The sequence below is a fragment of the Selaginella moellendorffii genome, unplaced genomic scaffold (assembly GCF_000143415.4).
Source record: "Selaginella moellendorffii unplaced genomic scaffold, v1.0 SELMOscaffold_13, whole genome shotgun sequence".
Lineage (NCBI taxonomy): Eukaryota > Viridiplantae > Streptophyta > Lycopodiopsida > Selaginellales > Selaginellaceae > Selaginella > Selaginella moellendorffii.
In genome coordinates, this window is record NW_003314274.1 from 222,936 (window position 1) to 292,671 (window position 69,736).

The 69,736-nt window shown below is 42.6% G+C and overlaps 6 protein-coding genes across 12 annotated transcripts; 3 read left to right on the forward strand and 3 right to left on the reverse strand.

Moving 5' to 3' along the window:
- Positions 1-13,772: 13,772 nt before the first annotated feature.
- Positions 13,773-16,368, reverse strand: LOC9645886 (zinc transporter 4, chloroplastic). Of its 4 annotated transcripts, none has more exons than XM_024674811.1 (8): positions 16,310-16,368; positions 16,159-16,254; positions 15,968-16,049; positions 15,190-15,896; positions 14,986-15,135; positions 14,336-14,931; positions 14,106-14,262; positions 13,773-14,053 (listed from the first exon to the last, which is right to left on the reverse strand). In XM_024674811.1, the coding sequence occupies exons 4-6, from the start codon at positions 15,880-15,882 to the stop codon at positions 14,626-14,628; spliced, it is 1,149 nt and encodes a 382-aa protein (XP_024530579.1). In that variant the 5' UTR covers positions 15,883-15,896; positions 15,968-16,049; positions 16,159-16,254; positions 16,310-16,368; the 3' UTR covers positions 13,773-14,053; positions 14,106-14,262; positions 14,336-14,625. The 4 variants fall into 4 exon arrangements, with proteins under 4 accessions (XP_024530579.1, XP_024530580.1, XP_002969921.2 ...); XM_024674812.1 differs by having other exon boundaries at positions 15,190-15,917; XM_002969875.2 differs by lacking the exon at positions 15,968-16,049.
- Positions 14,071-14,548, reverse strand: LOC9646734. The gene is made up of 2 exons (XM_024674914.1): positions 14,336-14,548; positions 14,071-14,262 (listed from the first exon to the last, which is right to left on the reverse strand). Exons 1-2 carry the CDS (start codon positions 14,546-14,548, stop codon positions 14,071-14,073), a joined length of 405 nt encoding a protein of 134 aa, XP_024530682.1.
- A 109-nt stretch (positions 16,369-16,477) lies between the features above and the next one.
- On the forward strand, positions 16,478-20,315 carry LOC112346260 (ATPase family AAA domain-containing protein 2-like). Of its 2 annotated transcripts, XM_024674808.1 has the most exons (6): positions 16,478-16,909; positions 16,964-17,104; positions 17,154-18,759; positions 18,811-18,986; positions 19,039-19,898; positions 19,951-20,315. In XM_024674808.1, the coding sequence occupies exons 1-6, from the start codon at positions 16,505-16,507 to the stop codon at positions 20,279-20,281; spliced, it is 3,519 nt and encodes a 1,172-aa protein (XP_024530576.1). In that variant the 5' UTR covers positions 16,478-16,504; the 3' UTR covers positions 20,282-20,315. The 2 variants fall into 2 exon arrangements, with proteins under 2 accessions (XP_024530576.1, XP_024530577.1); XM_024674809.1 differs by lacking the exon at positions 16,478-16,909 and having other exon boundaries at positions 17,019-17,104; positions 17,180-18,759.
- Positions 20,316-53,336: 33,021 nt separating this feature from the next.
- Positions 53,337-54,521, forward strand: LOC9646735 (3-oxo-Delta(4,5)-steroid 5-beta-reductase). The gene has a single exon (XM_002969631.1). The coding sequence runs from the start codon at positions 53,337-53,339 to the stop codon at positions 54,519-54,521; it is 1,185 nt and encodes a 394-aa protein (XP_002969677.1).
- LOC9646736 (ubinuclein-1) lies at positions 54,019-57,605 on the reverse strand. Of its 2 annotated transcripts, none has more exons than XR_002992356.1 (14): positions 57,096-57,605; positions 56,950-57,030; positions 56,789-56,896; positions 56,660-56,736; positions 56,148-56,601; positions 55,996-56,101; positions 55,843-55,943; positions 55,706-55,789; positions 55,525-55,650; positions 55,371-55,478; positions 55,272-55,319; positions 55,108-55,203; positions 54,496-55,052; positions 54,019-54,394 (listed from the first exon to the last, which is right to left on the reverse strand). XR_002992356.1 is itself a non-coding variant. In XM_024674818.1 (14 exons), the coding sequence occupies exons 2-14, from the start codon at positions 57,294-57,296 to the stop codon at positions 54,687-54,689; spliced, it is 1,956 nt and encodes a 651-aa protein (XP_024530586.1). In that variant the 5' UTR covers positions 57,297-57,399; positions 57,462-57,605; the 3' UTR covers positions 54,561-54,686. The 2 variants fall into 2 exon arrangements, 1 of the variants encoding a protein (XP_024530586.1); XM_024674818.1 differs by lacking the exon at positions 54,019-54,394 and having other exon boundaries at positions 54,561-55,052; positions 57,096-57,399; positions 57,462-57,605.
- A 148-nt stretch (positions 57,606-57,753) lies between these two features.
- Positions 57,754-60,956, forward strand: LOC9645888 (DNA topoisomerase 6 subunit B). Of its 2 annotated transcripts, XM_024674816.1 has the most exons (20): positions 57,754-57,779; positions 57,833-57,898; positions 57,949-58,001; positions 58,054-58,151; positions 58,209-58,314; positions 58,371-58,499; positions 58,558-58,609; positions 58,664-58,728; positions 58,779-58,885; positions 58,939-59,041; positions 59,088-59,173; positions 59,224-59,420; positions 59,467-59,582; positions 59,632-59,717; positions 59,772-59,844; positions 59,895-59,986; positions 60,037-60,175; positions 60,227-60,321; positions 60,369-60,543; positions 60,592-60,956. In XM_024674816.1, exons 2-20 carry the CDS (start codon positions 57,844-57,846, stop codon positions 60,736-60,738), a joined length of 1,974 nt encoding a protein of 657 aa, XP_024530584.1. In that variant the 5' UTR covers positions 57,754-57,779; positions 57,833-57,843; the 3' UTR covers positions 60,739-60,956. The 2 variants fall into 2 exon arrangements, with proteins under 2 accessions (XP_024530584.1, XP_024530585.1); XM_024674817.1 differs by lacking the exons at positions 57,754-57,779; positions 57,833-57,898; positions 57,949-58,001 and having other exon boundaries at positions 58,101-58,151; positions 58,214-58,314.
- The last annotated feature ends 8,780 nt before the right edge of the window (positions 60,957-69,736 follow it).

Genomic DNA, 69,736 nt, shown 5'->3' on the forward strand with positions numbered 1-69,736 from the left:
TGTCTATTGCATGTACAAAAATCCAAGAAAAGGTTTTCAGCATGTGAAGTTTGATTGTTAGTGATGATAGTAATGACATTCTGCTTTGGCATGGAGATCCAAAATATCCGATCACGTGTAAAATATCAAAATCTTTAGTGTTAGATGATGTCAGTAATGATAATTCTTCAATGACATAGTTTTGATTCTCAATATGCATTGAATTTTAGCGATATATGCAAATACTACTCAATGACATTTAGAGCATGTGCCTATAATTTATGTTTATACACAATATAAAACAAATTTATGGATGAGGATTCATCCATTCATATAAAATCTTGTTGAGAATGCATCCTTTCTATATAATTAGGAAAACTAATATATATATATATATATATATATATATATATATATATATATATATATATATATATATATATATAAAATATATATATATACTATCATTTATAAATTTTTAAAAAAATTAACATATAATATGAATGTATCTTATGTTAATAATAAAATAAAATAGGGTCAAGTAGTTTCTAGCCTCGAGGGCCCAAGGTTATTCAAAGAACCTCGGGCCCCCGGACCTGGAAAGTGCTTGAGGTCCAGCTCGGGCTCCCCACGTCGGGCACTTTTTGGCCTCAAGGGCCCGAGGTTATTCAAATAACCTCGGGCCCCTGGACCGGGAAAGTGCCCAAGGCCCAGCTCGGGCTCCCCACCTCGGGTTGAAAACTATTACTGACATTATTACTGACATTTTGATATATGACAAGATTGTTTTCTCAAATAAAGATTCATTTAACTTGTTAATATTATATTCCATAATGCAAATTGGTATTCTCACATGCAACTATCAATTTGTAATGCTTGTGTATTACTATCTCATCCTTCAATATCTTGTCAACAATTATATATGAAGTGATAACACCCTTTATATAGTAGTTGCAGTAGTGCTTAAGAAAACTATAAAAGCCTAACCCAAGAAAAAAAAGGCATATTAGGCATCTTAGTATCAAACTCTCAATTTTTTCATTAATTCCCACTAAATCAAGAATGAATTCTTCTATGGATTGGGTGTAGTAGATTTCAACTTAAGGAAACTCCCCATCATTAACTTTGTTAATAGCTTAAAAAACCTATATTTTACACTAACCAATGCATTATTTCCGAAGGGGATATTATTCCTCACCATGAAGCAATAGTGGGTATGTGTTCATAATTTAATTTTGAATTTATTGTACATCCACACTTTTAGACCTGTTGTTAGGCAATTGCTATAGTGCTTAAGGAAATTTTGTAATGAAGACATTTTTCTTGTCCAAAAAAACAGTAGCATACTAGACATTGAATATAATAACAATTTGTGATTTTAAGCAATTTTGACATATTAAGAGCATGATCTTGCAAAAACATGTGGCACTACTCTTGAAGTGTTGGAGGTATCCCTCTCTAGTAACAATATTCAAAATTTTGTATATAGAGAGCTTTAGTTCAACTTCATAAAAACCCCAATAGAAAAAAGATTGTAATGTGGTTATAGTGGAGGTGAATGTGGAATGTTGGTAAACTTTAGGGATGAAGGTGGAGACTAATATAAGGTGTTAGGGACTCATGTACAAGTAGCAATGACTTTCCTTTGAGCCATTTCTATATTAAAGTTTTTAGGAGTGTAAGGATAATAAAAATACTATAATAACTAACTTTTCTTGGCATTTATATATTAATTTTTAGTCTTGGGAATGAGGTTTATTTATTATGACATTAATAATACTCAGATTCTTGAAATGTCAATCTCAAAAATGAGATTTCATAATCATAGTCTACTTATGAATAGAAGAGCTAGAATTCTAGATACACATGCTAGAATATTTATCATTCTAATGACCATCTATATATATTCTTTTCTACACATGCCAACTTTCTAGAAAAATACACAATAGGGAAATATAAACTATATTATAGTAGCAGAATACGCAAGCACGTAGGCCCATATACATTCTCTTATATGAGATTATCTTTCAATCTTGGAAATGTAAATAAACTTGATTCTTTGATGTGATATCACTTTTGAATCTTTTAAAAGATTTTGATTTCTATTATTATTATTCACAAATGACTCTCGAAAAATGCTAGTGAGGATTCATCCCAAAATATACCTTAGTCTTCTCATATAGGAGGATTGCGCTATAGGAAGGCAAGTAGAGTTGTTTTATATGAATTAATATATAAATTACTCTATAGAAAGCTCTATAGAGTAGATTTGTTGGTTTTTTTTTTTTTTTTTGCTATGTTCATTTCTTCATTTCTTTTGTTCTAGACTATTGTTGTAAAAGTGATAATAGCCTTTACATTCCCAGGGTGGGTAATAAGGACTAAGAGTGTAATATGAAGATTATGATAGTGAAAGGAAATTAATATTCTTACATTGATTTTCCCTATTTATAGATTTTTTATTTTACTTAAAAACTCTAGAATGAATGAATAGTACCAATATACACTATTAATGGCTACCCTTTAAAAAATTTATCTTGATTCATATTTAGGATTTTTTAACAAATTGCAAGAAAATCAAATTATGATAGTTGTAAAGATAGTCTTTAGTAGGTTCTTATGAACTTTATCTTTTTTAAATAACTCAATTTAGTAGAAACTTTTGACCTAGGTATTTATATATTTTAATATTTTAAAGTTTGTCAGAACTTTAATTTTTTTAACATAGATTTTCTTTGTAAGAGTTATAGTTGACTACATTGACTTATATTGACTTGCGCTGAATTGAGCTCAACTCAAGTTTGGACCATCCCTATTGAGTTGTATCATCATTTCAAGTGCATGAGTGCCAAACAAATGTTACGAGATCATGACTATAATGTTGGTAGATGTCATCCTCACTAAAAAAATCAGAGTTGCTCAATGTCATGAACAAGGTTTTGCTTTTAAACATCAAACTACCTAGGCCTATATGGAGTTAGAAGTGAAATTATAAAACTTACACATTGATCTTTTGGCAAGCCAAGATAAATTTATTGACATCTAGAGGTCCCCTTGTATAGATATAGCTGACTAGAATGTTGATATGGTAGACAAGATCATTGCGAAAATGATCGTCAATACACTTCATCTAAGCCCCATATTAATGGTTATTGTCAATAATTTGGAACATTGTCCCTGCAAGCTATTGAGTCTTAGGATGTCTAATAAGTATATTATCAAATTTCAGGGATTTCCTCCTCTAAATAGGATCCCAACTATTCACAATCTTAGATGTAATGGTAATGATCTCTATTGTTCCTAGCTTGTAAAAAGAAACTAAAAACATGTCAATATTTGTTATGAGGCCATTCTATTTGAATAAGCTGTATATATCTGGATTGACATACTTGAATGTTGTGCACATAAAGTTCGTCTGCTGCAAATAGCAAAGGGGGATTTCTCTGATCAAGTCATAAGGACTTGGCTATTTAAGCACCTCAAGTGTTTGGTGAATTATTTTTTCCATTGTCCACATAACAATCTCTTGGAAATGCTTCTCCACCACATTGTTAGGAAGGTTTGCAACTCTTTCAGCTCTAAGCTGTTCATCAAATTCCCTATTGTGAACATTACTAGATTGCCTAACTTCAAGGATTTATGCTGGTGGTGGGCCAATGAGGAGTAAAGGTGGTGGTAGCAAGGGTGGAGGCAATGGTGGCAATGGCGATAGTAATGGTGGTGGTGGTGATAACAGTGGTGGAGGTGGCGATGGCAGTAGCAATGGTGGTGGAGGCAATGGATCTCTAACCAATTGCATCTCTATTGATATGCCAATGGATATATCAATTATAACATCTTTATTCCTATTTTCGTGTTTTTTCCTGGCTCCAACAACTTTTTTAAGTGGTACTATTTTCCTTTTTTACAAGAGAAGAAATTTTGTTAGTCAAACTAAACAAAGATAATAAAAAATTCAAACAGTCAAAGATTAAAAAAAAATCAAGTGGGCGCAAAGTCCATCTTGGGCACTTTGGGTGTCTAGAGGACTGAGGTTATTCAAATAACCTCAGCCCCTCAGGCCACCAAAATACCTGAGGTCAAACTCAGGCCCACCACCTCGGGCACTTTGGTGGCTAGAGGGGCCAAGGTTATTTGAATAACCTTTGCCCCCTAGGTAGCCAAAGTGCCTGGGGTGGCCAACCTGAACTCAACTTGGGGCACTTTGGAGGCTCAGGGGGTTGAGGTTATTCAAATAACCTCTGCCCCCCAAGCGGTTAGAGTGCCCGAGGTGGATAGTTCGAGCTCGACCTTTGGCACTTTAGAGGCATCATGGGCCGAGGTTATTCATATAACCTCTGCCCCCCAGGTGGCCAAAGTGCCTAAGGTGGCTAGACTGAACTTGACCTCGCTAGAAGAGGAGCAGGAAGAAAAAGTATAGAAGTAATCAAATGGAAACTCATCCTTGGTGGCATTGTTGCTTAGCTTCCAGATCTCTTGATCCTGCTGAATCTTTCACACTTTCAATCAACTTGCACATTTGATCTTTTGCACTTTTGATCTCTCTTAATCTCAACTCATATTCACATTTGTGCGCTTCATCTCCTACACTCTCCTGTGCTTGATCTCTCGCACTCTCCCACTCTTGATCTCTTGCAATCTCCCGCACTCAATCTCTCACACACTCTCCCACCCTCAATCTCCTGATCTCTCGCATGCTCCACCTAATCTTGGCAGCTACCCTAACCCTAATCTCAATGGCTCCCCTAACCCTAACCAATCTTTCATCCTGGTTGTTCATTTCGAATAACCTAAATCTCAACCGTCTTCAATCTTATTTTATCTTACCATTACTATTATATGTGAATTATGGTAATTTATTTTGTATATTTTAAAAACAATAACTAGCACCTATCAATGTTAGAGATATGATATTAGTTATTTCTAAATTATCTAGAAAGGATGCATTCTTATTAATATTTTATACATATTTTAGAATTGTTACAAGAACTTTAAATAGCATAAATAAGGCACATTAAAATATGTTGTACTATATTACTCAATGAATAGATGAATCCTCATCCAAAAATCTATTTTATGTTATATTAGATCCTAAAAAATAGGCACGTGCTTTAAATGATATTGAGTAGTGTTCACATTTATGGATAAAACTTAAGTCATACTAAGAATCAAATCTGTCATAGAAGAATAAGTTTTGATAAGATTTATCATTATCTATCACTTAAGATTTGACAACCTGGCACATCACACGTATTGACAGTTGGATTAGATCTCTTAGACTGACATGATATAGTAGAATGTCATTACTAATATCATTATTGACTATCAAACTTCACGTGCTGAAAATCTTTCTTTGGATTTATGTGCATACATGCATTAGACATCATAATAGATGACAGCAATATTAATATTGTCACACTTGCACATGTTAAATTTGCTATAGAATTTAAATTCATTTTATACATTGTTGACATTCTTCTTATTACTCTCCTTAACTTTCAATTATATTTCACTGTGGATTTTTACAAGCAACATAAAGAGAGAGAGAGAATTCTAAAACCTATTGAGAAGGATGGAGAAGTTTTTTCTACATTTCAAGATCACCCACCTCTTCCATTCTCTCAAAGTATTATTTTTGAAAGTTTTTTATGTTGGCGTTTTGATCTTGTCTTGGCTCTATTTTTTTAGATGCTATGATTTGCAATAACACCAATATAATTGCATGCTCGGAGTTTCTTCATTTTAGTGTGGATAAGGGTAAACAACAATGAAATTTATAGAATTCCAAGTCAAAGGAGATTCAAGTTTTTGGATCTCCAGTCAAAGTGCCAAGATGCACTCTAGCCAAAGTAAATATGAAGTAAGAGTCAGTCATCAACCTCTCCTTCTCTTTTAGTTCAAGTGGAGAAGTCATGTTAGTGTCAAGACCCCTGACAAGATCAAGATTGGAAAATGCAAAAAGACAAAGAGAAAAGCTAGTGGAAACAAAGAAGAGGCCTTAGACTGGCGTTGATTCAGATTGTGGAGAAATGGAACAAGGCTAACCTATATATACTATAGGTTGATGAAGCTCCACCACTCTTGGATCGAGGATGGCCTAAATATAGCTGAGGTCGAGGAGGCACCACATCATCATCAGGAATGTGGCTCGAGACTCAGGAATCGGGAAGTGTCTCGAGACTCAGGAATCGGGAAGTGTCTCGAGAGTCAGGAATATGGTCTGCAAGTCAGGAATCCGGCAAGAGTCAGGAATGTGGCAAGAATTGGGGGATTCCTGACAGCACCCCCTCCTCAAGAACGAGTGGAACGAGGATGTGAACGAGAACGAAGAGGAGGATGAGATGAGCGGCGAGGGATGGGAGATGGAGAAAAAGAATGAGGACTAGGATGAGAAGGATAGCAGCGGTGGAAGTCCTGAACAAGGTCAGGAGAATGAAGTAGGTTGTTTGCAGGTTCCCAAGTGCGTTCCTCAGGTCCGTAACCCTTCCAGTCCACTAGATAGTAGAGTTTAGACCGTGAAATCTTGGAATCAAGGATGTCCTGAACCTCGTACTCAGACCCATCCTCGAGCTGCACTGGTGGAGGTGGAGGAATGACCCGATTTGGAATAGGACTGGGAATATAAGGCTCAAGGAGAGAGGAGTGAAAAACGGGGTGAATTTGATATGAGGAGGGAAGTGCAAGGCGATAAGTGACAGGATTAATGATGGCAGTGATAGGGAAAGGACCAAGGCGTTTGAAATCGAGTTTTGGACAGGGCCTGGTGGTGGAGATATTTCGCCTGAGGAGCCAAACTTTATCCCTGATATTGTAAGGGGGACAATCCTGACGAATGCTTTATTTCGTTAAAGTGGGACTTATTCAGTAAAGTGGGACATTAATTAGCATGTGTCCACATGCCATTTTCTAGTACTTAATTAATATTTATTAATATTTCTATCAGTTTTTTAATTTATTTTTTTATATTTCACAATATTATAACACAAAATCATATGAAAAGTTTTTAATTTATAAATTATAAAGTTAAAACTTCAATTTTTTATTGTTATTATAAAAATGGCATGTGGCCACACACCATAAGTGGGATAATGAAAAGTCCCACTTTAACGAAATAAAGCATACGATGGACATTGGCAAATGTTTTATGAAATTCCTGAGCACGATGGAGGTGGAAGGAGATGGAGTTGTGGATTTCTTGGAGGTTGGAGATAAATGCCTCAGAGCGGGGATTTGAACGAGAGGATTCAGATGGAGAAGGAAGTGAGAGATTGAATCGGGGATTTCGGCCAGAGTTCGCAAAGAAGGGGGAAACTCGAAGAGAGGAGTGAACAGAGTTGTTATAGGAGAACTCAGCAAGGGGAAGGATATTGAACCAGTTATCCTGATGATAGTTGATGAAGCACCTCAAGAATTGTTCCAACGTCTGAATCGTTCGCTCGGACTGCCCATCAGTTTGAGGATGATATGCCGAAGAGAGGTTGGCCTTCACTCCAAGCAGCTGCAAAAACTGTTGCCAGAAATGAGAGATGAACTGAGGCCCCCGATCCGAAACCACATCTGTAGGAATCCCATGAAGTCGGAAAATTTCCCTGAATACCAGTTTTGCCATGTCCTCGCCCGAAAACTCCTTGGTACATGGCAAGAAGTGCGCCATCTTTGTGAAGCGATCCACCACGACTAAAATGCTGTTGAAGCCTCCAGAACTCGGAAGATCACTCAAGAAATCCATGGAGATGGATTCCTAAGGACCTGAAGGGACCGGAAGGGAACGAAGCAAACCTGAAGGAAGGTGGCGAGGTACCTTATTCCGGGCACAAGTGTCACAGGAGGTAACAAAAGCTTTGATGTAATCGTCCATGTGAGGCCACCAAAAGTCCCGTGCAACTAGCTCATAGGTTTTCGCAATGCCAAAGTGACCAGCAGTCGGGCTATCGTGGCACGCCATCAGGACCAACCTTCGAGCATCACCTTCAGGAACGTAAAGCTGCTCCCCACGGTACAATAACCCATCTAAGAACTCGAACTCGTCAAATCGCCGGCAGTCGGGAGTCACTGGGTGTCCAGCCTGAAGATGGGGGAAAATGTCGCTAACTTGTTCAAACCTCGGTAGTCGATGACTAGCTGCAAGCTCCTATCCTTCTTCTTGACAAAGAAGACAGGCGCTCCAGCCAGGGACTGCGAATGCTGAATGTAGCCCGAGGCAAGGTTCTCATCCACGTACTCTTTGAGGGCCTTAAGCTCGGACGAGGATAACCCATAGATAGGCCCCCACGGAGGTGACATTCCTTCCTATAAATCAATGGGACAATCATAAGGCCGATGAACAGGCAGTACACTAGCTTTTTTCTTGTCAAACACATCCCCAAAATCATGATACTTCTCAAGAAGATTGACAGGAGAAACATGCAAAGCAAAAAGAAAAAGAGGTTCTTCATGAAGGAGTTCTTTCATAGTGATTGTGGAGATAGGAGGAGGCGTATGACTAAATGGAATGATGAGACGAGGATACGGTCCAGTGTAAGATGGAAGAGAGGAAAAAGAAGAGGGTGAAAACTTTATAGAGTCAGGAACAGAACCCCGATTTGAGTTTAGGGAACTTTTCCTGATTCGGACTCAATGAACAACAGGGGAAGCCATGGGAGAGATGAGCTGTAATTCCTTCCAACAGATCTGAGGCTGATGTAGTTGGAACCAAGGAAGACTGAGCACCACAGAGGAGGACTTGCTGTTGATGATGTTGAAGGTGATATCGGTGACGGTGGACCCGATGTGTACTCGAACAGGCAACGTTTCCCTAAGTCCAGAAGATGGAGACACAAAATGCCCGCCAATGCCTTCAACCCTCAAATCCCGTATGGTAGGAGAAAGAGGAACGTGATGTCGTGATGTCGGGCAGCAAAGTCCATGTCCATGAAGCAGGAAGTTGCACCCGAGTCCAGTAATGCCAGAGCCTTGAGTCCTGATTGTCTGGTGAAAGAAAGGAGACATGGGACTCGGATGTTGCGGGAATTGGTGGTGGCTTTGATGAAAGGTGGTGAGGAGCTTGATAAAGAAGAAAAGTGATTTTTATTCGGGGAGTCCAAACAGACAGCTCCTACTTTGTTTGGACAGGGTCGTTTCCCGACTGCAATAGAGGTGGACTTTGAGGCAGAGTGAACTCGAGCAGTCGAGGAGGCTTCTTGGGACATACAGCTGCTTTGTGATTAGGATCAGCACAATAGAGGCAAAGATTATGAGATATTCGACGTTGCTTCTCAGCAGGACTCAACTTCCCTCTAATGAGTCGGGGAGTACCAGAAATATCCATCGGAACTGGAGCAGTAGGTTCAGGAGTATGCCCCGAAGACTCAAGCTGGGATTCCTGAGTCTGGGACGGAAAAACAGCGGCGCGGCGACTTTCCTGACAACGTTCAAAGAGACAATTGTCACATCGAACAGCTTTGTTGATGGCATCCGACAGGTCCTTGGGATCCTCCATGGTGAGCAACAAATCCTTGACACCGTTGTTGAGGCCGAAACGAAATTGGTCAATCAGGGCCCGCTCATCCCACTGAGTGTCCAAAGCAAGGAGTTGGAACTCTGCAGCGTAGATCAAGGCAGGACGAGACCCCTGAGAGAGACGTCTCATCTTTGTGGTAGCAGCCCGAACCCGATCCATCTCGCCAAAACATGCTTCGAGCTTCTCTTTGAACAATTGAAGATCCATCAGCTTTGGAACCACGACCCCTTTCATGCTCTTCTCCAGAAGAGGAGAAAACCATGACAAAGCTGCACCTTCGAGCAACGTCCCAATCGCGCCGATTTGAGACTCGGGAGTAGGGTACCGCCGATGTTGAAGTGCGAAGATCAACTCCATCTGGTTTAGGAATCCGCGAAGCTCCGAACGCTTGCCTGAAAATTTCGCCAGGAAGCTCACCTTCGGTTCAGGAACTTTGCTGGATCCTTGAGCCGAAAGTGAAGCAAGCTCCTGCTACATGCGAAGAAGGGTCGCCTTCAGCTTGGTATTCTCAGACTGGATTTTTGCAAGGACTTCAGCAAAGAAATCAGGATGGCTTGGAGACTCCATTGGCAAGAAGAAAGGAAAAAGGGGGAAAAAAAGGCAAAGGTAATCAAACAATCAAAACGAGCTAAATCAAAAAACGAAAAAACACAATCTGAATCAAACTGTCAAGACCCCTGACAAGATCAAGATTGGAAAATGCAAAAAGACAAAGAGAAAAGCTAGTGGAAACAAAGAAGAGGCCTTATACTGGCGTTGATTCAGATTGCGGAGAAATGGAACAAGGCTAACCTATATATACTATAGGTTGATGAAGCTCCACCACTCTTGGATCGAGGACGGCCTAAATATAGCTGAGGTCGAGGAGGCGCCACATCATCATCAGGAATGTGGCTCGAGACTCAGGAATCAGGAAGTGTCTCGAGAGTCAGGAATAGGAAAGTGTCTCGAGAGTCAGGAATATGGTCTGCAGGTCAGGAATCCGGCGAGAGTCAGGAATGTGGCAAGAATTGGGGGATTCCTGACAGTTAGTGCCAGCACCATATTCACTAGCTCTATCTTTAGCAATATTCAAAGTCGTTAGTGATGCTTTTTAATTTTCACAGCTCTCAATCAATATGCACTTGTTTTTATATAGGCTCATGAGCAAGCTTCCATCCTCTTACAACAGCAACATTTTCTTCGAGCTACCACCTTTTATTAGTAGCATAGGTTCCAAATAGAAGGGGATATAAACCAAGCAAGATGTCCACAATTGGTATAAGATCAAGATCACACACTTTTAGCATTTCAAAGGCATAGTGTCTATAGTTAGGTAGGCATTTAAATTGTGTGGATGAAGCATATAATCAAGATTGCTATAGAAATTTTATATTTTTTGAAGGGTTTGCAATCAATCCTCCTGCCTATGATACCATTGTTATTGGATTCAAGTGTTGATTTTGCAAAACCACCATGCTATTTGCGAGGTCAAAATGTATTATTTTCTTCCGCAAGATGGAGTGGCTAGAAGAGCTGCAGTGCATATTGACACACACATGCATCTAAGTTCTCTCAACTGTTTCAAAGATGTGCAGAAAGAGATTATGAGAAACTCATTTGCAACTCCAAAGCATATTTAGAGGATCATCCTCAAAGATTTTATCACAAATATCTTACTTAATTTGGGTTGCCAAAAGACTTAATTAAATGAGGCTAGCTTATAAAACTTACTATAAGGAGTATAACTTGCTACTAGTCTGAGGAGGTATGTTTGTTGTATTTCATACATTACAAACATATCTTTTTCTTACATTATATTGTTTAAAATAAAATCTTGGATGTGTGAATCTTGAGAGGGGAAGTTGCAATCAACAATTGACTCTATCCTTGAACTAAAATGGACTTGTCTATACTAGTTCATTCATGGAAGTTTATTTCTAGACTAAGTGATGAATGAGTAGAAATGCCCTTTCGTTTTCAAGATGTCTACAATATGCTCTGCCTTTGGTGTAGATCTTATCTCTTGAATGGACATGTTTGGGTTTAATGACCTTGCAAATGCATAAGTACATTTTGACCATATGGGGCATGTATCAGGTTGGACAACCATGGGAAAACATGTATATGATCCAAGGTAATTTTTATTCTCATTATATTAAATGGTTGTAATATTTATGTTTTCGCAGGTTATATTATAATTTAACAATTGCAACAACAGAGTTTAAAATACTAAACCAGACAGCCCAGGAAATATTTTAGAAATCCCTCTCCGATATTGTACTAAAGTGCACTAGTAAGCTTATAAACTTTATGGTTTCATGGTAGATAGGGCTGGTGCAAATTAAAATGTTATTTGAGCAATTTTTGGGAATGGTCAGCCATTAGAAGGTTGTGAGAGAACTTGTGAATTTTACTACCACTTTCACCATAAGTCCTTTTTTTGCAAAGGAGTGATTTTACTGCATATAGTGCTTGTATATCTTTATTTCTATTTTTAGCATCTCAAAAAATATTTTATAGTAGTCTTTAGGGTGTGTGATGTTGTAATGTGTCACAAGAGCATATATACTATCATACTGATCATTATCATTATTTCCACCAAAAGCCAAAAAACATATAAAGCATTTCTTGAAAATCATGGAATTGCAATTTTCTAAAAAAAGTAGGAGAGCATTCTTTTTCACCCAATTTATAACACCCTCTATCATTGCATTTATCTCCAACTCATGATCACTATTTTCATTATCTTCTCTTTCTTTCTCTTGTGTGATTTGGTTATACTGTCAATAAAATAATTATTGCATCTCTTATCCCTTAAACCCTAGAAAGCAAGATTGTGAAAGTTAAAATTACCAAGACTAGAACTTATAGACATTTGTGTGTATTTCCCTCTCTTCGAATGAGAGTGCGAGTGAAGATCCATAAATTCTAGATAATATTCTATGACAAACCCTTCAAAAATGTATTTTAAAAAAAAATCAAATCTCTCTTTTATATGCAACAAGCTTACATCAATGTTTATTTTTTCCTTTTAAACAATTATATGGCCTTATATAGAATTTTATTTCAAATTTAATAATTTTTAAATTCTGACAAATCTAATATTTACTAGCCAAAAAGCACAGAGTACAGATTTAAAGAAGTGACAAGAATACTTTTTTTGCAAACATTTTATTTTATGTTTTAACAAATACTCTACACATTATATAGATAAATATGTTCTAAAGGACACTTCTTGACTTAATAATTTAAATATTTACTACCTGTTATAATAGGGAAGTTGTGAAATTATTAAGTTTGCCATAACTTTAATATTTTAAAGTTTATAATGTTTGTATTAAATTACAATTGAAACTTAAGCTCAACTCATAAGCTCAACTCTTCAACTTGTGAGCTTAAATATGGTCCACACTCTATTAAGCCATTAATATGCTAAAATAGCACCAAATTCTATTTGCTCTATTTTCCATGTTAGTTTTGATATTAAGATGCTAAAAACTCTAGGACTATTCTAATGTTACTTTATGTTTTTATTCCTTCCCTCTTTGGCTATATGCTCAAAAATTACTTTATGCTCTTGTTCTATATGCTTAGGAGTTCGGATTTATCTTTTTGTTTAATGCTTAAGGCCTTGAAACTTAAATTTTACTCTATGGTTATCCCATGGGAAATTACCATAGAGTATAGGGTGAAAACCATGTGTGCTATTTTTAATATTAGAGAATTAGTTTCAACAAGTACTATCCAATGAGATTATGCAATGAGATTAGTTGGTTAATTTCATTGTATATGCAAAGATGAAAATGAAGATTCAAGTGGATATATGTTAATTATTATGGCTTTGTATATGTCCTTGGGTATAAATTTTGGCATGCACCATTTTGTACCATATTGTATGAACTTATGTTTAGGCTCATAGGATGGATTTATGATGTACCATTTGCACAAACTTAAAGCATATTAGCAACTAAAAATTACATTTTGAGTGCCCATCCATGACGATGGCCAGGGCAACAATGGCTTTGGTCTGCTCACCAAGCGCCATGTCATACTCACCCTTTCACGAACGGTGAACATGGCAGTCCAATGGATCCTGCTGAAGAGAGAGCTAACCAGCAAGGAGGCAGTTAGACAATTGGCCAGAATTTGGAAGCCCTCATTGGTGAGCACACAATGGAAAAAGCTTGTCAATGGTGTGCATACAAAAGTCCTTGACGAAGATCAACCTAACAAGCTAGAAGGCAAGCTAACATAAGCTATGCAGACCATGGAACTTGGATTGAGAAAAAGTAAAAGCTTTGCAATAAGGTAATGAAGAAGATGAACTCACCAACATTTTATTTTTGAGTGCAACTTCTGATTTACATTGACAATCCCTGAGTGAATTTCTACTAGCAGCCACTCATCAGCTCTTGCGCATACTACTGCTAGACTAAGGCAGGTCTTAGTCTAATCAGAATATTATCCTGATTGTTGTCACCTACGCTTTTGTCATTGTTTGAATGATTGCCTTTAACACTTGTATCTCAGAATCCTTCCTGGTAAGATCTTCCTCTTTCTTCCTGAACTCCTCCAAATGCAGCTTGAAAACCTCTACAAACAACCCAAGCCTATTGTTGCAAACCAAAAACCAAAGATAACATACTTGTTGTGTTCTCAAGCTCTTGCAACACCTCCTGACAGTGAGCCTCAGCCGCTCGCTGCAGAGACTCGGCACGCTTCTTCTCTACCCGAGCCTGGCGCGCAGCAGCAATGGCAGAATCCAGCTCCTTCTCCAGCGCACGGATTCTCCTCTCCTGGGCCTATAGATGGGAAGGACAGACAAAACAGATCTCTACAAGAGAACTTCCTTCTTCGCGAGAATTACGATCGTACCACGGCACTGCGGGATTGACGAGCATTCGAGGCGGCATGCCCGAAAGCCTCCTCGTCCATGTACACGGCCTTGTGCAGCAGGAATCCCGAGAGCGATTCCACAACGTCGCCAATCTGCGAGACATTGCTCAGCGCCGCGGACCATCGATCCGACCCCGCCACCGCCGCTGGCTCCACATTGTGAACTCCTCCAATTGAGCCCTCCAGAGACATTACTACAAACCCTAAATCCAAATGCCACGATGGCTTATCCATGTCATGACACGAGGAATAGGCAAGGATGTCCACGTCTACGCCCAAAGAGCCAGAGATGACATTGCTAGCGCGCCTGTGAACAAAGCCAAGTAGGACATGAGCTGCAAGCGGCGGTCACACCTCATCCTCTTGCTAATGAAATCGGCTGCTATCAAATCTACCAGCGACATGTACACGAGAATACCCGCCGAGACCGAGTTAAAGAAGCCTTCCATGATGAGAGCCTTGGGACTGTTGGCCTTGTAAATCTCCGATATCCCCATGCCCATTCCAATGCCGAGCGGTGTCGTGACCGAGAAGAAGAACGCCATGCAAGAGCTCGACCACGACTTGAAACCGGCCTGCCAACCAAAATACAAAAGCTCACTTAACAGAAAGATTGATCTCACACTCACCTGAGAAATGCAGCCACCGAGAGCAAAGCCTTCGAAGAACTGGTGGAATGAGAGAGCCGCGAGCAGCGGTCTGATTGTGCACGGACTCTGCGAAACTCCGAGAGATAAACCGATGATGACAGAGTGCGTAACGATCCCAAGCTCCAAAACCTTGCGAACAAAGTCACAATGTCACAGAGTCACGAAAAAAGAGAAGGTGAGTACCTGCGAGATCACGACATGCCTGATAGTCGTGTGTTCGTCTTCGGGAGTTCCGTGAGCGTGGCCGACATGGCCGTGAGAGTGAGCGTGAGTCGAGTCCATGCACGAGTGGTGTCCCTCCGGATGGCTGTGCCTGTGAGACGAGGCGTGAGCTCTCATACCAACAATGTGCATCTGGTTCGCTCGTTCACTGCTTCCACTGGCACCTCCATTCACTCCTCCGTGTTCCGGATCGCTGGAAGCAGCTGCGTAGATCGAGTCGTGCTCGCTGCCTATCGTCTCCGAGATTGCCTGCTTCTTACTGGCGTGCTTCTTCTCAAAGTACTCGGTCCCCGCAAAATCTACCACCAAAGTCCCCAGAGCTGCTATCATCGCAATGAAGCCCGCAAACGGGAACTTCCTCCACGGAACCTCCGCGAGACACTGGTTTGTCAGCGCCTCCATTGCGTCGGGTAGTATGTGAACAAAACCGGTTGCCAGGATCACCCCTGCCGCCAGTGCCTTTGCGAGGAAAAAGACGTTCCCGTCTGGTCTTATCACCTTGAGCCGTCGACCAACGAGAGGCAACGCAACTCCAAAAGCTCCGGCCACTAGAATCGCCACCATCGCCGCGGCCTTGAGCTTCAGCGCCTCGGGCTTGTTCCGGCAGTCGAACTCGGTCGCTGGGACGCAGCTCGCGTCGCCAACAGCCGCCATAGAAAAAAGTCCCCCTGGAGAAAACAAATGAAGTTCTTCAAACGAAGAGGCCAGTAGGTAAAATGGAAACGATGAGTTTAAGTACCAAGTAAAAATTCGTCAAGCACGCATTCTTTGTCAATCTTCCAGGAGAGGACCAGTTTTCCACTGGAGACGATCGAGCGAACCTAAAATCAGCGATCAGCCAGGCAACACAGAGAGGAAACAACACAGAGAGGAAATCTACAAAATCACTTAGATTTTGGGGATGAAAGCCTCCTCTCGGTTGATCAATACCTGTCCAGAGCCGCGATCCGATTGTCAGCCATTCTAAGCTGTCCATCTTGCAAGAAAGAAGAGCTGTGGATCGATTCACGGGATAGAACGCCCACCCTAGGGACAAATCATCGATTCAACAGGAGCATGGTGAGATTTCGAAAAGACTAACCGGAGCGCTCCTCGAGAAAGCTCGAATTTCTCTTCGACGTGACGCCTTTAGCTAGATAGGTCAATGCGGCACGATAGAATATTCTCTCCTTCCCGTTTACACCAAAATCGTGACTGAATATGTCTGACGGATATTCTGTCACCTCGTCATTTTAGGGTTTATCGTTTATCGCGAGTGGAGCATCGGCCAGAAAAAATGGAGGATCGCGATGGCGATCTGGTCCGGGAAGATCCAGCAGCAGCAGAGACATCGCCAGCAATGGATAATGGAGATCCAGCAGCGGGATTGGAAGGAAGAGGTAACGCAATCGCTTCCAAGAGCACAGAGGAAGCGACGAGCTCGCTCCAGGCGAGCGATTCCTCGGCCAGGGCATTTGGATTCACCAGGATCGAGGAGCCGCTTGCTGTGGAAGGAAGAAGGTGCGAGCTGTGCGGTCGGGGTAGTGAGACGATCGAAGAGCTTAATACCACGGCGATAGTCGCCGGTGGAGATAGCACTGTGGGAAGAGGTGGATTAGGACGATTGTTGGGGCCTATCTGTGACAAGATGGGCGTTGCCGCGGTGTGGATTCATCAGGAATGCGCAGTGTGGAGTCCCGAGGTGAGCATACATAGTAGTTTTTCTCAAAGAAATTTTTTTTTCTCTTGTTCATAGGTCTATTTCCTTGGTGTTGGATGCTTGAAAAACGTAAAAGCTGCTCTTCGACGAGGAAGATTTCTGAAATGCAGTCGCTGCAAGCAGCCCGGTGCCACGATCGGTTGTCGAGTTGCTCGCTGCCCTCGGACATATCATCTGGTAAGAACTTCTAGTATTTTGCAGCGATCATTGGTCGTTCCTCTCTCAGCCTTGCGCTCGACAATCTGGCTGCAGCTTCAACCACAAGCGCTACCTTATGTCCTGCGCCGAGCACGTGAAGCTGTTTCTTCTGCAAGACAAAAAGAGACTGCGGGAGTGCATGATCGACGACCAGCTTTCCAGAAAAAGCTTCAAAGAGACCAAAGTTGCGGAGAATGCCGAGGACGATGAGTTTCTGAAGCGTGAGAAGAAGAGACTGCATCGCGATCTTGCTCGGCTAGCTCCAGTAGTGCTCGGGGGTGATAGTTCAACGGCACAGGGTGATGCGTTTAGATACGAAGGCTGGGAATCTATCGGTGGTCTCCGGAACGTAGTGCAGTGCTTGAAGGAGATGGTAACGCTGCCTTTGCTTTACCCGGACATCTTCCACAAAGTTGGGATAGTGCCACCTCGTGGGGTGCTTCTGCATGGTTACCCTGGTACAGGCAAGACACTTGTTGTGCGAGCTCTTCTAGGCGCTTGTGCTCGCGGCCAGCAGAAGATATCGTACTTTTCTCGGAAGGGAGCAGACTGCTTGGGAAAATACGTTGGCGACTCCGAGCGGCAGCTTCGCTTACTGTTTCAGCTAGCGGAGCAGTCTCAGCCTTCCATCATCTTCTTCGACGAGATCGATGGACTTGCTCCGAAGCGAACGAGAAACCAGGATCAAACGCACAGCTCAGTTGTTTCCACGCTACTCGCCTTGATGGATGGTCTCAGCCCGAGGGGCTCGGTGGTGGTCATAGGGGCTACTAATCGTCCAGACTCCCTCGATCCAGCACTGAGGCGAGCTGGACGTTTCGACCGTGAGATATTTTTTCCTCTGCCTTCGGTTGCGGATAGAGAAGCCATTTTGAGAGTCCATACGAAGACATGGAAGCACGGGCCTTCCCGTGAGGTGCTGTCACTAATGGCGAGATCCACAGTCGGGTTTGCTGGAGCGGACTTGCAAGCCTTGTGCGCGCAGGCTGCTATGGTGGCACTGAAGAGAACAGTCTGCCTTCAGGATCTTCTCAGCGTTCCGTCAAGAGAATCGACTGAACTTTTAGATTTGCATATTCAAGCGGAGGATTGGTTCGCTGCACTAGCTCAGGCTGGACCCCCATGCTCTCGAAGATTGCTCGGAAGTGCCTTGAGCGAGATACAAATCTCGCCACTGCCGCGGTATTTAGTTCCGGTCCTGCTAAGACCCGTTCTACGCGTCCTATCCCATCTCGAGTCCGACGGCAGGTTCTCGCTTCCTTTCCAGTTGCGAAAGCCGCTTGCTTTCGTCAAGGAAAAGAAGCTGGTTGATACTGCAACCTCGTGGTCGCCAGCGATATTGAAAGAGGTGGAGATAGCTTGTAAGGGAGCTGGGATAGTTGCTGGTGACGACTTTGAGGATGTGGATGGGAATATTGCCGTCGAAACGATATTGATGAAAAAGTTGGGGAACGCCTGGAAGACGGACAGCCTGCGGATACTACTAACGGGCACTCCAGGAGATGGGAAGAGTTTGGTGGCAGCATCGATTCTACACGTCTTTCAGTCTTGCATGCAGGTTTTTCTACTGAGCTTGCAAACTATGATCCAAGCAGGGTCAGGAGAAGTGTCGGAGGGGCTTATTCAGATTCTAAGTAAGTTTTTTTCTGGCATCATTATAACTGGACTTCACTTTATATTTTCAGGCGAGGCAAGAGCTGTTCCATCCGTCGTGTTTATGCCGAGAGTGGAGTCGTGGGCTTTGGAACAAGAGTGGGAAATTGGAAATGAAGAAGAAAAGTCTCTTGTTTCGTCTAGAGCGTGGGGAACCTTCTTGCAGCAAACTCGGTCATTACCTTCAGATCGTCCTGTATTCTTTTTGGTAAGCCGCTCTGTGCTCGCTCTTGTGCTCATTGCAATGTCTGTTAATGCAGGCGACCTGTGACGACCAACAACTTACGTCTGACGTTTTGAGTTTCTTCTCTGCTCCGACCTCGAGCTCAATGTCTACGCTAACACACCGTGCATGCGTCGAAGTTCAAGTGCCTACGGAGAGCGAAATCATGGAGGTTTTGGACCGTGCAGCGGATTCTCTCGCCCTTGATCTCTCAACAGCGACAAAGCAAACGTCTGTGACTGAAATAGAAACTATAGATCCTCCAGAGACAACAAAAGAAGCGAGCATTGCTGCGAGCCAAAGCGGTCCTATTGCACCCCCTCCGGAACCAGCGAAACAACGGTGTCCAACTCTTGACGCGGTTCGTCTCTGTGGTCACCAGCTTTTAAACTCTCCGCACTTCATGGCTATTCGACAAGCAACTCTGAGACTAAACGCCGGTCCGAGCCTATATCTCGAGAATCCTTACAGTGGACTCTGGGTGATGAAAACTGTCGAGAACGAAGAGGCAACACGAGGTGATACAGAAGAAGTGGCTCACGCTATTATCAACACCGACGAGAAAGTGGACGAGAAAGTGGACAACAGCAGTAATGCCAACGAAAACGCACTGGAATCGGCTCGTAGACGCGCCCTTGAACCAGACACAGAAGAGAATGGTCCAGACGACGCGAGCAGGACAGTACGAGGCCTCGATGCTGTGGCACTCAAGGCATGCAAAGGCTTTTACACAAGCGGTCTAGACATGAACTTGGAGCTCAAGTGTGTGATGGAGCTCCTCCGTGAGAAGCTGAACAGGAAATCGAGTAGAAGGAGCCAGTGGTTTCGTTATCAGCTTTTGGCTCAGGCCGGTGCTCTTCAAGATCTTATGGAGTGCTGGGTTCATGAGTTGAGACGGTATGCTCGTTTCTTTCGTTTTTTGGCTACTCACAGCTACTTTGTGTTGTAGGCTGGAAAGTCGTGACAGGAAGCCCAGATTGACGCAAGCTTCATCCGATGGTACTGTTCAAGAAGGCTCTGCAGATAGAAAGCTAGGTAGCTCAAGCAAGAGTGTGGCAAACCGGCGGAAAATGGGCAATTTGTCGCACCAGTCGCTTGAAAGCCTGAAAGCCACAGCCACGAAGCTTTTTGTCGATGTCTGGGATAAACAGGGGCGCAGTTTAATGGTGGATAAAGTCCATGACCTCGTCAGCGAAACGTCGGCCATGATATGTGGTGAGCTTAGGAAAAAGACTGATGTAGTTGCGGGACTTTCTTCCATAAGAAGCAAATGCTTATAACAAACTATAAACTCAGTTTTGCCTGCAAACCAAAGACAAAGTGTTAAGCATTTTTTTAATGCGAATTTGTGATTGACAATTGGAAGGAAAAAGTTTATAGTGTCTGGCTACAAAGGCATCAATAAAATACAATGATATAAACTTTTAAAAGTTTAAATTTAAATCTTTAAAAGTTGCAAAATATTAATGTAGTGGGATTTTGATAGCTATCACATTAATTTCAATTTAGATTACTCATTCCTATATATAAATTAAGATTTTTAGGCTATATATATATATATATATATATATATATATATATATATATTCCATTTCCATATTCCATACACTTACATTAGTAGAAATGGGAGGTAATTTTGATTGTCTTGAGGAGTATTTAGATTTATACTTTTGATTTAGATCTAGCTTTTATATCATTTAAATATCTTTTTTTATATAGCTTATTAATCTATTCTCTTTTGTTTTTCTTGTTTTCATTTATCTTCATGGCAAAATAGTAACCTCTTCCTTTTTGACTTTGGAGCAATAATTGGTGTAATTATTTGAGTTATGTGGTTGCAATTGAATAATCAAACTCAGTAAATAGAGCATTCATGATATATGGTACAATGCCTCCTCCTTTTATTGCTAATGGTTAGAGTTCTTTCGTAGGAATCTTGGGGATCATATATACAATTGATTTATTCACTTTATGGTAATTGTTACCTATCATTCTTATAATGACACTTAGCATTTGTATGTATTTCCTATATGTTTTAAAGAGATAGCTTTGCAATGGTACAATGGTTTGAAAGTAGCCACTCGTGTGAATTAGAGCATTTTCCTAGATGTCTATAAGTGCATATTTGGATATGCTAACGATTGTAAGGATGCCTTTTAATAATTGCATTGTTTTCATTAAAGGATATATGAGTGTCGCGAATGTGATTTCGGGTATTGAAAGATATTTGTTGGCCAGTCCTTATGGGCACTCTTTCCTTACTGCCATGACGGCAAAAGGTCAGTACTGCTGGTTCCCTTCAATAACCTTTTTTGTCCAAGTGTTAATTTACTGGGCTTAGCATCTGTACTTAGCCAAATGGACATAAGGTAGGAACTCCTATGTGTTTCTAGTTGAGCATTCTTGGCCTGGCTCTTAGTTTTCTTTTGCTCTGTCTTACACTGGCTTAGCAAGAACCCTCACATATTGAGACTAGTCCCTCAATATCACTAGATGATAGTTTACCGTGTCTACCAAACACCTTCGCTATCACACCCTTTGTGTTGGTCTCATTTCAGTCGCAAATGCTATTTATGGAAAGTGCCTGGATTAGCTCATTTGGCATATCTACGGAATGTAAAGATCGGCCTGAACACAATGGTGTTCATCCCGTGTCCAAATTCGCAATCTAAGGACATTCTATATTTAATAAGTTTCGAGCTTGTCCCAGAGACTAACTCTTGGTACTAAAAGAGGCTTGGGGTGAAAGCCCAAAGCGTGTGTTCCTCAAGGGGGGGGGGCTATGGGGGGTTCCAAATGTATAGTAGGGATAGTGGTTGGAATGCATGTCTGACCTAAGACATTAGTTTGGCTTTTGCTAGGCTGTGTTGCTCCTTGTTTTGCATCTGGCTTGGGTCTAAGCCCAAGCTCCACACTGCTCTAGTCGGTGGGGTACCCTCCTCCTCGCGTTAGGCCACCGGTATGCCAAAATTGTGCCAGACTCTGTTTGACACCATTTTGAGTGCAGGTGCTGGATATGGGGAGCTAGTGCTCGTGGGATTGTACCGGACCCTCGTTTCGTAGTGCAACGGGCTTAAAGTTCGGCTCCAAATTCAGGTGCGCTACATTTGGTATCAGAGGAATTGTCTCAGCGATTCCTATCCAACTTTTGTCAGATTTTCTGACTCAAGTTGCATACGCAGAGACTTTTCTAGTAGATCCGAAGCGACCTGTATAGGATTAGTTGGATTGCACCATTTGGTAAGAATGTTATATGCATGTTCAGTTACTGATAGAGGCATGCATGCAGCTAGCAGGATGGTGAAGAGGAACCGTGCTGATGACGCTAAAACCTCTAGACAGGCGAATCGAGAGGAGGAAACTCCTGCTAGAGATGCTGCGGAAGAGGCTGAGGCCAAGTCAGAAGAGGAAGAGCTGAATGCTGTAGTGTTGCAGCGTACGGCTCAGGAAGTTGAGATCGAGAATTTGCGAAGGGAGATTTGCAAATTGAAGAAGGAGAACAAGAAGAGGAAGAAAGAGGCTGAGGCAGCTAAACCAGCTAAGCCTAAGCAACCGGACTCCTCTTCAAGTTCTGAGGACGATGAAGTTCTGCAGCCGCCCCCGGTTGCATGAGTTTCAAAGTTCAACCCTCCGAAACCACCCAACTTCAGAGGTATGCGGAACTATCAGGTTTTGGAAGACTAGGTCTACGATATGGAGAACTACTTTATAGCAGCAGACGTAGATGATCATACAAAAGTTGTGTGCGCGCAATCCTTTCTCACTGATCATGCCAAAACTTGGTGGCACCAAGTGTGTGCTGAAAAAGGGCAGACTAGAAGTTGGATCAAGATGTGGTCTCGTATCCGTAAGGAATACTTACCGGATGATCTTGGTCTGAGACTTCGCGTAGAGCTGTGGCGGTTAAAGTAGCAAGGGGATCTCATGCATTATGTTAATGCGTTTGCTTAGAAGTGCATTATGATTGCAAATATGAGTGACGAAGATGCTCAGAGTTATTTCCTGGAGGGTTTAAGTTCACTTTCTCACAATGAAATTTTGAAGTTTAAGCCAAAGACGTACCTGGAGTGTAAGGAGGCTGCGCAACAAGTTGCCTTTAGTCACTCACTCATTGAACAATATCAACAACCATATGCTGGTAACTTGGATAAGAATAAAAATTCTGAGAATAAACAACATGATCAAAAACAAAGGGTGGAAAGTAGGTTCTGCCCTGGACACTCACAAGCAACGGTTAACAAAGGTGGTGGTGGTTGGAGACCACCAGCAGCTTCTTCTAGTCCTAGGCCCTCGGTTCCTCCTCCTAGTGGGTACAAGCAGCAACAACCTGCAAAACTTGCTCCTAGCGGAACAGGTAGTATGGGTCATTGCTTCCATTGTGGAGAGTCGGGACATAGGTCCTCAGAATGTCCCAACAAGCATAAGACAAGGTCTCGGGTTAATGTCATGAGGGAAGACGGTGGTGGTGAAGCTGAAGGGGTTGACGAGTTGGTCAATGCAAACTATGAGGAAGAAGAGGTGAGTAACTTTTGTTACTTTCCTCAAGCTTTTCTTGCAGTCAATGCAAACACTGATCCGTTGATGTATCTGGTAGGCTTTGTCCGTGGACACCGAATCCGAGTGATGATTGACATGAGAGCTACACATAGCGTGATATCCAAAGACTTAGTTAAGTTGTTAGGATTGAATGTTGAGCAAATGTCGCCTATGCACTTCTGGTTTGCGGAAGGTGGGCAAGTAGCCAAAAAGGTTGTGAGTGATGTTCCAATAAAGATATCCAAGTGAAAAGAAAAAGTGGACTTGGTAGTGTTGAAGATACTAGATTTTCAGATGGTGTTTGGTATGGATTTCTTCAACAAGTATATAAAAGGGATTTATGGTGCTGGACAAAGTCGTATCACGTTGAAGTCAGAAGGACGCCCTAATGTATCCTTTCAGTTGCAAAAGCATTCCTCAAAGGATTGGGATGCAAAGTTCCTGATTGCGAGGGCCGCTCAAAAAGCAGCTAAGAGGGGATGTCGGACCTTTTGGGTTCAAGTGATGGAAGCTGAGAGTGTTGGTGACTCAGTTCGAATCTTTGACAGAGTTGATCCTGTACTAAAGAGGATATTGGAGTTGTTGGCGAGGAATCAGGATATCTTTCTGAAGGATTTGCCACCAAGGCTACCTCCTAGCCATGAGGTTGATCATCGGATTGAGGTTATTCCGGGTTCTAAACCACCTACAAAAGCTCTATATCGGTTGAACATCAAGGAGATGGCTGAACTCAAGAAACAACTCACAAAGCTTTTTGACAAAGGTCATATCCAACCAAGCAAGTCACCTTATGGAGCGTCGGTCCTTTTTGTTATGAAAAAGGATGGAACCATAAGGATGTGTATTGACTATCGGGCACTCAACAAGATCACGGTTAAAAACAGTTATCCTTTGCCTTGCATTGATGACTTGTTTGACCAACTCTTAAAGGCTAAGTATTTTATACGACTTGATTTGCGGTCTGGGTATCATCAGATACAGGTGGCAGATCAGGATGTGAAGAAGACAGCCTTTAAGACTCGGTATGGATCTTATGAGTTACTTGTCATGCCGTTCAGGTTATGCAATGCTCCGGCAACGTTTAGCACTATGATAGATAGAATATTCGGAGATTATCTGGACACATTTGTTGTCCTACATATCGATGATGTTCTAGTCTTCAGCGAAACGTTGGAAGATCATTTGAAACACTTGGAGCTAGTGTTTCAAAAGTTACGCAAACACAAACTGTATGCTAAGGAAAGTAAGTGCGCTTTTGGACAATTGCGCGTAAACTTTCTCGGACATATAGTTGGTGGTGGCGTGATTGAAGTCAATCTAAAGAAGGTGGAAGCAGTGAAGTCCTGGGAAGTCCCGACCACTGTATCAGATGTTCGTTCCTTTCTCGGTTTGGCAGGATACTATCGCAAGTTTGTCCGCAATTTTGCAAGAATTTCTCTTCTGTTGACTGAGTTGACGAAGAGTAGTATTCCGTTTCATTGGACACCAGCTTGTCAGTGTGCTTTTGTATGGTTGAAGGAGATCTTGACTACGGTTCCTATTCTTAGGATCCTAGATCTTGATAAACCCTTCGAAGTGCATTGTGATGCGTCTGGCTATGCTATCAGTGCCATGTTGCAGCAAGATTGTGACAAAGCGGTTGGTGTTACGCTAAGGCGACATGGTTGTCCCGTTACGTTCTATTCCAAGAAATTGGATGAGACCCAACGAAGATGGCCAACACATGAGAAAGAGATGTTTGCTATAGTGTCAACCCTGGAATACTGGAGACACTACTTGGGTGAACATACCAAGGTTTAGACGGATAATAACACACTAAGCTACTTTGCTATGCAGCCTAAGCTTATGCCGAAGTAGGCTCGTTGGCAAGAGAAGCTTGCTAGATATGATATTGAAATCATATATAAACCTGGTAAAAACAATATTGTTCCGGATGCGTTGAATCGTCAAGCTCAATTCCGGGCAATATCGGCAATTAGTTCGGACTGGTTGGAGGTTGTTCGGGCTTCGTATGGAAGTGATCCATTGGCAAAGGCAATCTTATGCCGTGCAAGGTTGTTGAAGTAGTGCCCTGGTAGTGAAGCAGCGAAAGTTGCTAGTCACACTAATGCGAAGTTTCACTTCTCAGTTCGGGATGGGCTTATATTCTATAAGCATAAAAGATTGTATCAGGATTTGCAGCAGTTATTTCTGCGGGAACATCATGATGTTCCAGCAGCGGGACATGGTGGACAGCGAAAGACTTTAACTTCATTGAAAAAGGGATTTTTCTGGTCTGGTATGGAAGGTGATGTAGCGGACTATGTCCGTTCCTACCCTATATGCCGGCAATGTAAGTGCAGAACTGAGAAGCAAGCTGGGAAGTTGCAATGCATTCCAGCACCGGCATGGCCATTTCAAAGTGTGACACTTGATTTCGTCACTTACTTGCCGAAGTTTAAGGGTTATGATACTTTGATGGTGGTTGTGGATCGGTTGTCGAAGATTGCACACTTCATTCCAACTATGGGAACAGTGAATGCGAAACAAGCAGCAAAGCTCTTTTTCCATGAAGTAGTGTGGGTTCGTGGTCTTCCTGAAGAGATGATTTCGGATAGAGATTCAAGGTTTACGGGGAAGTTTTGGGGCACATTGTTCCAATTGTTTGGTACCAAGTTAAAGTTTAGTACGGCTTATCATCCTCAGACTGATGGGCAAACCGAACATGTGAATGCTCAAGTTGAGGATTATTTGCGGCACTATGTCGCGGCAGACCAATGCGACTGGGTTGAGCATTTAAATACAGCAGAAATATGTTATAACAACACATTTCACAGCGCTATAGGCTGTTCTCCATGAGAGATGCTGCAAGGAAATGCTTGTGGGGTTCCTCAACAGATCGTTGTACCAAAACCAATGACTGAAGTGTTGGTCCCAGCCGTTGAAACTTTAGCGGAGCAGCTATGCCAAGGTTGGTCTAGAGCTATTGAGGCGATGAGCAAAGCTCAAGATAGATATCGACGTGATAAGGATCAACATCATCGGGATGTATCCTATCAAGTGGGAAATCAGGTGTGGCTATCTTCCTGGAACTTGACCATTAAGGGTTCTCTGTCTCGGAAGCTCTTGCCGAGATATATTAGACCCTATCGGGTGTTAAAACGCATTGGTGATGTATCTTATAAGTTAGATCTTCCGGATGAGTTATCTTAGCTACATGATGTGTTTCATGTCAGTTTACTGGCACCATATCTTGCTGCTGTGGAACGCTCTACGGATATGCGTCCTCCGCCAGTAATCGTGGATGGTTAACCTGAGTATGAAGCTGAATCTATCTTGGATTCTCGATTTCGGAGACGGGCTTATGCGAAGGAATATCTAGTTAAGTGGAAAGGTTACCCGACTTGTGAATCAACTTGGGAACCTCTTAGGAATCTTACACATGCTCGTGAGCTTATGAGAATAGTAATAAAAAATAGCTTTTGTAAACCTTGTAATAAATCTTGCAAATTAATAAAGTCATATATTTCTATAAATCAAAGTGTCGTTTCTCTCGTTCAATAGTACTTGGGTCAGTTTTGACAGGCTGACTTTGGCACTTTGGTGCATAGGTCCAATCCATAACCATGGGGATAACTATTATAGACTGATCACAAGTCCCCGCCTCTCTCTCGTTGGCTCATTTTCGAAAAGGGGCATGGTCGTGTAAACAACTTAATTTGCCAATTTATAATAGTTCTCTAAATCTTCCCGACGGGGTTGATTTCTTGCTCAAGGGAAGTTGGGCCTCTGGCCTTCTCCCTATGTCCCTGCGGGCAGGGATGTATCATTCCTTTGTAAGCTGAGTGAAGCTCTATTTCGTTAAAGTGGGATTTATTCAGTAAAATGGGACTAGGTACAAATTTTCAAGTATTTGAAAATGACGTGAAATTATATGTTTTTTGTCCAGGGGCTAGACATATTTGGGGCATGGTGACTAGTGCGGTGACTTTGTGTCCAGACTGAGTCCATCTGGTTGTATAATAAATCTCATTGTCAAGGTGAACAAGCCGAATCTGAAGCTAAAGAAGAGCGATGGCATGCGCCCACACACTATTTGTTTGTTCATTGAGCGTGTGGTGAGCTTTCCAAGATGAACGTCATTCCTATTAGCCAGACATATAACTTAATGGTGAGAACATTTAGATATTATTCAATGTTATCTTTTTCTAACGAATCTAATTGTGAAGGTGTAGCAAGAGGCATTGCTAGTCTGGAGAAGTCATTTAACTCATTTGACCCTTAGTGTATTTTCATGAAACTAAATAACATTCATATTATTAAGGAATTTCTCTAGTACCTTTTTTTTATGACATAGAGGCTTGCATTTCTTTCAAAGGTGATTTAGTAAAAGGCCTGAGGGCACATGCCATTCTATTTCTCAGACCGGTATTAAGATATACTAGTGCAAAGGGAAAAAGGTATTTGGTGATCAAGTAAATGGCATGAGGGCACACGCCATTATAAGCCTAAGCGCTAGTGGACACCTCCTTTTTGGTGTCACGCCTCACGCCATCACGCCATGCCATCACGCCTCCTCTAATTCAGATTCGGATTGTTCACCTTGAAATAAAATACATTAGAAACTTAGTAAAGGAATATTAATGAATCTCACCTTGAACCCGGGTTATGAATGCTCTTGCTGCATCTCTTGCATGGTCTGGCAAGGTGATGGTGGCACTCTGCTTCCGCATCCAACCATGCACAACATTATCCACCGATATGCTCATGCTGGGATCCCTTGGATTCAGCACCCATCTCTTTTCTAGGCAATCCTTCGTATATCCGGAACTTGGCTTGAACCACTCCACAGTTACATTGAAGGAGTTAGTTTCTGCATCCTCCTTTGCATCAGTGATGCAGCGCCCCACCCATATCATTTGTTTTTTATTACTGGGTTTGACAAGCACGACCATTCCTTTGCAGACCTGTACTGGATTGAATGTTGAATCCGGCTTCTTGTTCGTCGGCCCACAATAGTGATCCTCAACATCGTTATCTGTCACTGCATTTCTAGAGGACATTGTTCTGCTACTATCTGGTGCTCTGGGTTCTGGCCAAAAGGACTCTTCCAATTCTTCATATACAACCGGCCCATTTTGGATAGCAGATATAATCTTCTCCCAGTATTCGAGCAAAGGCTTGCACCTCTTAAAATAGGATTCTCCACTAAACACCAACCCCCTCTTCCAGAAGGCAATATGTTGTCTAATCCCAGCCACTATACTTTTCTGGTCTTTGAGTCCATCCGGGTGCATCGGCGGTGGGGAACCCTGAGGAATCATAGGTTCCCCAGTTATGGGATCTCTCTTGAAGAGTTCAATGCCGTCCACTGGCAACCACACTGTGTCCCATTCTCTCATCTTGTACCTCATCACTGGAGCACCGTCACGCATGCTGAAATGAAACTGAAGAGGCTTGGAGTGGCCAATCAGCGTTTCGGATCCGTCCCTGATGTAGCCTCTTACAAACCCCTTAAAGTCTGGAACCTCTGTCACAAGTGCAGCTTCAACAGTGCCTTTGATGCAATTTTGGAATTCATCGTAGAGTTGTGGGAGGGTGAGGACATTGGATCGCCGGAGGGACTCTGCCAGGTGACTGAACATGGCATCGACGTCTTCATGAGTATGCCCAACCATGAGAAAGCCAAGTGTAACCGTTTCAAATATGCCTTTGGCAACAAGCATCGCCAAGTACGCGAAGACGTACATGTTTTTGTTCTCACTGCCAGCATTGTCTGTTTGGAGCAGAAGATGGGGTGGAAGGCCACATCGGCCGCAAGAACTTCCTTGAGATTCTGCTTCGTTTGGATGAGGCTGTGCATTCACCGGGCGACCAGCCTCGTCGGAATGGCATGAGGCCTCACGTGATAACCCTACAATCTGACGGCCAACATATTCACTGGGATGGCATGGGGCCCCACGCGATACTGCAAGCCTTTGCTCCTCCTCCAGCTGAACCCTGTATGGGGTTCGATCGACAAGGGCCTTATGCAAGGGTTGGCCGTTCAGCTCAGTCTGCGCACTTTGCAGAGACCTTAAGTGTTTTGCTAGGGACGCAATCATCATGTTTGCACCCCCGCCACCCCATAGAGGTACAAAGAAGTTCCCATAGTTCTGGGCACCATGCCCATGAGCGATTATGCCAAACAGAGACACAGGCAGCTGCATGGATGAAGAGATTGCCTTGGGGGCAGGATTGAGTCGAGATAAGCACGTCTTTTTCTGGTCCATTTTGTCGTGGATGATGCAAAGGTAAGAATCAGGTCTCTCCATGGAGAGAATCCTGTTATGATAATATGCAGTCCTGCAGCTTCTCTGCTCGATGTTGTGGTCAAGCCGCCTTCTAACCAACGTCTCTCGCTCTTGAGCGCTGCAAGAATTCTTCGACAAAGCCATTTTGATAGCAGTGCACTCGTCACACTTTGAAAAGCTGGAGTACTTTCCTATACTCACATCCCTGAACTTGTTGCTCCACAATCTACTAAATCTAGATTGGCTCAGCTTCATGTAGCCATTACTCTGGAGTTCCCAATTCACATCTTCCAATATGGCTCCCTTGGTATACATGGAAGGGAGAACTCGTTGGGTGTCTCGTGTTCCATCTTCCAAGAGGCGGGTTTTATGTGGTTGCTACTCGCTACATGTCTCGACAAACCTCTTGAAGATTGCCTCTCCATATACAACATGACCCCTGGTTTTGTGCGTACCGTCGTTCCCATGGACTGCCTGTTGAACCCTTTGTTCCTCGAACTCAGTTTTGATTCTGTAGAATGTGCTTCGAGGGACTCCATAAATGATTCTCCATGCCTTCATGCAGACCAAACCCCTCTGGAAGACCATGCCCCCCACCTGATGTTCTGAAGCATCAACAGATGACCGTAATGCCTCATACACAAAATTGCGAGCTGCCTTCCAGGACAATGTCTTGTATCTTGCTCTCTCCTCTTCAATAGCATCCCAATCAGCATGTTGACAGCACCTCCTCTTGCAACAAGCAACTGTCGAGACCATTCGAACCTCCATCGCCATTTTCTGCCTTTTCGGTTCGTTGCTCAGATCCCTTTGGCTGCGCTTTAGGAAGGTGTACTTTCTTTTCCCATGAAGAGATGTTCTGTCATCAATTGTAGTGGTGTTTGATTGTGAATCCTTCACATTCTCAAACACTAAGTGCCTCAATTTCCACCGCACAATGCTTTCAATAGTCAGACTGTTTTCTTCTGTGTCAACAACCTCTAAAATCGCAACTCCAATATCATCCTAGCCCAATTCTTGATTAGCAACCGCATCTCTTGGATTGACAACTGTGGCTAAGCCCTTAGCTACCACCTCCCCCTCGGGGTTGTTTAGAAACACCTTTGCCTGAATCCATGTAGCACAGTTCTTAAGATCCATGGAGGGAACATGCGTCGCACTTGTGCTGTCCCCAACATCTGCTTTCTTCTAAAGATTTTTCAAGGCAACAACAACATTTACCCCGACGACCATCTCTCCTCGTTCAATAGCGACCACATTCCCATCGAAGACAGTCTTTACTGATACAGCAGCATTGCCTTCCCCAAGCCTTTGATAGTGTATAACAAAGTTCTGATCCATAGACACAAGGGTCCCTTTTGCAACTCTCTTCCCACCATTCAAAATGTAAACCTTTTCCCCAACCCTGAAGGCCATTCTGAAAGTGCAGAAAAGAAGTTAAGACCATACAAAAAATGATTGGAGAATGGCCTAAATCATAACATACCAAACAACCTCAATAGCATGAGGCCACATGCCATTATTCAAACATGCTATTGACACCCACGTGAAATTTCGCATTCACAAAATTGGCATGAGCCCTCATGCCATTAGTGGTACCACTAATGGCATGAGGCCTCATGCTATCTTTGGCCCCTGCTAGCCTGTTGCTATATTCCTTTTGCCTTGCTGCAACTGTATATATTTTTGTGTGTGTGACTAGTCACCCATACAAAAATATATACAGTTGCAGCAAGGCAAAAGGAATATGGCAATAGGGTACCAAGGCCCAAAGATGGCATGAGCCTCCATGCCATCCTGATAAACACATAGCTATAGGTTCGGTAAAGAAACTATTGGCAATATGCTAGTGATGAACTTGCAAGCCCCAAGATGGCATGAGCCCTCATGCCATTAGTGGTACCGTAGCGCTGCTCGCACCACCACAACTGCTCGTAGCGCCGCTCGCACAAACTACCACTCACATAAACTGTCGCTCGCAATGGCGCTCACAATGCCGCAACCGCTCTTAGACGCATAAACCACAACTCACAACGCCGCTTACACAAGCAGCGCTCACTGCGCTCAGCGGAACCAAGAACACGGCGCACAAAAATGATAGACCTAGGAATGAGTTCGAGAATTCAAAAATAACACACACTTGAACGTCATATCAAATCCTTTGACAAACCAGATCTTATGATTCCTCTGACAAATTTCAAACTGAGTAGCTTCTAGACTTTGCTGTCGGACGTTGAACTTTGTCACATCATGTCCTTGCCTCGATCCAGCTGTGCCATGTCAGTGATTCGAACTTTGCCATGCCATGTCAGTGATCCGCGCCAAGATTATTCGCTGTGTAAAGGAATAATTATGTTGTGTGTGTACGTCCATTTATGGCAATATAAGGCCACACGCCATTCAAAGAATAATGCTAGTCGAGCATTTTTTTGTGCATTTTTGGGTTATGAGCCCACACGCTATAAAGTTTACCTGTACCAAAAATAGAAACAGCTTTATTTTCTTGGGAATTTAAGTGGTTGAGGCATTTTTAAACTTACAAACACATGCCCTACTTACATTCCTTTGGTTGCTTAAAATTCAAAAATATTATAAACCTTTCTTTTTGCATTTTCAATATTTTCAATTATGGTTTTTGATTTTCGCAGGACCAGCCTAGTAATCTATTTGCATCCCATCATGTTTATAGCTAACTTTCGTTTGTCCCCTTCGCTAGCCTGAGATACATCTGCTCGGCATCTGCCTCTTACAGCATTTGCCCAGAAAGGGCATCTTTCTTCACGCAGCATTTGCCACATGTTTAGGGTTTAGGGTTTAGGGTTTAGCAATTCAGTAGCTTGATAAACATGCAAATATAGAACTTGATGCAAAATCCTTTGATATGTCACAATGCCCCTAGGACCATAAACACATTTCAATAGAGAGGGTCCTTTCATTTCATAACTCCTTACGTAGATCTTGGTGAAACCAGAGTTAGTGAAGTTAGTTTCTTGTGATACCGCATCTGATTGTGATATCCCTTTGCAATGTCGATGGAAAGGTCAATGCACACCAAACTGTAAAATCTTGGAGCAAAATAACGGTCGGATCTATGGCAAATGCCCCTGAAATATTGTAAGGCTCGTGTGGTCTCATGTGGTGTCCGATCGAGATGCTTCTTTGCAGGGTCATCAAGAAAGACATTGTATACCATTCTGTAAAATCTAGTTGCGATCTAACGGTTGGATCTCCAGAAAACTCAAAAATATCTTGCACGTGTCAGAATATTCTAGGAATATACTCCTATGTGCCCCTGAAAATGGCATGCGGCCCCATGCCATTCAAGAGATAACGCCAGATGACGCCGAGCATTTTTTGGTGCATTTTTTGGGATCAAAATTGCATGAGGCCACACGCTTGAACGTCACATCAAATCCTCTGACAATTTATTTAGTTGAACATCTGGCATATTTGGAAATACAAGATGCTTTGGAATATCCAATCATGCATGGTATAAATATAGCGAGGGTATTAAATGATATCCCAATCATGATCTTTCTTTTGGATTTCCCGTGCATATAGTCCGAGGAATGATGACGTTGCGGATTTCTTTTGGATTTCACGTGCATGCATGCGTGTGGCAATCCAGAAATTAATGGTGGCGCCCAAGTCCGAGGAATGATGACGTGGCGGGATTACCAACCGTCGTGACATTTCGCGCGTGTGAGGTTAGGTTTTGCATTTTGCTTCGTACTCGCGCTCGCATCGCGCTCCCACTCGCGATCACGCTCACATTCGCGCTCATCTACCTTGCAAGAATATGGACTGGCACTTGTGGTAGAGTCAGTGTCCGCCTTCAAGATCCACCTTGCACATCCTAGCGGCTTCCCGGAGGAGGGCAGCGGCTATGAGGAATTCCTAGAGGGAGATAGGGAGAGGTTGTCCAGGAGGCCCACAATTTCAAAGACGCTGCGGGTCTATGAAGATCACATGGAATCCACGGACCTCACCTACGGCGATGTTCAAAAACTATATTCGAACATTGAGCCGTTGAGAGTGCCTCCAGTTCGCGAAGCGAAGGGGAAGGGGGTCGATCTGGAAACTACCCTGAAGCAGAAAAGGGTGGTCAAGCTCAAGCCGACGTCCGACTCTCCTCCAAAAAAGAAGCTACTTGGTGATGCCATTGCCTCGGGTTCAAACACTACACCCACCAAAAAGAAGAGCCGCAAAGAGCAGAAAGAGCAAGAAGAGGCAGCAAAAATCGTCGCAGATAATAGTACTTGTTACTATTCCAACAAAGTATATACAATCGACGTGAGCCGTATCGACATCCAAAGCAAATACAACCACAGGCTAGTATCTGATGAGTGGGTGGAGAAACTTAAGCAAAAGATGCTGGCAAGTCCAGTAACACCCGACATCGCAGACGTGATCCCCTATTACCGAACAATGAAGGGCGAGACGAGGTTTCCAGACTTGATCAATAGGAAGGTGTTGGACGATCAGAACATCCGGTTCTATGCCGTCTCCGGGCAGCATTCTAGCTTGGCGATGCAAGAGATAGTTGTGGATATTATGGTGGGTGAGGAGGTGAAGAAAGTCTTCAAGACAAGAGTTGTCCGCCTGATAAAAGGCAACTCGCCCCTCCGATCTATCATATACATCTCCCACGCGCAGAATGTCAAGCAAGAAACGTGCTACAAATCGGGTCTGCAGGAGACATTGGCACGAACACGGAAGCTCTGGGTTCAACTGAAGAAGCCACAAAAACCAGGACAAGGACGTGCACTAGCAACTAGCGCCTGGCAGGTAAGCCTCGTTGCATGTGGCATAGCATGTGGCCTCACGCCATTTCCATTGCAGGAATTCTCGAGTGCTCAGCATCCATAACATTCTACTCGCGACAAAAGTTGTTTTTGACAAATGGGTAGATGTGCTGAGGAGGTACCATGACGGGGAGTTACTAAACTCAATGGGTGTGGAGGACGGCCAGAAGCCCAATGATTTGAAGCTCAACGCCTTGCGTTTCTCGCGGTCTCTAGACGACGACGACCTTCTGACAGTGGCTAATGCTCTTCTACGTGGTGAGGTAGTCTTCAACAAGACCAAAATGACTCCCGGCCATATTGTGACATACGAGGACTTGTGCACGACTCTGAGAGCTCGTGCGCTATTGAAGGATTGGATCTTCGAGCAAGTGGCCGTGGAGAGGGTGAGAATCGACACCACGCAAGAGATGATGGAAGCGCTGGATTTGTCAAATGAAGACATCGACGAGTACGTGAAGGGGGCCCCCAAGTTCATCGATCTACTGCGGGATGCCACGAAAAGTAAAGCTGAGAAGTTGGATCAGTATCCAAATTTCATTAAGAGTGATGTCGACCGCCGGCTTTAGAAACAGCTCGACCCCACAACAGAGGCCTATCGAGAACCTTACCGGGTATACTTGAATTCAGATGAGGATAAAAGGTGGAGGAGCATCGTTTCCCGCGGAGATGAGCAGGTCAAGAACATCTTTTGTGTGATGGACTTCACAAACAAGGAGATCACTCATGCAGATGAAGTTAGCTCCATCATTGACTTAATGGTGGGACTTGCGGAGGTGGAATCTTCAGTCCACTATATGATCTACGACTCCGAATCCTATCACAAGTTCTGGAAGGCCTTAAATGAGGTGAAGGCTCGGTTGAAAGGCAAGGAGATGCGGGAGATCCATGGGATAATGGCTAAGAAGAAGATACCGATGAATGTCCACATCTTCACACTCGCCCTTGTTATTGGTCCTGCAGCAGAGTGGGACTGGAGTGACTTCCCAGCTTCGTTCGACAAGGCTGATCGAATTGATTTGAGGGAGGTCAATTTACCCGTGCCTGAGGAACTGAAGACGGCTATGGAGCTTTCGAATCCAAAGAAAGCTCCAGGTGCAGTATGGGAAATGCTCAGCTGGGTCTTCAACGCAATAGCAGGTGGGTCACCTGCTTCCGACTCCAAGGGCAAATGCGTTGTCGAGTACAACTGCGGCGGACTATTTTTTCGAGCCGCACTACTCAAGGGTGTCCCGTGTGTTGTGGTGACAAACTCCATTGAAGAGGTGACTTCAATGGAGCATATAATTACAGTTGCCAAAGAAAAACAGTATCTTCTCTGCGAACCTAGTGAGTACACACTTTAAGTTTAAATGTTATCTCACAAGCTCTGTATGCAGGAGCGTGGCCACCCCCAGATGCTAAAACGGCGTTAACAGCTACTGTTGAAGATACCCATGTTGGGCCGAGCTCACAACCTGCACAAGGTAAGGTCAAGTGAGGCCTCACGCCATTTTGATTATAGATCGTTGTGAATATTCAGACACGAGGACTGAAAAGCGCACTGGTGGCGAGTCGAAGAAGGACAAACAGACAAGCAATAGGAAAAAAGGAGGTACAAATTATATTTGCAATGGCGTGTGGTCTCATGCCATTCCTTGCAGGAGACACTTCTTCAAAGGCAAAACAGGCAAGCACCAGCCAAGCTCAAACTGACAGTGGTCATTAAAAGCGAAAGCACGTTGGACAGTCGTCGGGATCAGAGGTGTTTGATTCGAAAAGGAAGAAGGGCAACGAAAAGATGATAGGTAATGCCTCGCAGTTATGGCATGTGTGCTCATGCCATTCATTACAGATCAAGGGCTGAGTGAAAGCAGGCAGTCACCACCTCCTGACTCAGATTCCTATGGCGGACTCTCCCCTTCCCCAATCTCAATGGAGAGGTACAATGGATGAGGGATGCTTTTCAAGTCAGGGCCACGTTTTTCTCATCTCGTCGTCTTCGAAGGGTGCAAGAACGTGCAGAAACCATGTTAAGACAGTCGGGTGAGGATACGGTCCTAGGTCACGCACTAAAACAGGCTATGGATGTCTTGTATTTTGAGATGGAGACTCGGCCAGATGATTTTCCCAAGATGGTCCTGGAAGAACAAGCAATCCAGCCTGAGCAGCCTATGGAAGAAATGCAGGAGGGGGATGAGGAGCCAGAGAAAGATAATGAGCAGGAAGAGCAGAAGGACGAAGAGGAGGACAAAGAAGAGGAGGACGAAGAAGAGGAGGACGAAGAGGACTTGGATGGTCCTCACAATGGTGACGATCACAATAACGACGACGACGATGATGACGACGATAGCCAGCCTGAGGTGGCCAAAGAGCAGCGGAGGAAGGTCATACAAGACAAACCATCAGGTAAATAATAGTACATCCATTCCTAACCTTTTACCATTTCTAACATTGTCCATGTAGATTGCAGAGCAAATGGTAAGTAGAGATTATTCAGTTGAATTTACAAACACTAGCCTTTAGTGTCGAGGAAGGATAGTGCCAAGCAAGGGTCGAAACGTATATCCAATCCTTTAGAATCAGCAGTGCACCCAAGTGATATCGGTCCTAGTTCCTCAATAGCAGTTGATGGTAAATACAGTATAGTCGATTCAATGTGCAAATGAGTTTGTTTTTAGTAGCACGGGAGGATACCATCTCAATCGAAGGGAGATATTTGGACATGCATATGGATCCGCTAGTGGACTCTACTTGCCTGCAAGAGTCATCAGAGCTGGTGGAGGCTATTATCCATATCAACGCCAAGCAAGCTGACCATGCTCCACTTGATGCTGCCCATACCATTGAGTCAATCTTGTCCACGTATCCAACTGACGGTGACCAGGCGCCATTGGACCCGCATGAGGCCGCCCCAGCCGCCTGTAAGCGACTAAATTTTCCATTCTACTTTAGTCACTTAACCACACCTTCGACCACTTGGAGGAGTCTTATTCATAACCTCCATCAGTCCAATTCAGGACTTGGGACTTGCTAGCCCCAAGAATGGCATCCCTGCCACTCAACACTTGCACCTGGTCCAAGTGCTCCACGTGTCCGGTCCCAAGACCGACACTCAAAGGTACCACTGACATCTCGGCCCGTTACGCTAAGGCCAGGCCCATTCACCTTTGCTGCACTAGTGGTCCAACACCACTTGCATCACCATCCCGTCTCTCCAAGACTAGGCCATCTGTACTCGAGTGGTCATCCTAGATCCACTCCTTAGCATCCTTAAGATGCCCACAGACCTGGGGAATCGCCTTCCCCAAAGTCCCTTTGTCAGTTCCTACCAAGTCCCTTTCTGCCCCTGGCCGTGTTTGCCAACACTGCCACTGGATCGAGGCCCACAGGCCCGACCACTAAGTCCCATGGTCCTCTGGGACTTCCTCACCACACGACTGTGTCCTTGGTCACTACCCCAGAGGACTGCTCCTCTTCCTTTCCACAGTCTGGGCCTTTGGGACAACATTTCGGAACACCGTGGCCTTACGCGAGCCACCTGGGTACTCTCCCCGCCTTTCGCCTTTAGGTGCTCTAGCCATGGGCTTAGAGCGAGGTTCCATTGAGCCATGCCTGGTATCCAAGTAGGTAGTGCCACCCACACTTGGATTGGGAGCATCGGCCAGTCGATCTCCCGGGGGAACTAGAGTCGGCTCTTGAACACTTCACCAAGCTACCCCGCTTGTCGGTCCGTATTCACTCTAGTCTTGGACTTCCCAGTGGTCAGTTCATCACCCAACACTGGGTCTGGCCTTCCTGGGCCAAACTGGCCTTTCCTGGCCAAACTGGCTCCACTGCAGTCCTCCCCCTACTATACTTTTGGAGCTCACCAAACCCCCCAGGGTCTGGGAGACGAACGCTTTGGGCTTTCACCCTCTCAGGCTCCGGACTCGGACTCGGACTCGGACTCGGACTCGGATTCGGATTCGGACTCGGACTCGGGCTCGGGCTCGGTCTCAGCCTCGGCCTCGGTCTCAGTCTCGGTCCCGATCTTGGTCTCGGTCTCGGTCTCGGTCTCGGTCCCGGTCTCGGTCTCGACTTTGGACTCCATCTCGGACTCCATCTCGGACTCCATCTCGGACTCCATCTCGGGTCCATCTCGGGTCCATCTCGGACTCCATCTCGGACTCCATCTCGGGTCCATCTCGGACTCCATTTCGGGTCCATCTCGGACTCCATCTCGGACTCCATTTCGGGTCTATCTCGGGTCCATCTCGGACTCCATCTCGGACTCCATCTCGGGTCCATCTCGGGTCCATCTCGGACTCCATCTCGGACTCCATTTCGGGTCCATCTCGGGTCCATCTCGGACTCCACTTCGGACTCCAACTCGGGTCCACCTCGGACTCCACTTCGGACTCTATCTCAGACACTCCCACGTGTCATGTGTTGGTCCTTTTGGGTCCCTTTTTGGAGCCTCGCCTTTTGCTCGCTTCGTGCTCGTTCCTCAAGCACTTCGTTGGGAGTTCCACTCCCGCTCTTGACTTTTCAAGTCGGAGCTTTTGGTCCAAACGTGTTACGCTCGTTTGGCTCTCGCTTCGGCCACTACCATGTGGCGCCCTTCCGGCTCCACTTTGGGGCCTAGGGATTTTGTGTCTCACAACTCCACCACCCATAGACGAAGTTCGATGTCCTCATCGAACGGTAAACCCTTTCATAAAGTAACACCCACACGTGTTACCATTTCCATCATTGGCACCTAGCCAATCTTTATCTATGGTTTGACATCAAAGGTTCACCATGCCTTGTCCATCCTTTAAGGAGCGTAGTCTCTCCAACTTAGAGACTGATTGGACCACATGTAATGGTTCTCCCCTTTTATTGGTTTAGTTCTTGCTAAACCTCTTAGAGACCCTTCTCTAAGTCAATCCCACTACTCCTTCTCGAGTAGTCTCAATTTCCATCGATATAACCTTTGCACTTTGGAACTTTGAATTTTGACTTCTTGGAGTCAATTTCCTAGGTGTCTCCAACACCTTGCATTGCATAGTTTGTGCGACTCCACTTCCCTATCCTAGGAAGTTCATTACTTGAGGGCACCATCATCCTCTCTTCTATTTCGTGCCACCTTGGGCACTAAGTTCCATTTATCATACTTTGTGCTAGGGTTGTCCATCGCCCTATCATTTGGCTACCTTACCGCTCCCTCCCTTGGAGCCTTTACTTCGCCAAATTGGAGCACTTAGGAATCCGTCCTTGAAAGTCCGCTTCCTTTCCCACAAGCTGTTAGCATCGAACACATTAGTGTTCCTTGGCTAACTTTGCCATTTGGATCCCTTCCATTAAATTCCATGGCCCAAACTTTGGCCACTAGTCCTTTGCTCCTATCCTTGATTGTTGCACCCAGCAACATCGGATCGCTACCTCCATTTTTGAGGTATCCTTTCGGTTCCATAGCCAAGACTCTTCTTTGCCAAGTCCGGAGGATGTTCACCCCTAGTATGTCTCTTTAGCATATTCTGCTATGGGCCCTATCCATAGCCCAACTTCGTGACCCTCCCATGGGTCTTTTATAGAGACTACTTTCCTCGGACTCACTATGCCATCGGACGGACATAGTTTATTTCCCTTAGGTGCTCTTCCCACTTGGTCATTGCGACCAAGCCACACCATCTTAAACAGTTCAATTTCAACATTTTGAACCAGGAACTTCATTCCTTAGCCAACCAAGGACCTTGTCCTTATCTGGCCATAAGATCACCTAGTGATCTCACCTTGGCACCTTAACAGAGTTGCCAAGAGGTACTTGGTTTTCTAGACCTCCAAGTTGTTGACTATAACCCCGGGGGCATCCCCCACACTTGGCGGTGCACCCAAGCTAGCCCTTACGGCCAAGGGTTCATAGCAACTGAGATTAGGTGTCCCCATCTCACTCACCACGACCTTGGTGCCACTTGCACCAAAGTGTTCAAGTTAGATATGCTGAGCTTTCACACTAAGCAATCTAACCGTGCATCACGACTCCGAGGCATCCCTTGCTTGGCGGTGTGCCCAAACCAGTCTCCCCACTGAGAGTCCATGACCACCGAAATATGAGTGTCCTCATATTCCAAACCATCACCACGCCCTAGTGATTTGGGACTCGAACCCAAGCACTAGAGGGTCGGGACTCGAACCCAACCTCCGTATATGCATCTACGGACGGCATCACACAAGATGCCTGGCGTGACTCCCCACGCCGGTGCACCAACCTATTTTTAAAGCGCGCTACAGATCACAGCTTAGGAACCTAGTTCCTCCACACTGCCAAGTCCTCTCACTTGACATGTCTGTGATCATGCATGGACTCCTCCATGCTCGGCCCCCTGGCCCACCCTTTTTGAAGATATAACCTTCAACTAGGGTCTTTGTTCCCCTGACGTGCCAATCTCACTTGGCAAGTCCTCCGACCTTTGTAACATGGTTCCTGCATAAGCGTGAAAGTCCTTGACCATCGACTTTCGTTCAAAGCCCTCTCTTTGAACACTCGGGAACTACTTCCCTCACCTTGATAACCTTGCCTCATGGCAAGCTTCAAGACCACGCTCCTGCTGCGCCACTCTGATTTCGCGCGTTCCATGAACCATTTACACTTGGCCTTTTTAGGTACTACGCTACCTAGAATCGTCTTTGGGAACCTTGAAGGAACTCTGTCCCTCAGCTTGCTAAGGCCTCCCCTTTCGCAAGCTTTATAGTTGCCATATAGTCTAACATGGACAATTCCATATTTTAGACTCTCTATGGCATCACGGTTGCTAGCAACAACATCCTCGAGCACCCTCTTGATTCTCCACTCCCAACTTTCATAACCACTGTTGGATATGCCCTTTGATTTCTATGGTTCGGTTCCATCCCAACATTACTTGCCTTTGGCTTCACACCTTTCCTTCGGTCATTCTCCTCCAGACCAGGAGGATAGCTTTGCACTTTCTATCATGCCTTAGCAAGTATTCTTAGGGATGAACCTACCCAATAGCCCAGGGAGTGGTTCCTCAATCCGGGTATGCTCAGCTTATAATCCCACACACTGGGGTTACATTGTTGCTTATGGGCCTTTACATGCCCATCACTAGCCTTGCCAAAATTCCATTTTTGGCTTTGTCCAACTTGGGTAGACAGTCCTCTCCTATCTCCGCAACCTTGGACATTTGGATAGCACCTTCTATCCATCATTCGCTAGGGACTTAGTCCCTTGGGCTTTATCCATTGCCCTCGCGACATCAAACACCACCTTCTGGTGTTCTAGAGTGTTCGGGTGTCCCAATGATGGCTTTCTTGACAATGAGTATTTCCTTTTATGACATTGACTTACTATATCGCAACATAAGCAACTTATCCCCCGTAAGGGTATATCCGACTTCCCTATACTAGAAGTCTTGGGTAGCTACCTTCTACCCGTTTAACCAGTTATTTTGCACCTCTTGCTTAGTTGCCTCATAGTTGTCAAGTCCTACAACTCATTGCTTGGTGCTTTCACACCTCCATCACTATCTGGGTCACCACACTCCAACTGCATGCTCTGCAACTTAGGCTATGCCATTCCCATTTCCATTGGGATTCCTTTGGCAAGGGGTTCTCATGAACCCACCAACATAGCCTCAAGGTATCACACCTTGGCACATTTGGTGTCTCCACACCATTGGCTCCACGAGCCTACCTCTATGACATTTCCCTTCGTGTCTAAGTCTTTGCCAAGACCAACACCGCTCTTTCTCATGCCAACCATCTGTTAGCACTGCCCCATAGAGGTCACACACAACTTTATGTCAAAGTTGTTTTCTTCTAGGAACACCTTTCCCATAACTTTAGCATGGCACATTTTGCCATCGATGAGATACTCTCTGTTCTCATCCTTGGATCCTATGATCCCCCCCCATCCTTTGTGGGGTACAACGCACCTCAGTCCAAATGCTTCATTCAGTCCTTTTTAGGACCATCCCTTGACTCTACTTGAGTCGTCTAGCAGTTTTGGACTTGGTTAATCCACCGACCCGTAAGGTCCTACTTGTGAGGCACTAGCTCACTGGAATACACATCTTGCATTCCGGTCCTACTCAAAAGGACTATTTTCACAAGTGTTACTCCGACACTTGATTTTGTTCTCTGGGGGCAACCTTTGCCCCTTAGGACTACTTGTCCATGTGATGAGAATACCAACTCATCCACTTAATACACCCCCAACTCCTTGGGTTGTTCCAGCATTTATTAGAGGTAGCCCCGGCTACCATTTCAAGGACTTGAGTCCTCTTCCGTATTTGACCTTCCACGGTCATTACCTTTGGTCTCACATTCATGAGCACCAACCTCAACTATATGAGGATAATCTTGTGACTCCTTTATTGTTTTGGAGTCTCTATCTTTCCCGTGATCCCAACTTTAGTTGTTTACCACAACAACCTAAGCCAATTTGCTGAGACAAATGCTCATCCGGATCACATCCTCAACTCAATGAGGAAAACCTTGCACTGTTCCCAAGATCCCAAAGTCGTTCCATTATTGGCCCTTTTCTATCCACCACCTCGTCTACAAGTTCACACATGAACTGTAATGGAGAGCCATGTCTTCCCGACTTGCTACTCCTCAAGGATAGGCCCACTCCTCGGACCTTCCGATGCCAACACTAGTGGTGATATACTTGAGCACCAATAAAAGTCGGACTAAGGAACAGCTCCGATACCAAATTGTAAGGGACTAAATTTTCCATTCTACTTTAGTCACTTAACCACACCTTCGACCACTTGGAGGAGTCTTATTCATAACCTCCATCAGTCCAATTCAGGACTTGGGACTTGCTAGCCCCAAGAATGGCATCCCTGCCACTCAACACTTGCACCTGGTCCAAGTGCTCCACGTGTCCGGTCCCAAGACCGACACTCAAAGGTACCACTGACATCTCGGCCCGTTACACTAAGGCCAGGCCCATTCACCTTTGCTGCACTAGTGGTCCAACACCACTTGCATCACCACCTCGTCTCTCCAAGACTGGGCCATGTGTCCGAGTGGTCATCCTAGATCCACTCCTTAGCATCCTTAGGATGCCCACAGACCTGGGGAATCGCCTTCCCCAAAGTCCCTTTGTCAGTTCCTACCAAGTCCCTTTCTGCCCCTGGCCGTGTTTGCCAACACTGCCACTGGATCGAGGCCCACAGGCCCGACCACTAAGTCCCACGGTCCTCTGGGACTTCCTCACCACATGACTGTGTCCTTGGTCACTACCCCAGAGGACTGCTCCTCTTCCTTTCCACAGTCTGGGCCTTTGGGACAACATTTCGGAACACCGTGGCCTTACGCGAGCCACCTGGGTACTCTCCCCACCTATCGCCTTTAGGTGCTCTAGCCATGGGCTTAGAGCGAGGTTCCGTTGAGCCACGCCTGGTATCCAAGTAGGTAGTGCCACCCACACTTGGACTGGGAGCATCGGCCAGTCGATCTCCCGGGGGAACTAGAGCCGGCTCTTGAACACTTCACCAAGCTACCCCGCTTGTCGGTCCGTGTTCACTCTAGTCTTGGACTTCCCAGTGGGCAGCTCATCACCCAACACTGGGTCCGGCCTTCTGGGCCAAACTGGCCTTTCCTGGCCAAACTGGCTCCACTGCAGTCCTCCCCCTACTATACTTTTGGAGCTCACCAAACCCCCCAGGGTCTGGGAGACGAACGCTTTGGGCTTTCACCCTCTCAGGCTCCGGACTCGGACTCGGACTCGGACTCCATCTCGGGTCCATCTCGGGTCCATCTCGGACTCCATCTCGGACTCCATCTCGGGTCCATCTCGGACTCCATTTCGGGTCCATCTCGGACTCCATCTCGGACTCCATTTCGGGTCTATCTCGGGTCCATCTCGGACTCCATCTCGGACTCCATCTCGGGTCCATCTCGGGTCCATCTCGGACTCCATCTCGGACTCCATTTCGGGTCCATCTCGGGTCCATCTCGGACTCCACTTCGGACTCCAACTCGGGTCCACCTCGGACTCCACTTCGGACTCTATATCAGACACTCCCACGTGTCATGTGTTGGTCCTTTTGGGTCCCTTTTTGGAGCCTCGCCTTTTGCTCGCTTCGTGCTCGTTCCTCAAGCACTTCGTTGGGAGTTCCACTCCCGCTCTTGACTTTTCAAGTCGGAGCTTTTGGTCCAAACGTGTTACGCTCGTTTGGCTCTCGCTTCGGCCACTACCATGTGGCGCCCTTCCGGCTCCACTTTGGGGCCTAGGGATTTTGTGTCTCACACCGCCGAGCCGGTCGTATCCTCATTTCCAACGGACTCAACGTGTGCCCAATCGTCTGACTACGCGCCGTTGGAACCTCCCTACACCGCCCCTGCTGCCTGTTCGGTCATGTCCACTTTGCCAACGGAAGCACCAGCTGAAATGGCGTGTGATCACACGCCATCAGAACCACCCCATGCCACTGTTGAGCCAGTTGTACCAGAGTCTACAGCTGAAATGGCATGTGCCCACACGCCATCGGATGCGATTGACCCCACATTGCAGAGGAGAGTATTTCCGCCCTTCACGTTTCCTCGACCAAAACCCTCTCAACGACCATCGGGAGCACCATTTGCTAATATTGTAGATGGTAAAATTGACTTGTACCATTTTTTATGCTGACGCATTTCATTTCAGAGTCACGGCGAAGATACTGTATCGTTTTTGATCTGAACGGTGTCCTTTTCTCCCATGAGCGTGGCTCGTCCTCGAATGTCACTGCACCCTCCAAAGCCTGCGGTCGCAAGTTGGTCAAAAAAGACAGATTCACATTAATCACACAGGAGAAACTGCGGGATCTAATAATGACCATGCGACACTTAAAACAGAGGGTCAGGTTCAATTTGCAATTGGGAGTTTGGACATCCATGATGCGCCACAATGCATTAACGTTGCTACAGATGATGCACGATCAAACGCGAGTAATATTACCATTTGACTTTCTCCTAACGCAGGAGGATTGCTTGACTATGGTCCAAGTGAGGGGTAGCAAGCCCATCTTCGTCAAGCCAGAGGCTGTAGTGATGAACCGGACTGCTAGGTCAAGTGAAATCCTCATCATCGATGACTCGCCGATTAAAACTGCAACAAACACGCATACATATGCAGTGCACCCCATCTCTTGCAGTATGGAAACTAAGGAGAAGAAACCGTATGTTCTGGGGGACCTTGCAAAACGGCTTGGAGCGATGGTGATAGAGAACCGGCCAGTCCAGGAGGTGGCTGCAGAAATCAACCAAATGGCAGATGGAACGGTATATCAGAAGCCATTTGATTGGACAGACACCAATCATCATTTATGGCATGTATATTGTCTAGCCAAGCACTATCCGCATTTCCATAATCTGCTCAACCGGATGGGTTCTTCGACCACTGAACATGAGCGTGGACGTATTAGAGAAGAGATGGCATTACTATTGGGTTTAAATCCTGATAGTGTGGAGAGTGATGAAATTCCAAGATTATTGTATAGGCATTGGAGGCAAAAAATAACAGTCTGAGATGGCATGTATTTATTTAAAAATGTAACTTATTATGGCATGGGGTTCCATGCCATTGTATTAATATTAAAAGACAATTCTTTGAGAGGATTTGCATTATACTAGAAGTGTTACAGCATGTTATTGGAAGTCTACGAAGTTGTTTTATTAATAAGGGGAAAGTAAAGATTGAATGGGGACTTGGGCTCCACCTAGACTCGGAGCAACTGAGCCAATATTAAAAGGATGGAAAGAAATTGGACGATGATGACAAGGAGAAGAGAGAGGTGAACCAGTGGCAAGAGGAGGAGAAGTGATTGAGTAGACATTTCCTTGTTTAAAATAAAATGGCATGTGCCTCAATGCAGTTGAATTTTGTTATATTTATATACTATATAAAGGTTTGGAAACCTTATTTTACAAGTGGGATAATGACAATTCCCACTTTAACGAAATAGAGCTTAGTGGTACTCGGAGTAGCAAGGGTGGCTAACTCCATTAGTCATTTCCTTGTCGGCGATGGCCGGAGGGTGTCTGAGTCTTAACGTCTTTGGACGTAAAAAAGAAGTTGTTCCATCACTCATTTAAGTTGGTGTGTTTCCCATATAGTGTGCTTTCCGTTAACTTTCGGAGTTGTTTCCTTGACGGTTTGCTAGACTTGGGTATGCATCGACGAGGACGTCGATCTTCCCCAAGGGGGGAAGAGTGTCGCGAATGTAACTTTAGGTATCGAAAGATACTTGTCAGCCAATCCTTACAGGCACTCTTTCCTTACTGCCATGACGGCAAGAGGTCAGTACTGCTGGTTCCTTTCAATAGCCCCTCTTGTCCAAGTGTTAGTTTACTGGGTTTAGCATCTGTACTTAGCCAGATGGACATAAGGTAGGAACTCCTATGTGTTTCTAGCTGAGCATTCTAGTCCCTCAATATCGTTGGATGATAGCTTACTGTGTCTGCCAAACACCCTCGCTATCACGCCCTTTGTGTTGGTCTCATTTAAGTCCCAAATGCTATTTATGGAAAGTGTCTGGATTAGCTCATTTGGCTTATTTATAGAATGTAGAGATCGGCTTGAACACAATGGTGTTCGTCCCGTGTCCAAATTCGCAATCTAAGGACATTTTATATTTAGTAAGTTTCGAGCTTGTCACAGAGACTAACTCTTGGTACTGAGGCTTGGGGTGAAAGCCCAAAGCGTGTGTTCCTTAGGGGGGGGGGATATGAGGTGTTCCAAATGTATAGTAAGGATAGTGGTTGGAATGTATGTCCGACCACTTGAAACATTAGTTTGGCTCCTACTGGGCTGTGTCACTCCTTGTTTTGCATCCGGCTTGGGTCTAAGCCCAAGCTCCACACTGCTTTAGTCGGTGGGGTACCTTCCTCCTTGCGTTAGGCCACTGGTATACCAAAATTATGCCAGACTCCGTCTGACACCATTTTGAGTGCAGGTGTTGGATACGGGGAGCTGGTGCTTGTGGGATTGTACCGAACCCTCATTTCGTAGTGCAACGAGCTTGGAGTTCAGCTCCAAATTCAGATGCGCTATAATGAGTCAATGATGCAATTTAGTATTTGATTTTAGAGCCTTTTACTTCATGTGAAGCCAAATATGTCGAAGTAGATTAAGTTGGGAATGTTATGGCTGACACTTCATTAAGATTTTATAAGACTTATTCATACATTTGCTCTAGCCACCCTTAATAATGCTCTGTGACTAACACAATATTATGAGACATCACCTTTCCCACTTGTCATTGCATATATTTTAATTCCATTTCATATGGGTAATGATCATGTTCTAATAGAGGTTGATATTGCTGCTGCCCATGTTCAAGAATAAGAACGAGGATGTGGTTGTGGCCGTAATATTTGTTATTGAGTGTATGATGAGGTTAGCCAAACATATTAGTGTTATTGGTGTTTTCGGTAGCATCTTCCATTTTTTCGATGGAGGCCTTGGCATTAACAACATTTTATTGATGCTGCTATAGTGGAAAATCTTGACACAGAGATTTTTCTAGGAAGAGTTACAATAGTAGTAGAAGGTTTTTATGTGAATAAGCAAATGACCCCTCCATCTTTTTTTTGAGAGTACCATCAAGGGTTCACTCAACACCAATTCATTTAATGTTTACTTTCTAAATTTGTTTTTATAACAAAAGATCTCTTATTATTCCCTTTGTATTGGTTCATAAAAATTTAAGTTTATCTTTTATTACTTGGTCTGTTACCATATATTGCCCTCATTATATGGTAAAGCCAATCTTTATTATTTATAGCAACAATTGCATGCAATAGTTGATTGACTCAAGAAGGAGTATGTTGATCTCTTCAAATTTAATGTATTGTCTAATGCCAAAATTGCAAGACATCATTTTATTCCAATTGGGGATGATTGTTTAATCAATATTCTTATTCAACATCAATCATCAAAAGAGATCAAGATTTTAATTGGAGAAGGGTGTTATTTGAAAAATCTTAGAGTGTTTGGGCACGTGAACCTTATCTTGTGATAGGTCTAATGAGAGTATTCGATTTTACATTGACTATCATTTATTAAATGATGTGATTATTATGGATGTGTACTTTCTTTCTGACACTAATGATTTTTTGGATTGTTTAGGGAAAAATCATTGGTTCACTAAGTTAAATTTTCCTCAACCATCAACACTTGCTAATACCCAGAAGCAAAATGTTCCCAAGATTGTTTTTTATACACGATTTAGCTTATATGAATTCTTGGTGATAACATTCACTTTGAACAATGCTTTTGTGACTTTCTAACGAATGATAGAGGAGCTGTACCATACACCATGAATGTTGCTATCAACTAAGTTTAATTATTCAACTATAATTGCATAGTATCAAATTATTGCACTAATTGTTGCTCTAGAGTCAAAGGAGGAGGAGGCTATTGCTTTGCCATAAAAATGAATAAAAAGGAAAAATATAAAAGAAAAGAAATTGAAAAATTTATAAAGAAAAGGGGATCTAGACAATCTAAAAGCTAAATCTAAAGAAAAATCCTAAACTGAAACACTCCTTAGGAACAGTTAAAATTACCCTTCATCTCCACCAATGTGACTGTATGAAATATAAAAATGGAATACAAAAATGTGCATATCAATTACCTCAAAAACCTTAACTTATATATAACAACAAGTGGTCCAGATTGAAATTAATTTGATAGCTATTAAAATCCCACTATGCTAATATTAGTATACAGCATTATAGCTGTACATTTGAACCTCAAAATAAGAAATTATTAATTCTCTAATAAATACAATGTATAATTCTAGTTATTTTAAATAGAGGATAACAATAATTTACTCTTTAAACATTTTTAGATTTGTAAGATAGATATAATCCAATACCTCATCTTGATAATTTATAGCTATAGTATAGAGTCAACTCCATTTATATTAATGCTACAGCATACAACACCTATTTTAAGTGATGAGAAGTATGACTTAATTGTTGTATTTATGTAAGTAAATTATATTCATATACTAACTGTTATATTATGATTCAATATTAATCCTATCAAAACTTTGAGCTAGCAAATGAATAATTTTCATATTTAACACATAAAAAGTTAGCTATAAATCCACATAACATGTTATACCCTTGTTTCCCTAGCTTTTAAGTGCATCATGGGGTATAATCATAAGTGCCTCACTCATGAGGGTCTAGTGTGGTGGAAGGACATTCAAGATCATTGGGTTGAACTAAAATATCATTTTAATTATGTATGAAATTTTTAAAAAAATTATGATTCATTTCACAATAAAATTCTACATTTAAAGTCTAAAAGTGGGATTAATAATTTTGCATAGTGATGAATGATATTTTGAGATTATACTTGAATAATTATTAAATAAATAAATTTATTAATAGATGGCACTAAATGCAAAATATCAAAAATCCATTTATTCTCAGCTAGCTTTATAAGAATGACACAAATATATCCATATTTTTGCTTTACATATGGAAGAAATATAAACTATAACTTTTAGTATTAGAGATAGTTAGCAATACTAATAAATAAATATATAAATATAAATAAATTATGTTATTGTAAAGTATAAAAGTTAATAGTGTCATAATTAAGTTTATGGTTGTAAGAATATTTTTTTTATTTTTATTTTTTTAATAGAAAAAGTAGCGGAAATAACACTTAAACAATCTCATAATATTTTATATAAAACTAGTTTAAAACTTTTTGAAATATTTTATATGATTATATTATTTTCAAAATAAAACTCATTGTGTGAGTACATGAAATATGGAAATGGAATACTAAAATATGCATATTCAATTAATCCAAAAACTCTAGCAAGTGGGCCAGATTGAAACTAATCTGATGGCTTTTAAAATCCCATTATGTTAATATGAGTACTTGCACAGCAAATGTTGTGGTGCTACTCACGCACCACGAGCAAGCAGAGCAGCCATAGAGCCCTAAGAGTGCATGGTGTAACACTTGTCACCACACCCTCTTCTCTTCCCGGCCACACATGCATCCTGCCCATTACCTGCCACAACATTGAGCCAATATTTTGGCTAACCATGGCCACCGACCCTGGCCCCTGGGGTGGCCTCCCCTTTCTGAGAACCATGGCTTCCATGCCTGCCCCGGGCTTGGGATCAAACGGCTGCAAGGGTTTGGGCCTTTCGTTCTTATTATTATAGATTAGTACACGACATCAAGCTGTACATTTGGACCATATATCATCCTTTCATCTCAGAAGGATGGAAAGCAATTAGGGATGATAGGTTTACATTTGTTTTACATTTGTTTAGTTTCTAGGGATGATAGGTTTACCAGTTACTCAAAATAGTGTTAAATGGAATATAGTTTCAACATTTCAATTGTCTAACTAATAACACAATAATGCTAATCTCAAGCTATATGGACAAAACAGGATCGACACCTTAAGGAATTAATAGGAGCATTTCTATTAATGGTGATAATGGTAATAAAAGTGTAATATAGAGATTGTTGTAGTGAAATCATGTAGTCCACAATCTCATATGCTAATTATTATGCACATATTTTTGTCTTTTATGCTTCTCATCTCCTCAAAGTCTAGATATATATTTTAAATAAATGATATTTATAACAATTTGGACCTGAAGTGTAAATCTTTATTGCCCTGAAATATACAGAAAAATATTTCCACTTGCCCTATTAATATTTAGGATTTGTTTCATTGATTAGAGAGAAATTTAATATAATTTGTGGTATACTTCTACATACCTAGAACAATTATGAATTTAAGACCAACTGTGTATGTTCTAATAAAAAATTTTAAATAATAGAAACTAAGATCTTTTTTATGAATGATATAAAAATACTTTTTTTTATTAAACTAGTAACAAATTCAATTTGATATTATAAATTTATCAAGAAATTAAAGTTTAAAGTTTCTTTTATAAGTGGTTATCAATGATTTGGTGGAATGACTTGTTTTAACTTTCAAATAGATGATTGTAAAGTACATAAACTTTTAGTATTTAAATTAAGATAGTTATTTGCCATATCTTTGGTATGCATATGTCACAAGGGTATAGAGTTCCATTGATGCTTCGCCATATAAACTCTTATATAGTGATACTACAAATAGAGTATATTTTACCTTCATAATTGGCACGGGTTACTAATGCTAAGTTTTGGGATTAGTATTTAACAAGCATTCTTTCACTAGTTCAAGTGAACATTTGAGCCGCATGCAAGTGGGACAATAATAACACTACAATTCCCATTATCATCTACTTATAGAATACAAAGTGGATATAATTCATTTTTCTAATCTTATGGTATATAGTTTGTCTAAAGGGCTCTTTGCTTAGTGGAAGGGACTATATTAAGTATTATAACAAATTAAATCATAAATTTATAAGGTTTGGCATGACATTCAATAGGCCAATTCTCCAAAAATTCTACATATACAAAAGCTAAAGCATTTCATATAAAAAGATCAAATTGCACTACATACAAATCCACTAATGCTTCCTCCTGATATTCCTTTGGTCAACTTCTTAAGTGACCTTATGAGACTTTGAGCCACCCGCTATGGCCTGACACACATGATACTTGCCTCAAAGCGAACCTCCAATCAATCACATTGATGTCGGGCCATACTCACAAAGTCACTCTGGTCAGGTTGTGAGAGTTTAATCATAGTGAGACATTTTCTAGATTGATTGATTGCCTTGCAGCCACTACCTAGGAGTGACATAATAACGCAAACAATGTCTTAAGTGAAAAGTGTACAAGACAGGAGGCTTATAAGCCAAATTTATGCTCCTAATTCATGTGTGTTATAAAGGAGCATAGACCACATACAAAACAGTGTAAACGGGTGCTGAAGATCCATGTAGTTTCAACCTAGCCTAATAGAACACCAACCAGCCCATGAGCTGAAAGATTCCCACCCGAATTGTCTGATCCATGTTGAAAAGAGGATGGTGCTGGCCTGTTTTGTATTGCCAATGTGTCAGTCCCATGAGCTGATAGATTCCCACCATCCATGTTGACCATGGAGAGGTAGTAGTTTCCCACCACAATTGTCAGATTTGTGTTGACTATGGAGAGGTAGTAGTTAACTTTTTTGATCATTATTTTTTAGAGTACTTATATTTAATATTTTCTATATAAATCACTTACCATGTAATTGAAGTGGCACATTAACATTTTTATTTGTATATCAGTCAAAAGCAATATCTATTTATATACTATTTGGAGGATTCAAGAATGAACGACTAATGCTCGTGAGCCAATGTACTCAGATACATGTCTGGGCCGCACATCAAAAGTGACTTCCATGGAGTCTGAGATAACATATTGAGCCATTTTCTCACTGGTGGCCCATCAGATTCAAAAGGGGATTTAGTTTAGTTGCTCCATTTTCTTCCATACAGTTTGTGGCAAGCCACGCCCCCAAGCCTCACCTCCTATCCCAATACCATCGACAAAAGATGCCAGCTTGTTTGAGATCACTTTGGAGTGCATTTCAAACAAAGCTCAACCATACTATTATTATGTTCTCCTTTGGCGCCCATAGGATTTGAACCCAGGAGCTCGAGGAGAAGAGCCTTGTCAAAGCTACACTCGAAGCTTAAGCATTGTTTGTTATATCCTGTTCTAGCTATTTGAACAGTCGAAACGTGGAAATTGGAATCTCTCCGGCCGGGGGAGTCATTTAAAAGGTTTACTGTTTGAGACTTGGCCGCGCCCAGCTCTCGCAAAGGTAAAGATGTGCTCACTGCTTCCTCTCTGCTGCTCTAGAACAGAGTCCCCGGAGGCCGCCAGCGAACACGATGGTCACAACGAAGCTCTCATTGTTGGAGTGACCGGCATAGTTGGCAATAGCCTGGTCGAAGCTTTGCAGCGTCCCGACGCACCCGGAGCCCCCTGGAGAATCCGCGGCATCGCTCGCAGGCCCAAGCCCCGCTGGTTCGAGCACCCGGACGTCGACTATATCCAGTGTAACCTGCTGAATCTGTCCGAAGTCACACCCAAGCTCTCCAGCCTCGGCGGAGTGACTCATGTATTCTGGGTTGCCTGGGAAAAGCAGAGCACCGAGGAGGAGAACTGCGAGGCCAATGGTTTCATGCTGCGATCTGTCCTCCAAGCGCTGCTACCAGTTGCCAAGAGACTCAAGCACGTCTGCCTCCAAACCGGTGTCAAGCACTACCTGGGACCGTATTTTCACTTTGGCACCATCAAGCACTATCGGCCTCCATTCCACGAGGACCTGCCCCGAGTCCCCGGCCTTCCAAACTTCTACTACACTCTGGAGGATATCTTGTTCGAGGCATGCTCGCCGTCGTCGGGCATAACGTGGTCCGTCCACCGGCCTAACATAATCTTCGGCTTTGCTCCTCGGAACCACGCCAACGTTCTTGGCAGCTTGGCCATATATGCTGCTATTTGCAAACACCAGAAGCTCAGCTTTAATTTTCCAGGAAACCGGCAGTCGTGGGAGACGCTTACGAACGTTTCGGATGCCGACCTTGTTGCGGAGCAGGAGCTGTGGGCTGCGACGAATCCAAGTGCCAAGAATGAAGCGTTTAACATTGCCGACGGAGACTGCACGAGCTGGGAGAGGCTCTGGGCTGTCATGGCTCGGGAGTTCAAGCTTGAGTGTCCGGCGTACGATGGAAAGCCGGTCAGTCTCGAACAGCTTCTGAAGAATAAGAAAAACGTGTGGGAGCAGATCGTTGTCGAGAACGGCCTTCTCGAGACGGCAGTACAGGACGAGACGTGGTGGGCTGTCGATTTGTGCCTCAACTTCCCGTTCCAGGTAGTCAGCTGCATGAACAAGAGCAAAGAACACGGTTTCCTCAGTTACAGGAACAGTGAAAAGTCCGTAATCTACTGGATACGAAAGATGAAAGAGAAGAATATCTTACCAGACGACAAATTTTGGACCAGCTGAGTCGTTGCTCGTGCGGTCCGAATGCTCTGGCCCATCTAATAGCAATTACGTGCTTCCCTTCTCCACCCTTTCAAACTTTAAGAGAACAAAAAATCCGAAGAATCCAGCTGTCCTTCGCTATCTAACTTTCCAAATCCTGCTTATCTTACACCTGTAAGTGACGTATCAGGACGGTCTGTCTAGAAAGACCGACTCCACCGATCGAAGCCCCTGATAACTGGCGTCAAACACGAGCTCCCCAGTTCCCACAGGCTTGGTCTGCTTCTTGAACTTGAGAAAAGCCAACGTGCTCGGATCGGTATCGATGGACTCCTCCACCCGTTTCTTATCCTTGAAATCGTCGTGCTTGTCCAGGTACCCACGCTGCATTTGCTTCCGGATAACAGCAGGCTTCCCAGCTTGAACAGCACTAGAAGGTAAATCCCGGTTGGAAATTGTCCCGTTAATGTTTGGCGCCAACGCCAAAGGCGCCTCTGGTCTCTCATTTAAATCTATCCTCTCCGAAAACTTCTTCCTCGATTCGTTTAAACTCTGCACGAAACGGTGCTGTAAATCAACACAAAAGTACATAGTAGAAAACGCTTACTTGTTTCTGCAAAGCTTTTCTCCTTTCTTTCGCTCTGTAAACAGCATTCTTGATCCCGTCCTTGTCCATCCAGCCCTCAGGCCATAGATCAGCCAGCTGGAAAAAAATTAAAAAAAAAAAAATTCAAGAATATAGTAGGGTGGAGAAATTTGGACACAACAAACCTCCATATAGAGCTTGCGACTTTGAGTACCTCTATTTTCATCAGTTCCCTGCAGAGGAATAACACTTAACACCTTCAAACGTTGCAATAGCAAGTAAACCTCAAGGTACTGATCATAGAGTTCGCAGATCCGGTCTTCTGTAGCTTGGTCCCATTTGTAGTTCTTTTCACCAACTCCTTGAACGTCGTTGGAGAATCCTTCTTCAGCCTGACAGTTTTCCAACAATTAATGAACCCATTTAACATTATTATACCTTTGCCTGTATCGATTGTACCCTTGAGCGAACAATTTCTGTCAAGTCACGCTTCATATGCGACAAACGATGTTCCTTTTCGTGCTTAGCGACTAAGCCCATTTCGACCATCTCCTTCAAATTTCTCTACAGATGTAAAGAAAAACATCATTCTAGTGAACAACAGGATGGAGAAAAGTACCTTAAGTGTCTTCAACTGCATCAGATGACCAAGTATGCTCATCAAACGATCGATAAGCTCGTCAGGAACTTTGCCTTGCCTCGCCTACAAAAGCACGACCGACTCAGAATCGGTTCGTAAATATCTTTACTGCATACCGCAAGTCTAGCAACTTTTGCTATTTTGGCCTTTATTTCCCTTGGCAAACGCCTTACTTTTCCGGTCGCATTTGGCTCTAGAACATCTGGAATCGGGCGCACTAGTACAAAGAGCCACGTTAGAAATCATCACAAAATATATAACTTCCTTACGCTGAGCAACTCCAGCTTTTAGATCTTGAATGGCCCTTTCCAAAAGTGACACTTTCGCTGTCGAGCGTTTTTGGGGATCAACGCTCGAGTTTCCTAACGTTGAATTCTGCTAAACAAAAGTTAGAACAGCAATTTAGATCTTTCAGACTTACCGCTGACGAAGAAACTTTGCAGGCATCTGCACCCGAATATGGCTTCACAAACTTTGGCCGGCTCGGACTTCCAACAGCGCTCTTCTTTAGAGCTACCTCATTTCTCTCGCTTTCCTTGGTGCGGGAGCTGTTCTTCGTCAACCCTTTCAACGACACATTTTTTGATATGTAATTGGCTTCCCTGCAACTACTCCCGTCCCTTGAGAAAAACTTGTTGTAGTCGAAGGAAAAAGCATCATTTCCAGCTGCCTGTCGAACCTGCGTTTCCGACTGCTTGTTTACTAGACATTCCCCGATTCCATCCGAAGAAGGCCTGTCTACGCTTTCTTGCTCTACCCTTCCAACAGCTTTTGATTTCTTTGAAGAATCCTGAGCATGCATTTCAGAACCACTGGTTTTCACCTCCTTGCGTTTCCTCTTCTTTGGAACAGGTAAACAAGGCGGATTGGGTTCTCTGAAATAACGATGATAAAACTTCAACGAAAACGCTATGAATCGAATTCAGGTCTTACATATTTTCTAGCTTCCCTTTGTTGATAAAGAACCCGCTGTGCTTCGTTTTAGCATAGTCCACAGAGAAGTACTCGTCCTGCATGTTGAGATAAGAACATAGAAATCTTTCGAGCAGCAAGTAGTCGTACCAGCTCCTTGTCATCTATGAATGAATCGTCTGTATTATACTGATCATCATCCGGGACGTTGTCAAGGTGATTGTCGACAATTTCATCGTCACTTTCTTGTCCTTGTCCCTGTCAAGAGCAAGCTTTTAAGAGTCAAGCTACCAGATAGAAGAATCTATAACCTGATAAAGGCGTTCTATCTTCTCAATGACGTTACTAAAACGATTTGGACCTCCTCGTGGCTCTTTGCATAGCAGCACCGTCTGATCATCACAGGAGCAGAGAACTTCTTTATGGAAGGGAAAGAAAGAAAAAAAATCTCGCTTACCTCTGGTGCCAAGCGAGCTTCCAATGCTGGATTAGCACCGGGAGGAGCCTCAGCGGCAGGAGGGGGTGGAGCACTCTTGAGGAGCTTCTTCCACGACACCACATTCGAGGTAAGCTCCACATGAAACCTCTGCCTCCCGGATTCCGTCCCGGCAAAGGGCGACGCCTGGAAAGCAGTCACGAATCCAGAGCCCTCGGGCATTTTCGATAGGGAAGCGAGAGATCAAAACGCCAGATTCTAGCCCGGCATTCCACTCCTGCTCTTCACCGATCCCTAAAATCTCTTGAGACCTTGCGACAAAAACCTGGATTATGCCGGTTAGCGGTGCCAGATCTTCCGCGAGCTAGGGTTCCTGAGATGGCGCACCTGAATTTCACCGAAGAAATGCCACTGGCAGCGCCTACTCAACCGCGCGAGACCAGGAATCAAACACGCGCCTCCATCCGGGAGAGCGCGACGAACAAACGTTACCTAATATGTAGCGTCCCACCTCTCTCTCCAGGCATACTTATAAAACCTTCAGAGACCAAGCACTCTCGAGAGCAGCCTGTTTAGGAATCGAGCTCTGGACCGTTTTGTGGAACGAATCTAGGCCGTTGATGTCTCTCCATCCAGGCCGTCCGTCTACTCTTCTTCTTTGGCGCCCAATGGGCTAGGGTTTAAGGCGCGACGACGCCAGAAGAGGTAAGAAAATGCGCAACGTTTTTATTGATTAACACCTTGCCGATTCCTAGCAGCGGTTCTCGCCATGGATTCTAAAAAGGTTAAGGCGACGAAGACGCAGGATCCCGCTCTAAAGCAAAGTCTGTGAGATCCTTATGAATGCTGATGGATTTTGACTCCGTTTTTGTAGAGTCGCCAGCGGAATTTTTCTCCGAGAACAAGAACATCGCGGGTTTTGATAATGTATGTAGGCTTTGATTTCTATTTTGTTTTTTGATCCAGGGAAGTTTTGCAGCCTGGGAAAAGCTTGTACACGACAGTGCGTGAACTGGTCGAGAATGCTCTAGATTCGGCCGAATCCATTGCGGAGCTTCCAACGATCGAGGTCACAATGTGAGTTCTTCCTTTTCTTTCTCTTTATTTTCTCTCTTCTGGTCTCAAATTTTCCAGTGAAGAGATAAGCAAGTCCAAGTTTAACGCTATGATTGGACTGGTCGACCATGAGCGAGTCGATGCGGAGCTTTATGATGACTACGAAAACGAGAAAGCCCGCGAGGTATATTTCTGCCAAGAAGGTCATTTTAAAATCGCTTTCATCCTGTAAACTTTCAGAAAAGATTGGCTAAAGAAGCTCGTGAGCAAGAACGCCAAGCGAAGGCCATTGCAGCTGGTAAAAAAGTCACTGTTCCTAAGGCTGGGAAAGGCCGTGGAGATACAGTTTTTTACAAAGTTTCTTGCAAGGTGAGGTTTTTCGTTTTCTGGAATTCTCACGATGATTGGAGTACCCACTCGCTTTCAGGACAACGGCAAGGGAATGCCACACGATGATATACCAAACATGCTTGGTCGAGGTATTATTCTGTATATTGGAAGTCATTTTGATGGTTTCTTTACTGGTTTCTCAGTGCTATCTGGCACAAAATACGGGCTCAAACAAACTCGGGGCAAATTTGGACTCGGAGCAAAAATGGTATCCGCAACATCTTTTGTTAAACGATGTAAGCGAGAAGTCTCATGCAGGCACTGATATGGTCGAAAATGAGTACTGGCCTGCCCATCGAGATTTCGAGTGCTATGAAGGGGCAGAAATTCATTTCCTTTTGTCGTTTAGACATTGACATCCACAAGTAAGATGCTGGAGTTTAAAGAACGTTTAACGAGTTTTCTTTCCTTTGTGCAGGAACATTCCTAATGTTCATGTACTTGAAAAGAAGCCCAATACTACTGGCTGGCACGGGGCCGAAATTCATGTAACCATTGAAGGGAATTGGACGACTTATCGGGTGAGTTTCTTTTCTTTTTTTTTTTTTTTCTGATGTGCATTTGCAGTCCAAAGTTATAAGCTACATGCGGCAAATGGCTGTCATCACACCGTATGCACAGTTCCTATTTCGCTACAGAGCAGGGACTCCAGAGTATGTGTATTCTCGTTGTCCTAGTGCCTTGCTGATCGGTGGATACTCAGAAAGAATGTAAGCGTACAGTTTGTGAGGAGGACCGATGTTATGCCTCCTGCACCTCCAGAGACCAAGTATCATCCATCTGCTGTGGATTTACTCTTGATCAAGCGACTTATTGCCGAAAAGTCGAAGCAAACGTTGATCCAGTATTTGCAGCAGGACTTTGTTTCAATCAACAAGTCTTATGCGGAACGTCTCATCGGTAAGCTTAATGCAACTGTTTCAGATCCTGAGCTCTGGTTTTCCAGGTGAAATGGGCCCTGATTTCACACCAAAAATGCTGGTAAAAGATCTTACCGACCAGCAGCTCGTTCGTATACATCAACTCTTTAGACAAGCTAAGTTCGACGATCCCGACGGTGATGTGAGTACAACTTTTCTATGTTAATATAGCTAACCGTGCATCTGTTTAGTGCTTAAGTCCCGCCGGAGAATACAACCTGCGCCTTGGAATTACAAAAGAGCTGCACCCAGACATGGTCGCCACTTGCCAAGGGAAGTAAGATGATTTCCTGCCTGACTAGAACAGCGAAATGAGCTTTGGCTTTGACAGTGTTCAGGTCTTTGAAGGACATCCATTCATTGTTGAGGCAGCAGTGAGCTTAGGAGGGAAAAGCGTAAAGCCAGTACGTCCGCTGGTAATCTTTGTCTGGGCCTCACGTATCTAAATGAACAGGGCTTGAATATTTTCCGCTTTGCAAACCGTATCCCTCTTCTCTTTGAACAAGGTGGCGATGTAATTACTAGAACAGCAACGAAACGAATCAGGTTAGCATTTTTCTTTTCCGTGATTTATAATCCCGTTCATTGTTTTGCAGCTGGAGCGCATACAAGATCAGCCACCTACAGGACAAGGTTGGAGTTTTTGTTAGCATTGTTAGCACAAAGATACCTTTCAAAGGAACTGGTAAAGAGTACATTGGAGATGATATTACTGAAATAGCATCCGGAGTCAAGGTTGATCTGTTACTACGTTCGGCTGTGCTCTGACTCGGCTCTTCGTTTCAGTCTGCTATACAACAGTGCTGCATACAGTTGAAAGCAAAGCTCGTCCGTCAGAAAGCTGCTCGAGATAAACTTGAACGGAAGAAAAACCTTTCCAGGTATTATAAAGTTTCAATCTGCTTGGCTATTGAAAGAAAACTTGTAGGTACATCCCTGACGTCTCAAGAGCAATTTACGGGGTTCTCGCAAGCATTGCAAATGAACGGGAAGCGAAGAGGCAAAAATATGAACCTGATAGCCGGGAGATTTTGCATAAAGTCGCGGATAAAGAAGTTACCGAGGTAACTTTGTCACGAAAGCTTACGCAGTATGTTGATCAGGTAAGTATAGGATTTTCTTTCTTTTCCGCTATTTTCATTATTTTACAGGTGGATGCCGAGTTGGCTCTTGATTATGCTACTCAAAGTGGACTTGTCAAGGCACGAGAGCCCATTTCCTTGGCAGGAGTAGACTGGACTCAAGCAAATTATCTCGAGCTTCACAGCCCAGTATGCGTCATGAAGTTGCTCTCCTGACCATACATGGTGAGTTGTACTCCGAGCTCTTCCGATGGCATTATTTCATCAAGAGGTATGCATGTCTTGTCTCATGTTTCAGAAATCAGGCAACTTTGACTAATGATCCGGACAAAGATATTGGTGCTTGGTACTAAACTTGTTGATCGTAGTCATTGCAAGTGATCCGTCTCAAAAATTATAAAATTAAAACAAAAACATTCTTAAGAAAATCAAAACGTGTTTCTTTTTGCTACGACATTTCACGCCTTCATGTTACTATATATTCAGCTATAAGCTAAGCAACAAAAGTATCTAAATTGGGGCTTTTAGTTTGGTCACTACACACTGCTTTTAAATCTTGCTTGTTCTCAACTCTAACATTATTGCAAGATCCTAGAAATGACAAGATCCCCTAAACTAAAGCTCATGGTTCTTTGAAGAGTGGGCTTTTAAGTGATTTACCTTTTAAAATTTGCAGTTAAACGTGGCTTCATTTTTAATGCTAATATTATAACATTTTATAGAAAAATCCTTGCACTTTTTAGCCTGATTACAGACATTATTACAAAACAAAGATAATAAAATGCATACCAGTGGCTGACAGAAACATAATATTCAAACCTTAATCTAATGCTACTTACTTTTATTTTCTAAAAACTTTTATTAAATGTGAATATATATATATATATATCTCTGTGTGTGTGTGTGTGTATTATTTTACCTCTTATTGTTGGTTCAATCACTCCACAATATCTAGAAGGGAAAGCATAATTAGAGTATTTGGATTAAATTTTACTAATGTTATATGTCCAGCTTTCAAAGTCTTTGGCACATGCACAAGAGTATTAAAGGCATTCTTATGGCTTACTACTACACATTAGACTAAAAAGAAGAGGATGCCTAGGTATGTGAAGTCACAATGAACCCCAGTTGTAAATATCCAATTGATACCCAAAATGATATCACACACTTGGTTAGGCATCATATGTAATGAAAAGGTGTGCCTATACTCCCTAAGTTGTAACAATACATATACCATATATCTAAAAGACTTTTGATCTTCAAACACCACACAAAGACATTTATGAAATCTTGTATAACTCAAGCAAACACACCATTGAATAACTAAAGGATATTGTAACACTAAAACTAGGATATAACCAATCTTGAGAAAAGAAACATAAATCTCTCAATCTTCCAAAATAACATATGCATAGAGAAAGATAGCATGGCCAGAAGTACATGAGGGTTTGTGCATTGAGGCAGTAGGGCTTGTGTATTTTTAACCAATGAGGAAAAAAATATTATTTGGCATTTTTATGATGATTGACATAATTCATCACACTATATCACTAATCTTAACAATCAAAATATGATTGGCAGCACCTCTAAGCACTATTACACCTGCCATAATCACTATCAGGCCTCTATACATGATCATGCTAGCCATGATCATTATCGCACCTCCATGCATAATTATGTATGCCATGGCATGCTAACTACTCCTCTTCAACCTATTGCACCACAATTCACAAGACAATCAAAAATTTCTATGGAGAGACAAAATATTATTCACCATAAAATAACCCAAGGTCATTTTGGATTATTAAGAACCTATATTTATACAAATTTGACAGATTATGCTGACTTGCTGTCTAATATGGGTTGGCTGTTGCCTCTCTTGTCATAAAGTTACTATAAGTGAGGTATGCAAAATCAATTAAGAATCAATGAGTAGAAGTAGTTACTTGTAAGGAAGCTTTCCAAGCTCGTAGTGCCAGGGGCTGTTCGACACTAGAATTTCCTCCCCGGGCTCAAGATTTAGCTCAGAGTCTTGCTGAAGCACATATAAATTTATTTAAATTATTAAAGCTCATATTTCTAATAAATACTTCCTCTCTAGATTTTTGTAAAGTACTATCAAATTAATCACATCTCAATCTTAATGATAACATTAGCTAATTTAAAAAGGCATTTAACTAAAGCATTTAAGAGTTGTTATTAAGTATTCTTCATTTAAGAATGATTTAAAAATTACTCATCTTAAAAAATATATTCCTAACTCTCTATATTTGGATATCTAAAAGCATCCAAACTTATTTTGTGTATAGGTTAAGTTTAGTAAGTTGGATGGGTATATTCTAATTCTTTCATTTAATTTTAATGCCCATTGAAAGCTCAAGCTATTTCTTCTCACACAATCATGTCTTGATAATTTATATTGCATTCACAAGATTTACATACCCTCTCTTTTGTGAATTTATGTAATTCTTTTCTTTGTTTCCCTCCTTTCTTTTAATTATTAGTTGTTCACATTACTTTCTTTCATGAAAATTCATATTGATTATTCTAGCAATTTCTTTCTTTTGGTGTTTTTTTTGTAAGAAAAAGTACTTATTTTCTGTACTTCTCCCAAGGGTTGTAAGGGGTTTCAAAAGTATAAGAATAAGAACCCAATGTTAAAGGAACTCTCTAGCCAAGTTAAGATTGGGATTACCTTGGGTGAGAATGAACATGCATTTAGGGGGTGTTAGAAAGGCTTATTAAGGAAGTGTTTAAGAGCAATTTTTACACTCGGAAAGAAAACTAATTATGGTGCTTTTAACTCATGTGGAGTGGTGCTTTACTTAAGTATTATATAACTTATTGGTCCTTGCTCCTTCCTAAGGGTTTTGGCCTTCCCTTTGGGATGAGAGTGGGAATAGGGGTAATTATTCCCTTATACCGTTACACCATGGTGTTTCCCCTCGGGGTTTTGAAGTAAGAAATGCATACAAGATTTGGGATTTAAAGGGTTCTATGATCAAATCTTGTTATATTAAGAGATGTTAGGAATTTGGAGGCTTAATGTGCTTGGTTGCTTATGCCTATGGGAAATGGAATTAAACTTTACATTCAATTTAACCAGGGGAGGGGGATTGAGAGAGAATTTGGGAATTCATGAAACTTTATTGCTCATGCAGTGAGTACTTGAACCAAGTAAGTTTAAGTAAGAGTTAGTACAATAGGTGTGAACCCTGGAAAGAGAATTTAATAGAGGCCAACACAAAGGTGGTTAAATAGATGAGATAAATTAGCAAATTGAAAAAAGAAAATTTGTGATTTATAATTTGGTATTTGAGTTTTTTTCTCAGTTTTAGCAAAAAAATAAAGGTGGATTGTTGAGAAATGGCTAAGGCAAGATGTAAGAATCAAGACAAAGATAAAACCTCCTCTAGAGATGGAACTTTTGGTCAAACAAAAAGCTGTGGATAAGGAATCCTTGCATAGTGAGGAAACTTCCAAATAGGAGTTTAGTGGCGAGGTTCAGTCATCCAAGGCTTGATTGAACACTTTAGAAGGACAAGTGGCATAGACCAATACTTTGTTAGAGACTTTCGTATGTAAGCTAAAGTATAACAAAAAGTGGAAAAAAAAACAAAAGACTATAGATGCTAGTAGCGCAGAAGGAGTGGACCCTATAGTAGAGACTAAAGTAAGACTAAACAAGGTCGAACAAATTGAAATAGAGTCATTCCCCCAAGCAGTTCCCAAATATAAACCAAAGCACTAACCGATCTTTAAGGGAGTGAATGACTATAAAGTGGTGGAAAATTAGTTTTATGATATGAAGGATTACTTTCGAGCATTACAATTATCAAACTCTAAAAAGGTTTTATATGCACAACTATACTTAGCAGATAATATTAAGTTTTGGTGGAGAACAACAAAGGCCAATAAAGGACTGGTGGCTACTTGGAAAGTGATGAAGGTGAGGATTTGTGCAACATGTGTTCCTCGGAATGTTACTCTACATCTAAAGGATGAATTGAGTAGGTTAAAATAGACAAAAATCATTCAAGAGTGTGTGAATGCATTTTGGCCAAGTAAATCCTTATCACAAATATGGGTGATATAAATGTGTCCTATGCCTCCATGTTAGGCTTGCAAACTTGGGCTTAAGGCAAAGTGATGCACTAAAACCCGACTAATACAAAGAAGCATTGGATGCAGTGATCAAAATGCATTTTAATGATAACCTGTGAAAAGGGAACATGACAGGGTTTGGGTCCATATTTAGTAAGGGAGTTAAACCAAGAGGGACATATGGAAAAGGAAAATTTAGGAAAAGTTTATTTAAGAATGAATCCTCAGGGTTTCTGAAAGGTAGATCTGGTAGCCAAAGGGCAAGTACGTAAGGTATCATACTTGAGCAAACATGGTTCTAGGGTGATATGGGACTTATATGGTATGCCTCATGTCATATGAGGATCATGTCCTCCAACAATTAAGAGTTGGACAACACACCTTTAGTCTAGATCTAGAGGCAAATACTCAAAGATCTCCTTGACAACTACAGGGTGGATAGCATAGGCTATCAAATTGCTATCAAAATGAACAGAATAGTAAATGTTGTGAAATATGAGATCTACCTCCCAACTATGAATCTAACAAGATTCACATATCTACCACCATGCTCCTCCATAAGTGAGAAGCATTGTATAGGTATAGAAACCATATTCTTATAGTGGAAATAGAAAGGCAAGGATACCTTGTAGCCACCTTCATCACTATCTCTTATGCACAATAGCCCAAGTGGACCAAGTGGAAGATGTGTTCCATGAGTTATATAACTGTGGCCTTCAATCAATTCTAGGTATAGATATCTCTATTAAAAACAAAGGGTTACAATTGGCCATCTATTTAAGAAAAATAGGTGAATAGCAACACCTGATCATCAAAAGGCCCAAAAAATAGCCTATCATGGTGAGCAAAGCCATAGTGGTCCTCTTAGTGTGAGGAGAGAGAGAAAGGAGGTTCACTATGGAGTTACAAAACTATCCTTTAATGTTCTTATAATTTATTAAGTAAAAAGATCTAGAATATATTAAATAAGAAATATCATTTTCAGTATATGCCACCAGTCTTAAGCCTGTTTATATATAATATTGGGTTGACTAGATTTAATACAATTGATTGAAAGGTTTCTATGCTATATTATTAATATTAATGTACTTACTACAAGTATACTCATATTATTTAATGTAAACATGATTTATTATTCAGACTAATATACTACAGGATAAAATTTATTTTTATATGTACATGATTAAATTAAAATTCAATATATATTTATATATGATACTCAAAGAAATATTATGTACACCAATGTAAGAATCCATTCTTATTTTCAATATAATTCTCTATGTAAAAAATTGAATAGCGGTAATTTGTAAATCCTCCTCCAGTAATACAATGAGCTTGGATAATAACACCTAATTGATATATACCAATCGTAGTTTCATCACAGCTCACAAGTCCATTAATGCCTTTCTTTAAATGCCCATTAAATTGCCCAATATAAAAATTAAGATTAAGTCTAGAAGTAATAATTCTATTATTTTCATTTGTACATGATGCTTGCAAAAAGAAGCTCGATACAATAGAAATGGAAGTACATGAAAGATGGAAACTATACAACATAAGAAAATTACAAACAAAAATAAGATACAAAATTAAAATTAAAATACCTGCCACATATATGAGGAGGATTAGCACCAGCCCAATTAGCTGAGAAATCATTTATCTCAAAATTATATGCACCATCATGAAATATATACCACTTTTGATCTTTCATATTTAATAAATTAAATTTAAAAACTGGAAAACGTATTAATCTTCTATCCCATTGCCCATCACACCAATACTCTGTTGTAGGAGTTGGAAAAATATATTTTTGAAAATTATGTCCATCTGTAAAAATTTCATCATAGATTATATTATTTCCTGATTTACAAATTAAATGAATATCTTCCCCCATGTAGCTTGTAATAGATATCAATACTCTTGGAAATCCATTCACAATATAATTTGATAAGAAAATTATAAAGAAAAAAATAAGTAAGAAAAATTTATTAGACATGAATTAATATAAATATATAAAGATAAAAAAGAGTGTATAATAAAATATAACCTTAAATTTTCTAAAATTAATTTTGAATTAGAAAATTAATTTAATGGTCTTTATTTATCTATATAGTTCCAAACTAAATATTAAAAAAACATTTCGATGAATAATGAACTTAATAACCTAGATTGTATACATCCATATAGTTCTAATTTTAGCTTTTAAAAATATATTTTAAAATATATATTCTATATTCTAATTTATAATTAATTAAACAAATAATATTATTTTAATTACTGTCATGAGTGCATGGAATATGGAAATGAAATTAAAAATATGTATATTTAATTTGCCCCAAAACTTTAGCTTATATACAGGAGCAAGTGGTTTGAATTGAAATACATCTAATAATTAGTAAAATCTTACAATATTATTATTAATATATAACATTATAATACACTTAAACATTAAATCATCCCCTCCTCTAAGAAGGATAGAAGGCAATTAGTGTTCTTTAGTTGATAGGTCAAAATTTGCAGGAACATCAAGAGGAAGCACTAGTGGACCTATAAGTGGTGCAAATTATTTTTTATCTGTTTGTATGAAATGCTTCAGTCATTGCATAACAATTTTTAGAAGATCAGTCTATTCAAAATTATGTTGAACCTCATAAACTTGTAGTCCAACTTGCTGCATGTAATGCATATGTTTTTACCAGTGTGACCAAGGAAGGTTATACCCACGTGTTAGGTGATGATATATCCATTGAGGAATTCAAGGTTAAAGTGAATATGAACAGATAAGTGGGATAATTTGGTGACGTGTTTAAGAGCCAATTCTAGCTCCTCTAGGAGATTGAATGGTCAATGCTCCCAATCCAAGTGTGGGTGGCACTATCTACTTGGATACCTATAGTGGCTCGTTGGAACCTCACTCTAGCCACATGGCTAGGGCACCTAAAGGCGGAAGGTCGGGAGAGTACCCACAAGGCTTATATAGGGCCATAGTGTTTTAAAATGTTGTCCCAAAGTCCTGCACTAAGGAAAAGAAGAGGAGTAGTCCTTTTGTGTGGTAACCAAGGATGTAGTCATATGGCAAGGAAGTCCTAGAGGCTAGTGGGGCATAATGGTTGGGCCTATTAGCCTTGACTTAGTGGTAGTGTTGGCGAACATGGCGATGGACGGAAAGGGAGTTAGTGTGGGCTGAAAAAGGGATATTGGGGAAGGTTGTTCTCTATATGTATAGATATCCTAAGGAATGATCACTCATGGACGGATGGCCTAATCTTGGAGAGATGGGATTGTGATATAAGTGGTGTTGGATCACTAGTGTGATTATCGCGAATGTAACTTCGGGTATCGAAAGTTATCTATCGGATAGTCCTTATGGACACTTTCCTTATTGCCACGACGGCAGGAGGTCGGTATTACTAGACCCTTTATTAGTCCCTTTATTAGTCCCTCTTGTGCTAGTGGAGTTAATTGGTATTTTGAGTGTACTTAGACCGGATGAGCATAAGGACAGAATTTCTATATGCTATTAGTTAAACATACTTAGCTTAGTAAGGAGTTCCCATCTCATTTTATCTTGCACTTGTTAGTGACAAGAACCCTCGCGTATTGAGATTAGTCCTTCAATATCACTATATGATAGCTTACCATGTTTGCTAAACACCCTCGCTATCATGCCCTTTGTATTAGTCTCATTTTGGTCTTAAATGCTATTTATGGAAAGTGTTTAGATTTGCTCATTTGGCATATCTACAGAATGTAGAGATTGGCCTGAACACAATGGTGTTCATCCTATGTCCAAATTCGCATTCTAGCCCTATTCCATAATTAGTAAATTTCAAGCTTGTCCCAAAGACTAACTCCTAATACTAAGGGAGGCTTGGGGTGAAAGCCCAAAGTGTGTGTTCCTCAAGGGGGGGGGGGGGTTCTAAATGTATAATAGGGATAGTGGGTAGGTTGGGCATGGCCGACCAACTTGAGGCATAGTCTAGCTCTCACTTGCGTGTCTATCTTTGTTCTGCATCCGGCTTGGGTCTAAGCCCAAGCTCCACCCCATGCTAGCTGGTGGAGTACCTATATCTTTGTGTTAGGCCACCGGTATGCTAAAATAGCACCAAACTCTGTTTCGCTCCGTTTTGTATGCTAGTCTGTAGCACACATGGTTTTTACCCTTTATCCTATGGTGATTTACCATAGGATAACACCACGAAGCGCTCTTTGTGCCACGTGACAGATGCCACATGTCACATGCCACATGTCCAAAGGATAGTGGTGTGGAACCTGAGGTTAAGGGCCTTGGGCCACTGAACGAAAGAACGGTGCCAAACTCCCAAGCATGGAGCCAAGGAGTGAGGGAACCGAACCATGGAGCAACTCCCGAGCATACAGCCCAAGGAGCGAAGGGACAAAATTCCGGAGCGACTTGGAACAGTTCTGGAGCAAACACCATCCTAATGCCAGGACCAACACGCAAAATGGAGCCAAATGGAGTTTGGCGCTATTTTGGTATATCGGTGGCCTAACGTGAGGACATGGGTACTCCACTAGCTAGCATGGAATGGAACTTGGGCTTAGACCCAAGCCGGACGCAGAACAAGGATAGGCACACAAGTGGGAGCTAGACTATGCCTTAGGTTGGTCAGCCATGCCCAACCTACCCACTATCCCTACTATACATTTAGAACCCATGGAGCAACTCCCGAGCATACAGCCCAAGGAGCGAAGGGACAAAATTCCGGAGCGACTTGGAACAGTTCTGGAGCAAACACCATCCTAATGCCAGGACCAACACGCAAAATGGAGCCAAATGGAGTTTGGCGCTATTTTGGTATATTGGTGGCCTAACGTGAGGACATGGGTACTCCACTAGCTAGCATGGAATGGAACTTGGGCTTAGACCCAAGCCAGACGCAGAACAAGGACAGGCACACAAGTGGGAGCTAGACTATGCCTCAGGTTGGTCAGCCATGCCCAACCTACCCACTATCCCTACTATACATTTAGAACCCCCCCCCCCCCCCCCCTTGAGGACATGCTTTGGGCTTTCACCCCAAGCCTCCCTTAGTATTAGGAGTTAGTCTTTGGGACAAGCTTGAAATTTACTAATTATGGAATAGCG

Bases quoted from the DNA above. Each gene is read 5' to 3' on its own strand.
- LOC9646734 (XM_024674914.1), bottom strand. From the start codon at position 14,548: ATGTCTCTGGAGGGCTCAATTGGAGGAGTTCACAATGTGGAGCCAGCG. The intron at 14,263-14,335 runs GTACGATCGTAA...TCCCATCTATAG, and splicing joins GTCAATCCCGCAGTGCCGTG to GCCCAGGAGAGGAGAATCCG.
- LOC9645886 (XM_024674810.1), bottom strand. From the start codon at position 16,204: ATGGACAGCTTAGAATGGCTGACAATCGGATCGCGGCTCTGGACAG. The intron at 15,918-16,158 runs GTATTGATCAAC...CTTCGTTTGAAG, and splicing joins CGGATCGCGGCTCTGGACAG to AACTTCATTTGTTTTCTCCA. The intron at 15,136-15,189 runs GTACTCACCTTC...TTTGTTCGCAAG, and splicing joins GGCATGTCGTGATCTCGCAG to GTTTTGGAGCTTGGGATCGT.
- LOC112346260 (XM_024674808.1), top strand. From the start codon at position 16,505: ATGGAGGATCGCGATGGCGATCTGGTCCGGGAAGATCCAGCAGCAGCA. The intron at 16,910-16,963 runs GTGAGCATACAT...TCTTGTTCATAG, and splicing joins GCGCAGTGTGGAGTCCCGAG to GTCTATTTCCTTGGTGTTGG. The intron at 18,987-19,038 runs GTAAGCCGCTCT...CTGTTAATGCAG, and splicing joins ATCGTCCTGTATTCTTTTTG to GCGACCTGTGACGACCAACA.
- LOC9646735 (XM_002969631.1), top strand. From the start codon at position 53,337: ATGTGCTCACTGCTTCCTCTCTGCTGCTCTAGAACAGAGTCCCCGGAG.
- LOC9646736 (XM_024674818.1), bottom strand. From the start codon at position 57,296: ATGCCCGAGGGCTCTGGATTCGTGACTGCTTTCCAGGCGTCGCCCTTT. The intron at 56,737-56,788 runs GTACGACTACTT...CTCAACATGCAG, and splicing joins TCATAGATGACAAGGAGCTG to GACGAGTACTTCTCTGTGGA. The intron at 55,651-55,705 runs GTACTTTTCTCC...TTACATCTGTAG, and splicing joins TGCAGTTGAAGACACTTAAG to AGAAATTTGAAGGAGATGGT.
- LOC9645888 (XM_024674816.1), top strand. From the start codon at position 57,844: ATGGATTCTAAAAAGGTTAAGGCGACGAAGACGCAGGATCCCGCTCTA. The intron at 59,845-59,894 runs GTACGTCCGCTG...CTAAATGAACAG, and splicing joins GAGGGAAAAGCGTAAAGCCA to GGCTTGAATATTTTCCGCTT. The intron at 60,322-60,368 runs GTATTATAAAGT...GAAAACTTGTAG, and splicing joins CGGAAGAAAAACCTTTCCAG to GTACATCCCTGACGTCTCAA.